Genomic DNA, 63,989 nt, shown 5'->3' with positions numbered 1-63,989 from the left:
TGGGGAAAAGTTTTGAAAAGCCAGGTGCTGAGTGGGCCCCTCTGGTATCACCCCACATGAGCTCAGGTAGGTCCCCTCCTCAGACATTTAGGGCTCCGCCCTTGATAGGGCTTGGCATCCTTGTCCACACACAGACACACCTGCATGCACACCCACCTCCATCACCTACTTGAAGCCCAGATACACCCAGCCTCCTAGTGCACATACCTAATAGGGGTCATTATGAAAATTTTGAGATACACCGAAATCAAGAAATGTAAAGTCTGTGCTAATGGAAACAAATGAGCCCTCCTTACAACATTGATAAATTGAGCAAATTTCAACTTGCAGAGTTGAATCAGAAAGGACGCTGTTGACTGTGTTTCCCGGAAGTGAAATAATGGACCATAGCATAGTTGGTTTCAAAACTTTCACAGTGCCCCACGGAAGTGTTTTGCTTTGCTAGGCTTGATCCACCAAAAATCTTTATGGACTTTAAGTCAGGAATTTATACGCTCTGGCTAGCATAACTGAAAAAATTTTAAGTATAGATAGGAAAAAAATTTAAGAGAGGATCCGTTCTTGTGGTTTAAGTTCAACATCCATATGAGGACATACTGAAAGAAACGTCCCCTCTTCCAGTGCCCCTTCCCTGTTGGCCCTCCACAGCTCCATGTGTATCCATCCCTAGATACAAGTCAATATAAAGAAAGATACCCTCCTCTCTTTCCTTTTTCTACAAAGGTCCCAAAATTGTCTTCCTGTCCCCTGTTTTGTTTGTTTTAGTTAACAATATATCTTGGACATCTTCCCATAAAAGCACTTAAGCAGACAAAGTAAATTTGGGCTTTACTTTGGTCAAAGTGTATCTGTCTCCTCCCTGGCTCAGCGTTGCTTTATGGGAAGCCACCTTCTATCACCTTCTGTTGCCTTCTGTTAGTCTACATCTGATCTCCCCAGTTTTTGGATTTCTCCACCAACTGCAGTGGATTGGACAAAAGCAGCCCCATCACCTAAGTATGGGGGAGTAAAATAATAATTAAATTCTCAGGAGAGAGGCATAGGAATTTGAAAGGACTCCTTGGTGGAAAAGGACTGGAAATGTTTATTTGGTGACTACATTGTGGGGAGCTGTGGGTGCAGCTAAGAAGAGGGAAAGAATATTCACTTAGAGCTGATTGCCTGCCGCTAAGTTACGTGGGTGTGATTTACCACGGATCCAACTTAGGCTGCAGAGGGCAAAGTCTCTAGGTTTCATTTCCCCACAGTTACCTAGGGAAGTAACTGCCCAAAGTCACTCAGGTAGGTGATGATGCTGAAACATGAACTGAGGTCTGTTCAGTCCGCACCGTAAGCTCATTCTATTGTACTATCAAAAGAAGAATCTGATGCCACCAAAAAGCCTGAGGCCACTGTTGGAGAAAGTGGATGCGTGTACAACCACACTGGGAGACTCTGTGTCAGAATTATCTAAAGCTGTCCATGTGCCCCCAGAAAGGAGTGCCGATGCTCCACAAAAGTATACACCAAAGCAATCACAGCAACATAGCTGGCAGTAGCTGAGGTGCCCAGATTCACAGTCGAGTGAATCAATTGTGGTGCACTCATACAGTGGAGTACTACAAAGCACTAGAGTAAAATGGAAGGATATTTGCAACAACACGCATTAATCTCAAAAACATGTTGAGTAAAAGAAGCCAGACACAAGGATGTATGCTGTAAGATTCTTTTATATGAAGTTCAAGGACCTGCAAGGCTAATCTAATCAATGGCTTTTGAGGGGAACTTCTGGGGTCACAGAAATGTTCAATATCTTGATGTGGGTGGTGGTTGCATGGGCATATATGTTGGTCAAAATGCTCCAACTTATACACAGAAGAAAGTTAAAAGAGTCTGAGGACGCCCTTCCCCCCACCCTCCCATCCCAAAGCATGGCTATGTTGGTCCAGCTGATTTCCTCCCTGCAGCAGAGATGACTAAGAGCTGATAAAGGAGGAGGGGCTGACTTAGACCCCACTGGCTGCCTGGTGATAAGAATTGACCTCAAGTTCGTATGGGATATCATTGTTTACCAGAACTATTCATTGCCTGTGCCCCTCATCCTCTCTGCATCTGCAGTCATCTGAGGGCAGCAGGGATTGTTTCACAGCAGCAGAAATACGAGGTTCTCAGAAGGATTTGTGGGAGGCTGTGTGCAAGTCCATGCAACTTGAAGAGTGGGGGAGGGACAACCCTGTAAAGAAGCCAAGGGAGTCTTGGGACACATAGGGAGGGACAGGTGTGAAAAGGGGCACCCCTGGAACATTTGCCAAAGCAGCCAGTTCTCCAGTGCATTGCCTCTGCACCAAATAATTGCATAATGTAGGTACATTTATGATCTGCAGCTCTGGGAAACAGACTTGAGGCAGATGGGAAGGAAGAGTCAGAACCATTTGAAGCCAGAGGCAGTAGGATGAGTTTCAGGCTGTGACCAGGTTTCTGAAGCAGACGTGGCATTGACTAAAACCAAAAAGGCTCCCCTGGGGGTGGCAAATGTGGCCTGCTTAGCCTCAGATCCATGCCCATGGTCACTATAGAAGTCCTATTGCCTGGTAGAAGCTCCACTTGGAGAGGATAGCTCTTTCTTGCACCGAATTCTATGTAGAATTGGCTGCATGATTTCTTGTGTGGGCATCAGGGGATCCATGGTCAAAGTGTTCATTGTGGTTTTGCAGAGACCTCAGAACGTTCCCTCAAAGGGCCTGGGGAGCTTGGCAGGTGCTATCTCTTTCTGCTGTGTGACAGGTGAGCAGTATGTTATCTCTTAACTGGTGGGAGCCACCTGGAGTGCCTCTGGTTTGAGTCACACCACACTTACTTGGGCCTGTCAGGATAAGGTCAAGAGTAACCTCAAGGTGCATAATGAGGTGGGCTACTAGCTCAGTTCTTGAACATGGCTGTCTAATTAATGATCTTCTAAACTTAACAGTAGAATTGCAGGAAGCTGTGTGTGTGTGTGTGTTTTTTTTTTTTTTTAAATAATGATAGGCTGGGCTGTGGAGGCTTCTTCTGATTTGTGTAGGCAATCAAAGCATCAACACTCAGGAAGAGTTGCCCTGCTGAGGTGGCATCTGGAATATTGAAGCTCATGCTATATATTTGATATAAGAAAAGGGAGGTGTTTGTCACTCCCCTGTTTCATACTTTTTAACAAGAGATTGATAGGTAATAAAAGTCATCTCACTTCCCAGATTCTAGTGGTGGTTTAACACTGATTTTGAAGGAACGTTCAAAATCTGGATCTCTCTCAGGGCATGCAATGTGTTAGGCTCTGCAAACTCAGTGTTTGTGAAATTTTGATCTTTCAGATTTTTTATTCCCTCTCCTTTTTACTGTAGACCAGACCACTCCTTTTTGTTTTAGATCTGTACTGTCCCCTCCTATAGGTGGGATCACACAGTCATCTTACACCCCCAGCTCAAAGCCAGATGGCCACTTTATGTCTTAGAGCTCTTTCTGGTTGTTTGTAAGCTCCTTGGATGTGTTTTTCATTCACATGAGCCACTGCTTCCCTTTCTTTGGTTTACATTAGTTTGGGTTGGATTTCTGTCATTTGTGATCAGTTCACACTAATTAAGTTTTGTCCCAGGAATGGGGCTTTACATTTGGTCTAGCGTTTTACTTGGTCTCTTTCAAATACTTCTTGCTTCCTATTCTGTTAAAGCCAATCAACGTAATTCCAATCAGATTAATCCACAGCTATACGCTACCAAGGTGCTGCTGGAGAAAAACACAGAGCCACACCTGCTGGCCAAAATAAGCAAAGCAAAGCAAAGCAAAGCAAAGCAAAGCAAAGCAAAGCAAAGCAAAGCAAAGCAAAGCAAAGCAAAGGAAACAACATAACACTGTCTACAGGATCTTTCTAAGACTAATCTTTTCTTTTCTTTTTTTTTTTGGTTGCAGTTTGGCCGGGGCCGGGCTTGAACCCGCCACCCTCAGTATATGGGGCCGGCGCCTCACCGACTGAGCCACAGGCGCCGCCCAAGACTAATCTTTTCAAAGCAGAACTCTCGATCTGCTAATCTCAATCTCCTTCCTAATCTATCCCTAGTTTTCTCCATTTGAGTGAGGAGCAAACACCATTGACTCTTTTCCTTTTTCACTCCAGATCTATTCATCAGCTTTGCCATCAGCAAATCTTTTCTTTTTCTTGAAACTCATATTTTATATTTTTAATATTTTTATATCAATACACAGAAATATATTGTAAAATTATATAATGAATGTTTTGTATATAATGGTACGTTTAGGTAGAACTTTACCCTTTCACTATGTATGTACGTATGGCAAATTTTAGTGAAAGACTTGGGGCAGGACCCCCCACTCTGCCCTGAGCGATGACGACCCCAATCAACCGCAAGAGATGGCGCTTGATGCAAACAGCAAGAGGATTTTATTCCAGCATGCTGGGGCTTGACTCGCAACTCTTTTAGGAGCTGAGGAGTCAAGCCCTGAACAGCAGGTTTTACAAGCTTATAAAGGCAAAAACCACAAAGTAGGGAGGGGGTAGCAGACATAGCAGGGGCTTTAGGGAGGGATAGCAGACATAGGGGCTTTTCCAGATAAGAAGAACTCTGGTTCATTACTCATCTGTCTTAAGACAAGATCAGCAGTTAAACAGTTGCTTAGCTTTTTTCTTTCAGAACCAGTTACCGGTTATCTGCTTCAGCTCGGGGCTATTTCCTAGGACAGTTACAAAAGGTCACATTCTTATGGTAGGGGGCGAGGGGTGCTGCTACATATCTGGTCCCCCCCCTTTTTGGATTTGGTAGTACTTTCCTTCATTAGGACACCCTGCATAGGTAAAAACTAAAAACAAAATTGACCTACTTTTAAAATGTAAAAAGAATTATCTAAAATTACAAAATAAAATTAAAAGAAAATTTCACCCATACAATTCTGTAAAAAGACAGTACGTTACTAATGTAATCTAGATAACAGTCATTTTTTCTTTTCTTTTTAAATTAATTAATTAATTTATTTTAAAATTATTTTTTATTAAATCAAAACTTTGTACATTGATGGGGTTCAGGGTACTGCTTCGATATACAATGTGAAATGCTTACATTGAACTAAGTAACATATCCATCACAATTATACTCATTTCTAAATAGTTTTGAAATGTACCATTGCATCATGCACATTAGGTGAGGTCCCCCCCAAATAGCCTCTCACCTCCCATATACCGCCTTCCCTCCCCTTTCTCTCCTCTTCCCTTCTACTTTCTGGACTATAGTTAGGTTTTGCCATTTGTATGAGTATGTAGGTGGTTCTATATTGATTTCATAGTAGTATTGAGTACATTGGATACTTTTTTTTCCATTTTTGAAATACTTTACTAAGAAGACTATGTTCCAGCTCCATCCAGGTAAACATAAAAGATGTGAAGTCTCCAACTTTTTTATGGCTGCATAGTATTCCATGGTGTACATATACCACAAGTTGTTAATCCATTCATGGGTCAAGGGGCACTTGGGCTGTTTCCATGTCTTGGCTATTATGAATTGGGCTGCAATAAACATTCTGGTGCAAAATCTTTGTTGTAAAATCATTTTTGATCATCTGGGTATATACCTAGTAGAGGAATTGCAGGATCGAATGGTATGTCTACTTTTATTTATTTATTTTTTTTGAGACAGAGCCTCAAGCTGTTGCCCTGGGTAGAGTGCTGTGACATCACAGCACACAGCAACCTCCAACTCCTGGGCTCAAGCGAGTCTCTTGCCTCAAGCCTCCCAAGTAGCTGGGACTACAGGCATCCGCCACAATGCCCGGCTAGTTTTTGGTTGCAGCCGTCATTGTTGTTTGGCAGGCCCTGGATTCGAACCCGCCGGCTCAGGTGTATGTGGCTGTTGCCTTAGCCGCTTGAGCCACAGGCGCTGAGCCAGTATGTCTACTTTTAGTTCCTTGAGGTTCTCTAAACTTCTTTCCAAAAAGATCGTATTAGCTTGCATTCCCACCAGCAGTGTAGAAGTGTTCCCTTCTCTCTGCATCCACGCCAACATCTGTAGTTTTGGGATTTCGTGATGTGGGCTAATCTTACTGGAGTTAGATGATATCTCAAAGCGGTTTTGATTTGCATTTCTCTGATGATTAAGGATGATGAGCATTTCTTATGTGTTTGTAGGCCTGTCTTCATCAGAGAAGTTTCTGTTCAAGTCTTTTGCCCACATAGAAATGGGGTAATTTATTCTTTTCTTATTGATTAGTTTGAGTTCTCTATAGGCCATCAGCAAATCTTGTTTTCTCTCCCTATGAAACACATCCTGAATCTGACCATGCTGTACCTCCTCCACAGCTCTGGTACCTCTGCCCTGGGTGGCTGCAACAGTCTCCTAAGTTGAGTCCTTTCTTCCATTCTTGCCCCTTTTAGCTTGTTCTCTGCAGCCAGTGTCATCATTTCAAAATATGAACCAAGCCATGCTGCCTCCCTGGTTTCCAATGGCAACCAGCATACTAAGGATCAAAGGTGATTTCTAGCATCCTATGTGATATATCCCCCTGGTCCCCACTCCTGTCCTCTCTCCTTCTCTTGGCCCTGGCTGTCCTCTTTGTCTGGAATGCTTCCCCCAGATATTGACAAGGCCCTTTCCTTCACTGCCTCCAGATCTCTATTCAGATGTCACTTCTTTGGGAAGACATCCTGAGAACCCCCTTTTCACAGCCTCCTGCACTCTCCTTCCCACCCCTTCTGTTTCTTCATAGTCCTCTTTCCCTGATGTTATTTTTTGTATTTATTTATGTGTTTATTTGTCTGTCTCCCCCGTCCCTGCCCTAGTGTAAGGTCCATGTCACTGCTGCATGACTAGTGTGTCCAAAATAGTGCCTGGCATCACAGTAGGTTTTCTTTCTTTTTTTTTTTTTTGTAGAGACAGAGTCTCACGGTACCGCCCTCGGGTAGAGTGCCGTGGCGTCACACGGCTCACAGCAACCTCTAACTCTTGGGCTTACGCGATTCTCTTGCCTCAGCCTCCCGAGCAGCTGGGACTACAGGCGCCCGCCACAATGCCCGGCTATTTTTTTTTTTTTGTTGCTGCAGTTTGGCCGGGGCTGGGCTCGAACCCGCCACCCTCGGCATATGGGGCCGGCGCCCTACTCACTGAGCCACAGGCGCCGCCCATCACAGTAGGTTTTCAATAAATATTTGCAGAATGAATCAACATGGAAATGAAGGCACTAAGGTGAATGGTGCCAAGTCTGGAGACTGTCCCCTCACTCCACCTTCAACAGGCATCTACTTTATAGATAAAATAGAAGCCACCTCCAGGCAACATCCTCAAGCGAAGGCCAAGCTCACCAGCAGCCTTCACGCTCCTCCTTTGGGACCTCCTTTTTGACACAATGGGAGATGAGGCTTCTGCCTCTCCTAGGATGACCCATCCGCACCATGCCTCAAACGCAGGGGCCTTGGCTCATCCTCTCCACACCCCCGTATCTCTATTCTGTCCTTTCTAGCCACATTTTAATAAGCTCTCATCTTCTCCGGAACCCACCTCTCTTTATCTAACCGCTTTCCCTTGCCTCTCCTTTAGTTGAGCTTTGCAGGGACATTTCTACACTCGCTCTGTCTGCATCCTCACTAGCCTCACTCTAGCCTTGTAGGTAGAACACCCTCATGGGCTGAACCACGTCCTCTGGCGCCACCTGCTGCCCATATGGGAACACGGCCCTCTGGCTGCACTGAAAACATCTGTGTCCTGGATTTGGGTGAGCTTTTCTAAATTAAAACAAATAACATTAAATCACAAGACGTGCCTTTAATTAATATTGAATATGTGAATAAAATAATATTGTAACTTATTTTACAGTATCATTGATTATTATTTTTTTCTTGAGACAAGGTCTCCCTCTGTTGCCCAGGCTGGCTGGGGTCATAGCTCACTGCAGCCTCCAATTCCTAGGCTCAAGCAATCCTCCCTCCTCAGCATCTTGAGTGGGTGGGACTACTGGCATGTGCCACTGTACCCAGCAAATTTAAACAAATTTTTCTTTTGTAGAGACAGGGTCTTGCTATGTTACTAAGGCTAGACTTGAACTTTTGGCCTCAGGTGATCCTCCCAGAGGGCTGGGATTCCAGGTGTGAGCCACCATGTCCAGCTGGATTCTTTTTCCTCTCCCCACATGAAGTAAGGTCAGTGTGCACTGTTGCATGTCAAGTGTGCCCAAAATAGTGCCTGGCATCATAATGGGTTATCAATAAAAATTTGCAAAACAGTATGAACAGGCCTTGGGCTCCAAGATGAGATTTTTTTTTTGTTCAATCATTCATTCTTTTTTTCATCCATAAAACTTTTAATGATTTCCTTTTATATGCCAAGCTCTGTTTTAAGAAAGCTTACTTATGCTTTAAGAAATAAGTTTACTAAGTAAATAAGGGCTGGGTCCTTATTTTGTTCTCCAAATGAAACTGGATTTAATGGATTATATGTATAATGATTATACGAGTGAATGTAAGTGATTGAGTATGAGGAGTAAGTGTTAGGTGTGAATATATCTTTTGTGTCCTATTAAATCTGGATTCCTCCTGGGGACAAAAAAAAGGTCTCATATTAAAAACTTTACTAAGCTTTTATTTATTGGAAGTATAATTATGTATAACAATATATAGATTATGACTGTACAACTTTATGAATTTTGAATCTCCTAATGTAATTAGCACCCAGATTAAAAAACAGAAGTGTCTCTTGTGTTCTTCCCATTGTAACTCCCTCCTTCCAAAGGGTACCATTATCTTGACTTCTCATACCTTAGTTTAGTTTGTGCCCATTTTTGTACTTCATGTAAACAGTCTTTTTAGCTTATAATTGTCTGTGAGAGTCACCCATGTTATTTTGTGTAGTAAGCATTTGCTCATGCTCAGTGCCGGATAATATGCCATTGTGTGATATGCTATGATGTATGTGTCCTTTCTCCTGATGATGGACATGGGAGTTGTTTCAAGTTTTTCATTATTAAAAACAGTGCAGCTATCAACATTCTAGCATATGTCTTCTGGTGAATATGTATATGCGTTTCTACTGGGTATGGACCATAGAGTATGAGTAGGTTCAGCTTTAGAAGTTCAAGGTAAGCTGGCTGATGTACCTCAGTGGTTAGCGGGCCAGTCCTGCACAGTAGGGGCAGTGAGTTCAAGCCTCTTTTGGGCCTGATAAACAAATAAACAAAAAGAAAGTTCAAGGTATAATGGCTCTAAGCTCCTCCACTCCACACTGGCAGGAGGTGTGATTTTTCTCACTGGTTCTTTATAGGGATGTTGACTCTGGGTCGTTATCTGTCTTCATTTTCTACTCCCCAGGATAATTTAGCTGAGCCTCTTTCTAGTTAATCTCATAACAGCTGATGGCAGGGTGGGCCCTGCAGCCTCATTTCTACCCAAGCATCCTTGGAAGGTGTGTGGGGCCACTCTGGATACTAGGGCAGCCACTTGTCAAGGCTCAGTGAGAAGAGGCTGTGGGATGTTTCCCACTGGGTTAAGTTGACTTTCTATCCTTCGTCTGGTCTTCCTTGTGTTTTGTTGACACTCTTACTATTCCAGGTGTGGTTGCCTGATGAGCAGAATTGGCATCTCCTAGGAGCCCATTAGAAATGCAGGATGTCAGGTTCCTCCTCTAACTTGGATCAGAATCTGCATTTTAATAAGGTCGCCAGGTGACTTGTGTGTACATTTGGGTCCATCTGTGCTATTTCCAAACAGCAGGAGTTAATCACCTCCTTATCCCCCCACCTCCTCTGTCATACAACCTTAGAGTTGCCAGCTCACCCCTCCTAGGGAGAGTTTGCCCATCTTAAAGGTCTTCCCCACAGCCTGTGAGTGTTCCTCAACAGGGTGGCATTCCATGTCATGTCTAGAGCTTTGCTCTTCTTCGAAGTGTATTCAGTGGGCGGCAGTGCAGCCTCACCTGGAAGCTTGTTAGAGATTCAGGATCTCAGGCCCCATCTCCAGAACTGCCAAATAAGAACATGGATTTTTAAATAAGAGCTCCAGGTGATTTGACTGCACAGTAAAGTCTGAGATGTGCTATCTACACCTCGGGTTCCTCATTTGGGGAGATTTAAAAAGAAACAAACAACAACAATCCAAACTTGAGAGGTATGTTTCCTGACCTAGACTGCCTGTTGAATCACCTGGGCGCTTTAAAGGCCCTGGATGCCTGGGGCCACTCCCAGAGCTGCCTTTGAATTGGACTCTTCCCTGTGTTCTTTGCTGTTGGAAGCACCTCCTGCCTCTAATTCTCCCAGGGGCTCCCTTGTAGCTTTTCCTACCCTAATAGCTTGGACCCTCAGAGGTTACTTGATTGTGGCCAAGGATAAAATTGGTGAACTAACTCTGGATGGGTTTAGATCTCTTGGGCCACTGTAAGTCAGTCTTAGATCAAACCTCCATTAACTTTCCACTTACATAGTGACCAGTATTTTTAATCTTGGAAAGGTTTTTGTTTTTCCCTGTGAATAATCACATAGGTGCTTTTGTGGAAGGAGGATGTTTACAGAACAAAACTTGGAATGTCATAGCATGGTCCTTTGTCAAGTATACCCAGCCTCCCCTTTATTTAAGGGGTTCTGGGACGTAAATGTACCCAGATTAATCAATTTCACAGGTCATGTCCTATTTCAGGAGTAACTTTTTTGGACAATTTGTTATCATTTCTATTTCCTTAAGCTTGCCATTTTATGTCCTTGAACAGTTACTATATTACATCATGTTCTCTACCACCAAATTTTTAACACTACCGTAATTCAATAAAAAAGCTTAGCGATGCCTATGAAACATGGGGATTACCTTCTGAATCATCAAAGACAGATTTGATTAGGAACCATCGCTACGTCTTTTAAGTCGCTTTTGGTCTATATTGATCCTTCCTCCTTCCCCTCCCCACTTTTCATTGGTTACTTGAGTATAGCACGTGGAGTGCAGTACATATTCTTTGGGTGACCTTGAACTGACTCAGTTCTCTGCACTTTCTCATTTGTTCTTAAGAATAACTGCAGAATGTGCTGGAAATGCCACTTGCCGAGATAGGGAGGGCCAGGCTGGAGCAGCCTGGGCTCTGATCCATTGACTCTTCTAGAAACAGAATGTCTTTCAAGGCTTTAGTCTAGTGATTTACGTTATCCTGGGCTATAAAACGCAGGGCAGGCTGCTTTCCTGAGTCAATGACTCCTAGACTTCTGGTGTCCCTTGGTGACTTTCTGTAAGTAATAAATCCTCTTCATATTACTTGTTGCATCTGTGAGTGTTCTGTCTCACTGGAGTGGTAAGCAGTGCAAAGCGAACCTGCTTCATATAGAAAATTACTCAAAGTATAGATGTATGTTGAATGAATTATCAGAGTGAACAATTATTTTTTGAATTTTGCTTTCAATTGTCTCAGTTTGAAGTTTTTAAAAAATTTTCTATTTATTTATTTATTTAAACAGATTCTCATTTTGTGGCCCTTGGTAGGGTGCCGTGGCATCATAGCTCACAGCAACCTCCAACTCTTGGGCTTAAGTGATTCTCTTGCCTCAGCCTCCCAAGTAGCTGGGATTATAGGCGCCCACCACAACACCTGGCTATTTTTTTTTTTTTTTTAATTTGTAGAGACAGGGTCTCACTCTGGGTCAGGCTGGTCTCAAACCTCTAAGCTCAGGCAATCCACCTGCCTTGGCCTCCCAGAGTGCTTGGATTACAGGCATGAGGCACCATGCCCAGCCAGAGTGAACAATTTTATTGTTCCAGCAGGTAAGGAAATAAAACTTTGCTAGCACCACCAAGCCCCTTTTGTGAACCTTCTGAAACAAAAGTTCCTTCCTTCTCCCCAAAGGACTTGACTTCTCATTCTTACTGTTTTTATTGGTTTGCCTGTCATGAGCTTTCTTTAATTGGAATCACACAGGATGTGTTCTTTTGAATTTGGCTTCTTTTGTTAAGCTGAGATTCATGAAATTCATCCATGTTGTGTGTGGTTATATTTAATTTATATATAGAAATGTGCAGTTTTCGTGTCTAATCTCTTTTCGATGGGTGCTTGGCTTGTCTGTAGTTTGTGGCTATTATGAACAAATATTGCTATATCAGCATGCTGTTCATAGGGCGCACATGTGAACACATTTCAGTTGGTGAGTATCTGGAATAGAACTGATTGTTCACAGAGACATTTGACTTTAGGTGACATGTGAACCAGCTTTCCCAGGTTTTTGCACCAAGTGACATACCCTCCAGCAGGGTGTGAGACTTTCAGCTTTTCCCCATCTTTTTTTGTAATGTGATTGCTTGGTTTTAGTATCAAGAATTTTCTGGTTAGGCATGGTGGCTCACGCCTGTAATTCTAGCACTCTAGGAGGCTAAGGCAGGTAGATTGCTTGAGCTCAGGAGTTCGAGACCAGCCTGAGCATGAGTGAGACCCTGTCTCTACTAAAAATAGAAAAACTAGCCCAGCATTGTGGTGGGCACCCGTAGTCCCAGCTAGTTGGGAGGCTGAGGCAAGAGGATTGCTTGGGCCTAAGAGTCTGAGGTTGCTGTGAGCTGTGATGCCAATGTACTTTATCCAGGACAACAGAGTGAGATTCTGCCTCAAAAAAAAAATTTTTTTTTCTGGTCTCATAAATTTAGAAGTGTTCCTTCTTTTTCTAGCCTTCAAAAGAGTTCATTTAAGGTTGGTGTTATTGGCCAGATACAGTTGCACATACCTACAGTCCCATGTACTCAGGAGGCTGAGGCAGGAGGATGGCTTGAGACTAGGAGATCAAAACCAGCTTGAGCAACAGAGCGAGACCCTGTCTCTACTAGAAATAGAAAAATCTAGCCAGGCATTGTGGTGGGCCCCTACTACTCTGGAGGCTGAAGCAGGAGGATCACTTGAGCCTAGGAGTGTGAGGTTGTAGTGAGATAGGCTGATGCCATGACACTAACCTGGGCAACAGACTGAGACTGTGTCTCAAAAGAAAAAAAATCTTTCCTGAGATGTTAATGGCTCCTAATAAGGCTGGCAGTTCTAGATGATAGCTTGGGAAGGGTCTGCTGAGTGTGGGTATGGCCCATGGAAAAGCCAGCTTCACCTCCCAAAGCTCTCCAGAATCTACCTATCCTCATTACCCTCACCTCTATCTGGCAAAGCCACTGTCATCTTTAACCTAGAGTGTTGCAGTCACCACAGTTACTGGCATCCTCCCTTATCTTTGAACATGCCAGGTGCCCTCCTAAGTCTGGACTTGTGAACCTGCTGTCCCCTCTGCCTGGGATGCTCCTCCCCAGGGATCTGCTTGGCTCACTCCCTTACCATCTGCAGGCTTTTTCTCACTTGTCACCTTCCAGCTTAGAACTTCTCTGAATACAGTACTAGACCTAAAAGTGCAGTCTCCCCATCCCCCACATGTCCTGTTATGTTTCTTTTGCTCATGGTCTAAGCTGCTGTATATCACCCTTGTGTGTCCTAGAACAAGAACCCCATGGAGCCACATTTTTTTCTCTTTTGTATGCTGATGTATCCCCACCTACTAGGCACATAGTAGGTGCTTAGCAAATATTGTCTAATGCATGCATGGTTCAATGATCTCATCTGGCCATTTGTTGCTGGCTGGAGGTACTGGCTGGTTGAAGGATGTCAGAGGGCACCCAGGTCCTACTAGTGCAGGTGCAGTTCACAGCCAGGGTTGGGACACCAACTACCTAATCTGTATGAAGCCCAGACATTTGGTACCAGTAGGCTTGTCCATTAGGGTGATAGGAAGGTGACTGCTAAGAGCTTGGAAATAAAAGTTCTCAAGACTACATTCTGAGGGGTCCATTCTGAAATGGACCCACAACGGATGAGATTAGAAACAAGTTAGGTGAATTTAAAGGCACAGAAAAAGACACATGTTTGGGAATGAGGCATGAATCAGTAAGATGGGAGGATAGAGAGGGATGTATCATGGGAATAGGCAAGACATAGCAGGAGGTGGACTTCCCATCAAGGACCAGGCCCTATGCCTGATGCACTAAATAAATGACTCTGTTCATTAACTCCCCAGCTCTGCCTTTGAGCCCATGACATGGCTTTCAGACTACAGTTTGATTTCCCATCAAGTTCACTTATTATCCTGAGGACAATGGCTTGTTGATAGTTAAGTTATATTTCCCATTAAAAATTAGCACATTGGCCTTTGGCTTACAAATTTCATTTCCTAGTGAGTTAGGCAGTTTGTGCTTGCTTATGAGAGACCTGTTGCCAGACCTGCTTTCTGGCACTTTGGCTGGGGCAAGTTCACTGAGCAAATAATACCCCACTGAGCCTTTTGGGCACAGCTAGCCAGATATTTCCTTGTACCCTTTCCTTTTCACAGGTTTCTTTCAACATCCTGCACATTTGAGCAATCTGGGAAGATGTCCTGAGGCAGAGGGCTTCCAGGATACCTACTCTCTGTTGATACCTACTCTCTGCTTCTGTTCAGGATAGCAGTGTGCCCAATGGAGGCAATGAGCCTCCTTGCTCTAAAGCAAGGATTAGCATGCTTTTCCTGTAAAGGGAAAAATAATAATATTTAGGGTTTTTGGCCAACATGTAAACCTGGAGATATTATGTAATAACTTGACTTTTCCCCCAAACATTTAAAAATGTAAAACCTATTCTTAGTTTGTGGGCTGTACTAAATCTGGTGGGGCCCCATGCTCAAAGCCAACCACACCATCTTGTTTCCTATTTTTCCAGTCTCCCCAGCCAGGTGGTCATGCCACCCAAATTCTGGCTCAGAAGACTCTGAGGGAAGGTGTGCTAGGGGAGGGGTTCTGGGCAAGCTTTTGGTATCTTGAGGAAAAGAGGCAGGTGCTACAGCCCAGACCCTTCTCCTTTCTCTGCCTTGTACAAGAACATGAATTTTGGCACTATTGATTATGATGGGGCAACAAAGAGGACAAAACCCAGCACAGCAAAGATTCTGAGGCTTATAGAGGGAGCTTGGGTTCTTGATTGTCAACACCAGCAACCACCTATCTTGTAACTTGTCAAGTGAGACAAAAGATGCCCCAGGTTCACGTAGCTATTGATAAGCTTCCTTATTGTTTGAAGCTGTGTTTTTGGCAAGCCCTGTGGGCTGGAGGTGTTCATCATTACCTGTCCCCTGCCCCTCCCAGATGTGGTACCCAGACTGCGGTGTGTGCATACTGTGTGTTTTGTCCCGTTGAGCCAGCTCACTCCCATCTGCCCACCACACTGTTCAGACTGGACCAAATTAACCAATCCCTAGGCTGGCCAGTGACTCATGACCTTTGTGGCTTGGCTTCAAAGATGAGTGGAACCAATCTGATTCCCTCTCTCAAGAAAAGGAGCTGAGATTCCTTTTTTTGGATTCTGGCAGGGCTTGAAGAGGTAGATGAAAACAGTATGGGAGTTGTGAGAATGTGAATCCTGAAAGAAATGTCTTAAAAGAAATGTTGAAACTGAGGTGCTTGCAGATCCTCCAAGGCACCCTTACCCCGGGCTCTGAAAGCCCAGCTTGGTGTAGCGCCAGCTCCTGGCTTTCCTCTTGATTCCAAGTGCATCCTGCTATTTTCACTTGGTCCCTCCCCGGATCAGAGAATGTAGGCTGGGGTCCTGTCTGGATTCCTTTTGCTTCCCTGCTCCCCACAAGGGGCAGGAGTGGGGGAAGGGAAGAAACACAAAGCCCCTTCCCAAAGGCTCCACCCCCAGCACCTCCTGGGGCTCCCAGGAGAGTCTGCAGAGAGGCTGTGACCAGTTTAGCCTTTATAAGCATCTGGTTTTATGCTTTACTGGAGCCATAAGAAGAAACAAAAAAAGGAAATTCTTTCCAAGTGGCTGGTGAACATGTAACCCCTGGGCATGTGGTAGGATGGGAATAGTAGCAGCGGTAGGAGGAGGAGAGTCTGAGCTTGGACAGGTCACTGAGGGGAGAGTGTCCAAGGTCCCAAATCTTTCCCCAGGGCCTGTTAGCACCTGGAGGGGGAAGGACTAAGGACTCCTGGTACAGGGCTGTGGGGGTGGGGTGAGATAGCACTGTAGAGCCAGTGCTCCTGGCATAGCCTGGACACAGTTGGTTCTCTGGTTGCAGGAAGACTGGAGGGATCTGTGGAGGTGAGGACCTTGTAAGGATGGTGACATCAAGCCAGCCACCAGGTGGGCAATAAGGGAAGGATGAGTGCGCCAACTCCTCAGATCCAGTATTTAATAAATGTGCAAGCCCAGCCCTGACCATCCCTGGGGACAGAGAGTCCTGTCCCCTGTGGTGGATGAGATGTAGGTTCTGTCTGCAGACTTGAACCCAGGATGACCTGGGTGCACGCTACCAGAGAGACTGCAGGAAGTGTGGGGCTTAGTCCAGCACAGGGGATCTGTGAATGGAAAGATGATGATGATGAGGAGTGGACAGGGTGGGGCAGGCTCAGGGGCCTCTGGGGCCTGAAGCATCAGTACCAGTGGCATCTTTGTGACTGAGTGGAGTAGGCAGCTGCACATTGCAGGAAGCAAGTGGCCTTGGGGCTTGTATTTGGGGTGTCTAGAGATCACTGGGGGAGGGCAAACACATCTGGAGCTGGAAATAGCCCCTTGGGAGTAATTTATATACAAGTGGTTGTTGAGATGATTTGCAGTAGATTTTGTGGAGAGTGCAGAAAAGGAGGAATAATACCCTGGGGAGCATGTAAGGGTGGAGTGAGGAGCCTGCGGAGGAGGCGGAGAGTGTGGTCAGCAGGTCAGAAGATCAGAAGAGATCCCAGGAGTGTGGCCCACAGGCAGGGAGGGGACATTTCAGGAAGCAGAGGGTGGGCACCAGTGTGAACTGCTGCAGACAGAGGGGAGGAGACCATGGAAATGGAAGGTCCCAGGTGACTTGTAAAAGCAGCTCTGGGGATGCTGGGGACAGAGGTCCTGGGAAGAGTGTGGGAAGCAAGGCAAGGTGGGTGGCAGAAGCCCAGCTCAAGAAAGAGGGCAGACTGGAGCTGGGGTCCTTGGGTGGGAAGCAGCAGTGAGGCTTTTTAAGGATGGGGGGGCACTTGGGCGAATGTCAGTGTCATGGAGGCTTGCTTCTGTCCTTGTCACGTCTCACAGGACCACCCCTTACCCATTTATACACTCCCTTAGGCCTCACCCCACCCCTTAAGGATCACGTAGAGAAAGTCCTACTCCTTGAAGACCACAGCCACAGTTTTTTTTTTTTTTGGCCGGGGCTGGGTTTGAACCCGCCACCTCTGGTATATGGGGCCAGCACCCTACTCCTTGAGCCACAGGTGCTGCCCCACAGCCACAGTTTTTACACACCTCTCAGGGACAGTGTCTCTAACCAATGTATGGGCTGGGCTGGCGGCTGAGGGACCCGAGGGCCCAGAAGATAGCACAGTAAATGCATTTCTGCCAGATGTCTCTGAAATCACTCACAGGAGGCTCCCTCCTCCAGAAAGGCTGTGGCTGCTTCTTACATTCTTTTTGGTCACTCTGTGACCCTTTGCCATGTCCTAAGACCAAGGTTGACAGCACAGTGCTTTATTGATAATTAGAACAAGGTCCCTGGATGCCTCTCTGGGGGCTCTGCAGCCCTCCCATACCTCCTGGTGTGGGAGTACAGGCCGGGGCAGCTGTGTGCACAGGGCCCACAGCCCAGGAGACAGGACTGAGGCTTGAACATCAGATATGTTTTGCAGACTGAGCACTGTGCCTAGAGCAAGTATAGGGCAAGATTTTGGCCCCGTGCCTCCATTCCCACTATATTATCCAGGCCACAGAGGCCCCTAAATCTCCTGATGAAGGCTCCCTTTTTACCTCCCACCCCCGCTTGAACTCCTGTGGGCTGAACATTCTCCCTGCTCAGAGACCCTTCCCAAACCCAAGCCTGCTGTTGAAGTAGGTCTGGTTCACCCCTGCCCAGGAGGCCAACATTCAATTCTTTGACATTGGGGGTCTCCCACCTCATTGACCACTATTTTGACCAATGGCCTGTACCTCTGTCCCTTTGTCAGAGACAGTAAGGGCTGTTCCCCACCATTGCCAGCTTTAGGGCAACCTATGTGCAACAAAGTGAGATCCTCTTTGGAGTATACAACTTGCTCCTAGACTGCCATAAACTGCCCTTTGGGGGCCAGGCCTGAAGGCCCAGAACCTGTTGTAGAGCTGCCATATGAAATCTCTTGTTCAGGTGGTGATACTGGATGCCTTTTTTTTTTTCTGAGACGGCGTTTCATTGTGTTGCCCTTTGGTAGTGTACTGTGGTGTCACAGCTCACAGCAACCCCAAACTCCAGGGTTCAAGCGATCCTCCTGCCCCAACCGTCAATGTAGCTGGGACTACAGGCATCTGCCACAATGTCTGGCTAGTTTTTCTATTTTTAGTACAGACAGGGTCTCACTCTTGCTCCTGAATCCTGAGCTAAAGCAACCCCCCTGCCTCAGCCTCCCAAAGTGCTAGGATTATGGGTGTGAGCTACCACACCTGGCCTTGGATGCCTTTTTAACTTTATGAAACTTGGGTGACTGGCCTGCAAATGCCATGACATTTCAAACAGACTCCTACCCTAATACAGGACGAAAACTTTTGCCTCAGAATACTGGCTCATGTTGGCCCCAGCAGCTAACTCTTCCAGTTTCAGAGCACCCCCAGACACGCCAGGTCATTGCTTAATCCACTTTTGTTCCATGGACCCACTGGGCCACAGCCATCACTCCTATGCTAGTTGGATGTACTGTATGTGGTTAATATTCAGCTGAAGACTCAACTGCCTGCAATCCCATGGAAACATGGCATTTTACTCAAAGCTAACAAGCATAGTTTCTAGGTATGGGGTCTTTTACTAGCCATGTATACCTATTTACTCATATACTTTTTCATGTAATGTTTCACACATTTAACTTATGGCTGCCTTTGTCACTGGGGTCCTCAGAGAAACACAGATGTCTCTGGGGAGACTGACAAAGGGAAAATTTGTGCTTATGACTTCTATTTGGTTCCCAAGCCCGATCATGTGAATTTTAAAAGCCAACAAAACCTCCAAGTCCTTTGGTCATACTCTTAGTCCTAAGGGACAGCAGCCATTAGTTAAAAAGCTAGTTAAGTTGAAATTAGAAAGGTAAATGCAGAGCCAGTCTATCCTGTTGTGGGCATTTAGTACTTGAAGGATTTTAGAGGGGATAAAATTACTTCTTTGTCTGTTATGAGCTACACAGGGACAGTCTGCACAGTGTGGACAAAAATAGAGGTACTCTTACCAATAAATATGTCTCAAAATGACAGATAAAGCCTCACCCAGTTGGTGGCTTGGAATCCAGCAAGAAGTGATGGGCACAGGCACAATGAGCTATGTACAAAGTGTAAACAGTAAGGCCCTTGAAGGGAAGTAAAGAGGGGCAGGGCCAGGTGATGGAGTGTGCATGGAGGCGCCTGGGTAGGGGGGCTGTGGACCTGGGTGGGGGGGAGCGGTAAATACAACAAGCTTGTATGATGGCCATCCAATCTGCCACGAAAGCTTGTGGGTGGTGGTAGCAGGTCCACTGAGTCCCTCCATTCGGCAGTAAGGGGTAATTATGTCCACTGAGGAGTTCCGGCCCCACCGACATTTTCCCTAGGGGAGGCTCTGGAGCTTCTGTGCCTACTCCCTGAAGGGCAGGGGCAGGTTTTCCTGGCCAAATTTGGGGCTGTCTATTCAGAGTTCAGGGCATGGTGGATGGGGCGTGGTTCTCAAACAGGGCTTGAGAGCAAATGGCCCTACGGAGCCCGAAGCCCCTCCTTCCTAAGGAAACAGCTCAGGTGCCAGGCTCGTGGAGGGGCCCCACAGTACCGTTCAGGGGCTCCAGCCCCAAGCCCCGCCCCACCCAGGATCTGCCTGCACCTCCTGCTCCCCAAGCAGCTAACCCCGATCTTCCAGGATGCCACAGGCAGCTACCCTGATCAGTTTCTGGGTCCCGGATTTCTACCGGCCTCTTGAACAGAGCCAGCCTCTCTCCTTCCCCAGCTCAGCCTAAGGGCCTAGCTCAGGAGTCCTCAAAGGTCAGTCTCTCGGAGGTTGCCATAGTCTTCGTAGGCCTGGCAGGTGGCGCCCTCGGCCATGTGGTGGGGGACACCCAGGGACACAGCCTCCACCTCCGAGCGCAGGGCGCTCGCGGCCTCTGCGCACTGCACGCTCCCGGCGCGGATCTTGTGCGACAGGCTGGAGACCTTGGCACGCAGCTGGGTGGTGGGTCTCCGGAACGGCCCGAGCAGCCTCCACTCGCGGAAGGCGCAAGGCGGCTTTCGCCGGCTAGCGACCGCAGTCTGTACCTCGGGCGTGCCTGGGGGGTCGGGATTGGCGTCCGGAGGCGCGGTGAGGGCCAGCGGGGCCCCAGGGGGCGCGGCGCCCGGGCCGGGAATGCAATCGAGGCGCAAGTCACCGGTGGAGGCCCGCCAGGGGTGGCCGTAGACGCGCCAGAGGGGGCGCCGGCGCCGGCGACGCCGGCATTGGCAGCGCAGGAGGCGGAGGAAGGCGCGCTTGAACTCGCGGCTGGAACAAGGGTAGATGAGCGGGTTCACGCAACTGTTGAAGTAGCCTAGCCAGAAGATGACCTTAAAGACACCCTTCGATGGCTTCAGCTGCGGGAACAGGGAGCCTGTGGGGAAGAGAGACCGAAGCTGGTTAGCTGCTTGGAGGAGGCGCAGACAGATCCTGGGTGGGAAGGGGAGACCCTCTCTACCCTGCGGTACCGAGAAGCTGTCACGCTGTCTCCCCACAAGGCATCCTGATATAATTCAGGAGGTCCATGAACTTGGATAGGGAAAAATAATCATCTTCATTTTTATTCACCTCTACCTGAAATTGAGTATTTCCTTCAAGGAGTGCAGGCAACAAACAGAACTACATGAAATTGCTGTTTTTCGTAGATCAAAACTAGTGCCAACACTGCAGTTTTACTTGATTAAAACTAGTATTAGCAGTTCCTGCAGACATTTTCCTATCACATTCATTTCTTGCAGATGTTTCGAAATATTCTGTATGTTCTTCACTGTTTGGAAAGGTCACAAACAACACATCGTCAGATCTTGTTATTGAATGCTTAAATGCAGAAGCGCATTCATTACTAAGTCACAAATTCCAGGTTAAAATATTTTGACAACTTTTCCAACAAAATCACTTTCATTTGAAATCCTTTGTATTTCTTTTATGCTTTTGAAAGCTTGAGTCTGAGAAGGGATCTATTGGCTTTGCCAGGTACTTAAGTAAGTAGTCCCCAGCATGAAAAGGGGGTAAGAACCCCCGGATCAAATGTGTTTGTTTTTTTTTTTTATTAAATCATAGCTGTGTACATTAATGCGATCATGGAGCACCATACACTGGTTTGACACATTTTCATCACACTGGTTAACATAGCCTTCCTGGCATTTTCTTAGTTATTGTGTTAAGACAATATCTAAGAATATTTATTGTTATTTTTTATAAATATTATAAATTATAATAATTATTGTCTTAAGACAATAACTAAGAATATTTATATTCTACATTTACTAAGTTTCACATATACCCTTGTAAGATGCACCGCAGGTGTAATCCCACCAATCACCCTCCCTCCGCCCATTCTCCCCTTCCCTCTCCCCGCTCTCCCCCTTCCCCCTATTCTTAGGTTATAACTGGGTTATAGTTTTCATGTGAAAGCCATAAATTAGCTTCATAGTAGGGCTGAGTACATTGGATACTTTTTCTCCCATTCTTGAGATACTTTACTAAGAAGAATATGTTCCAGCTCCATCCATGTAAACATGAAAGAGGTAAAGACTCCATCTTTCTTTAAGGCTGCATAATATTCCATGGTGTACATATACCACAATTTATTAATCCATTCGTGGATCAATGGGCACTTGGGCTTTTTCCATGACTTAGCAATTATGAATTGGGCTGCAATAAACATTCTAGTACAAATATCTTTGTTATAACATAATTTTTGGTCTTCTGGGTATATACCTAGTAGAGGAATTATAGGATTAAATGGCAGATCTATTTTTAGATCTCTAAGTGTTCTCCAAACATCTTTCCGAAAGGAATGTATTAATTTGCATTCCCACCAGCAGTGTAGAAGTGTTCCCTTTTCTCCACATCCACGCCAACATGTCTGGTCTTGGGATTTTGTGATATGGGCTAATCTTACTGGAGTTAGATGATATCTCAAAGTAGTTTTGATTTGCATTTCTCTGATGATTAAAGATGATGAGCATTTTTTCATATGTCTGTAGGCCATGCGCCTGTCTTCTTCAGAGAAGTTTCTCTTCAAGTCCCTTGCCCAGCCTGTGATGGGATCACTTGTTCTTTTCTTGCTAATATGTTTGAGTTCTCTGTGGATTCTGGTTATTAAACCTTTATTGGAGACATAACCTGCAAATATCTTCTCCCATTCTGAGGGCTGTGTGCTTGCTTTACTTACTGTGTTCTTGGCTGTGCAGAAGCTTTTTAGTTTGATCAGGTCCCAGTAGTGTATTTTTGAAGCTGCTTCAATCGCCTGGGGGCTACTCCTCATAAAATACTTGCCCAGACCGATTTCTTCAAAGGTTTTCCCTGAACTCTCTCCTAGTATTATTATAGTTTCATGTCTTAAGTTTAAATTTTTAATCCAGTGAGAGTCTATCTTAGTTAATGGTGAAAGGTGTGGGTCCACTTTCAGTCTTCTACAGGTTGCCAGCCAGTTCACCCAGCACCATTTGTTAAATAGGGATTCTTTTCCCCAGTGAATGTTTTTAACTGGCTGTCAAAGATCAAATAACGGTAAGTAGCTAGATTCATCTCTTGGTTCTCTATTCTGTTCCAGACATCTACTTCTCTGTTTTTGTGCCAGTACCATGCTGTTTTGTTCACTATCGATTTATAGTATAGTCTGAGGTCTGGTAGAGTGATTCCTCCTGCTTTGTTTTTATTTCTGAGTAATGTCTTGGCTATTCGAGGTTTTTTCTGATTCCATATAAAAGGAAGTATTATTTTTTCAAGATCTTTAAAGTATGACAGTGGAGCTTTAATAGGGATTGTGTTAAAATTGTATATTGCTTTGGGTAGTATGGACATTTTAAAAATGTTGGTTCTTCCCAGCCTTCTTTTTTCCATTTGTTAACATTTTCAGCTATTTCTTTTCTTAGAGTTTCATAGTTCTCTTTATAGAGATCTTTCACGTCCTTTGTTTGATAAACTCCCAAATATTTCATTTTCTTTGGCACTACTGTAAATGGAATAGAGTCCTGAACTGTTTTTTCAGCTTGACACTTGTTGGTATATATAAAGGCTACCTATTTATGAATGGTGATTTTGTAACCTGAGACGCTGCTGTATTCCTTGATCACTTCTAAGAGTTTTGTAGTAAAATCCCTGGTGTTTTCCAGATATACAATCATATCATCTGCAATGAGTAAAAGTTTGATCTCTTCTGATCTTATATGGATACACTTGATCGCCTTTTCTTCCCTAATCGCAGTGGCTAAAACTTCCATTACAATGTTAAAGAGCAGTGGAGACAATGGGCAGCCTTGTCTGGTTCTGATCTGATTGGAAATGATTTCAATTTAACTCCATTCAATAGGATATTGGCTGTGGGTTTGCTGTAGATGGCCTCTATCACTTTAAGAAATGTCCTTTCTATACCAATTTTCTTAAGTGTTCTGATCATGAAGGGATGCTGGATATTATCAAAAGCTTTTTCTGCATCAATTGAGAGAATCATATGGTCTTTGTTTTTTAATTTGTTTATGTGTTGAATTATACTTATATAATTATGTAGTTATAGATTTACATATATTGAACCAGCCTTGAGATCCTGGGATAAAACCGACTTGGTCATGATGTATAATTTGTTTGATGTATTGCTGGATTCTGTTTGTTAGGATCTTGTTGAATATTTTTGCATCTATATTCATTAGTGGTATTGGTCTATAATTTTCTTTTCTTGTTGGGTCTTTTCCTGGTTTGGGGATCAGGGTGATGTTTGCTTCATAGAATGTGTTGGGTAGTTTTCCTTCTTTTTCTACATTTTGGAACAGGTTGAGTAACATGAGTACTAGTTCCTCTTTAAAGGTTTGGTAGAATTCTGACGTGAAGCCATCTGGTCCCGGGCTTTTCTTTTTAGGGAGATTTTGTATAGTTGATGCCATTTCAGAACTTGATATTGGCCTGTTCAACTTTTCCACTTGATTCTGGTTAAGTTTTGGAAGGTGACGTGCCTCCAAGTATTGGTCAATTTCCTTCAGATTTTCATATTTCTGAGAATAAAATTTCTTGTAATATTCATTAAGAATTTTTTGAATTTCTGGGGAGTCTGTTGTCATTTCTTCTTTGTTGTTTCTGATTAATGAGATTAGAGATTTTACTCTTTTTTTCCTAGTTAGGTTAGCCAAAGGTTTATCTATTTAATTGACCTTTTCAAAAACCCAACTTTTTGATTTATTGATCTGTTGCATAATTCTTTTGTTTTCAATTTCATTTAATTCTGCTCTAATTTTGGTTATTTCTTTTCTTCTACTGGGTTTTGGGTTGGAATGTTCTTCCTTTACCTGTTGCTTGAGATTTCCCGTTAAGTTGTTAACTTCTTCTCTTTCTGTTCTCTTGAGGAAGGCTTGCAGTGCTATAAATTTCCCTCTTAGAACTGCCTTTGTGGTATCCCAGAGGTTCTGATAATTTGTGTCTGCATTGTTGTTTTGTTCCAAAAATTTGGCAATTTCCTTCTTAATCTCATCTCTGCCCCAGCTATCATTCAGCATAAGGTCATTTAACTTCCATGTTTTTGTATGAGTATGCAGATTTCTGTTGTTACTGAGTTCAACTTTTATTCCATGGTGGCCCGAGAAAATGCATGGAATAATTTCTATTCCTTTAAATTTACTGAGGTTAGACTTGTGACCTAAGATGTGATCGATTTTGCAGTATGTTCCCTGGGCTGATGAGAAGTATGTGTATTCAGTTTTGTTGGGGTGAAATGTTCTGTAGGTGTCAGCTAAATCCAAATGTTGGATGGTTAGGTTTAAATCTAAAATTTCTTTGCTCAGCTTCTTAATGGAGGATCTATCCAACACTGCCAAAGGAGTATTGAAATCTCCGACTATTATGGAGCTGGAGGAAATCAAGTTCCTCATGTCTGTTATAGTTTCTCTTATAAACTGAGGTGCATTCTGGTTTGGTGCATAAATATTAAGAATTGAAATCTCATCATATTGAGTATTACCCTTAACAAATATGAAGTGCCCATTCTTATCATTCCTTACTTTTGTTGGTTTAAAGCCTATTGTATCTGCAAATAAAATCGCAACACCTGCTTTTTTCTGATTACCATTTGCCTGAAATATGGACGACTATCCTTTCACCCTGAGTCTGTATTTATCTTTTAAGGTAAGATGTGACTCTTGTATGCAGCAAATATCTGGCCTGAGTTTTTGTATCCAGTCAGCTAACCTGTGCCTCTTTAGAGGACAGTTTAAGTCATTCACATTAATGGAGAATATTGATAAGTCTCGTAAAATTTTGGGTATCGAGTTTTTTGAAAGTCCAGTGGACATTTTTAATCCTTTCGCCACTGTGGAAGTTGGAGTTTGATCAAAAGTTTCTGATTGCGTTTACTTTCAGGGTAGAGGATTGGGCTGTTCATTATGGAGGATAGGTCTGAGAATATCTTGAAGAGCTGGTTTGGTTATGGCAAATTTCTTCAAGATATGAATGTCATTAAAGTATTTAATTTCTCCATCATCAATGAAACTCAGTTTAGCTGGATACAGGATCCGGAGTTGAAAGTTATTTTGCTTTAGGAGATTAAAAGTCGATGACCACCCTGTTCTGGCTTGAAAAGTTTCAGCAGAGAGATCTGCAGTTATTCTAATATTCTTCCCTTTGTAGGTAATGTATTTCTTACGTCTGGTTGCTTTCAGAATTTTCTCCTTCATATTAACTATAGTGAATTTAATTATGATATGCCTGGGGCATGTCTTATTTGGATTGAGTCGTGCTGGGCTTCTGAAACTGTCTGCTATGTGAATTTCAGAATTTCTTGGCATGTCTGGAAAATTCTCTTTCATAATTTCATGGAGAAGGGCCTCTGTGACTTGCAAGGCCACTTCACCACTTTCAGGGATTCCAATGAGGCGGAGATTAGCCTTCTTCAAATTATCCCAGAGGTCTTTGAGAGAATGATCCATTTTGCTCTCCATTTCTCCTCCTCTTTGAGAGTTTGGGAGCATTCAAAGGCTTTGTATTCAATGTGAGAAATCCTTTCTTCTGCTTGCTCCACTCTATTACTGAGGAGCAATAGAGTAATATTGCTGTACTACTGTATTTTCAGATCTTTGAGGGCTGCAAATTCTTGCTGCAGTGCATCAAAATCTTTTGTGGTTTTGTCTTTAAATTCGTTAAATTCTTGAGACAACTTTTGAATTTCTCCTCGAATTTCTAATTCCAACATTTGAATTGCTCCTCGAATTTCTAATTCCAAATTTTCCTCCATTTTATTAATCTTGTTTGCAATGCAAGTTCTGAATTCGATTTCTGATAGCTGTTTATGAATGGGATCTTCAGTTACATCTGCCATATCTTTCCTTGCGGGGTGGGTGGGGTTGATCTATTCTGGTTATTCATGTTACCAGAGTTTTTCTGCTGATTCTGACCCATGATTATTTTACACCATTTGATTTTTCCCCTGGAGATTTGTCAAGGATCCGTATAGTGCTACAGCTTAAGAAACTGGGGATCTGTTTGGTGTGGTGGGGCTAAGTGGTTCTGTCTTGTTTTCATCTTGTCTCTATCTGACCCTAGTGAAACAGTTACTCTGGATTGAAGTCTCAGCTGTGGAGAAATACCAGCAATTAAATCACCCCACCCCCAACAGGCAACAATTGGAAAAGGAAAATCAAAGCTTCCTACAACCACACACCCAGGGCACCATTTGAATATTCCTCGGGCGATTGGCTCAGTTCAAAAGGTTCAAATCAATTGTCTCAGTCAGCACCTGTCCCAGGTGGGAGAGTTTAAAAGGTCTCTGCCAACTGGATCACAGGGGTCTGGTGACAACTCAGATATGACTTGCTCTGGTGCTCCGTGAAGTCAGGAGGACCCACCCAGCAAATAGATTAGTCTGGGAAGGTTTATGCCTCCTTCCCCACCTTGCACCTCTGTCACACCCAATCACTGATAGCCCCGCAGGGGTGTGACCCAGTTGCTTCCAGTGAGCAGATACTCCAGGGGTTTGCACCTCCCTGAATTGCAAGGAAATCTATACCTGCTCAGCCAGGCCACTATCCAGCCTCTATGCCTCTATCCAGCAGGGGGAGGTGAGGCCTGACAACCTCGGGTGCTTGATGGAGGCTGGGGGATGTTCACTCGGTTTCAGCCTCTTCCCTGATTGATGTTACTGACAGAACAGAACAATTTTGCGGGAATTTGTTTCTGTCCCTGCTAAATTCCCCTGCAGAAGAGAAGCTGTTTTGAGTTCCCAGAACCTGCACCTCAGGCCCTGTCTTTGCTCCTGCAGGTTTGTATTCGGTTAGCTGTCAGTTCTAGCCTCCTGCTTTCCTTTGTTCATAGGCTGACGATCCCCTGAGGGCCGGGTGCATCTTAGGCTTAGTAAAGCGGTCCTGTGGGTCAGCCCTGCCCTGGGAATTTCATGGCTCTGTCACTGTGCTCCACCCAGGCTGGTACTGCCTCAGGCAAACCCTTTACTCATGGTACCTGTGTTTCAGTCTCAGATCTGTTCTGTGCTGGTTGCCACCTGAAAAGATGCCCGGCCTCCTCTGGTTGCCCATGGAGACAGGGGGTGTGGCTTCGGAATATCCGGGAGTAAGCCCTATTGTTGCAAAAGACGGCTGCTGTTCTGTGCCTTGGTGCACCACTGCTCCAGTGGTATAGTTCTCTCTCAGCTGACCATCCTCTTCTCACTCCTGTGCTGCAGAATCAGCACTGACCAGCTGCACTGTAGGCCCTGTCCACACCCCTAGAGAAATTACCCAAGAATCTGGACTCCTGGAGGACAGGCCTCCAGACCTCAGAGTGAGAATGGAGGGGAGTGCTGGGAGCTCAGAATTGCAGGTAGAGAATATATACAGTTTAATCTAGTTTTATGCCTGGCAGGAGAACGCCATGGCACCCTAGTAGGGGAGGTAACTCCAGTTTTTAGAGGGTCTCTCCTGTGGAGTGTAGTGGGAGGACCTTTGAACTCTGCTTATTTGTTTGTGGGGCACTCCGAGCCTTTCTCATGGGGGAGGGGACTCCCGTCTGCTTGGTGATGGATTTTGTACCTTTTGTTTGTATCCTTGGGGTCGCAGCTCGCCTCAGCAGGGTTGATGTGCGTTCTTCAACCTTCTTTCTTGGTGCAGCTCTAATTCACCAGGTTCCTTGCTAAATTTCTGTCCTTTAACTCTTCTTCTGGATGGGAGCCTCTGTGGAAAGCTGGCTTCAGTCAGCCATCTTGTCTTTGTTCCCCCCAATTCCCCATCCCCTGGGATCAAATGTTAACTGAGGTTTTTCTTATACCAGGCCTGTGCTGGGCTCATTTCATTCATAAGGCGGTGTGAAACATGCTTCTTTGTCCATAGGCAGCAAGTGAATAAAATGTCATCGAAACGTAGGTTGGGTGATGGTGGTGCTCAGTATAGGGGGTTTTCCACTTAGGACACTGCTACTTTTCAGCTTTACAGCGGTGGGGAAGTAATATGCATTCATAGAAACTGTATTTTGCCCATACAACCATTCTGTTTTTGACTTTCAGTATAGTGTTCAATAAATTACATGAGTTATTCAGGACTTTATTATAAAAGAGGCTTTGTGTTAGATGATTTAGCTCAACTGCAGGCTAATGTGTTGTGAACACATTGAAGGTAGGCTCGCCTAAGCTGTGATTTACAGCAGGGTAGGTGTATTAAATGCATTTTCCATTTATGGTATTTTCAGTTTACCATGGGTTTGTCAGGATGTAAGCCCACTGTAAGTCAGGGAACGTGTGTATGTGTGCAAAGGGTGGGGGGCTTGCCTTAGAGACAGCTTAGGGGTCTCAGAGGATGTGCATGTGCATCACTCACCTTCCTTCACTCAGAGACAGTTTCTGGGGCTAAGCAACATTGTGGAGTAAGAGGGTCACACAGCATCACATAGCACTGGCTGCTCAAACCTCACTCGTGTGGCTCTGAGACAGTCATTTGGCCATCTCCAAGTCTTAGTTTCCTTTTATTATTATTATTATTATTATTTTTTTATGTGGCTGGCACCTTAGTTGCTTGAGCCACAGGCGCTGAGCCTGGGATTGGGACGTTAGAGTCAGTCAACAGAGCTAATGGGGAAGGGAAAGGCTTGAGGAGGAAGTCCATATTGGGTTTGGAACAGAAGGGCTTGCTCAGGGAGGGAGTTGATGAGCCTGGAGAAAGGAGGGTTCCTGTGGAGAGGACAAGTTGGTCTTGGTCGCCCCTTCCTTTTTCATTCATCTCACTGTGGGGCTCTTGGGCAGGATAAGCAGAGACTGAAACCTCAGGGGAGGGGCTCGTGGAAGGAGAGAGAGAAGAGAAGTAACAGCTAAAAAGCTTGGAGTTTTTAGTTACAGAAAAGGATTTTGTCTTCCTTTTTCTTGCTGGTATATGTTGTCCACTGACGAAGGACTTTCTTTCCCCCAAAGTCCCTTTCCTTTTTTTCTTTTAAGACAGAGTCTCACTTTGTCTCCTTGGGTAGAGTGCTGTGACGTCATAGCTCACAGCAACCTCAAACCCTTGGGCTCAAGTGATTCTCTTGCCTCAGCCTCCCGAGTAGCGGGGACTACAGATGCTCGACACAGCACCCGGCTACTTTTAGTAGAGACAAAGGTCTTGCTATTGCTCAGGCTAGTCTCGAAGTCTTTTTAATTTTTTTATTGTTAAATCATAGCTGTGTACATTAGTGCAATCAAGGGGTACAATGTGCGGGTTTCATATACAATCTGAAATATTCTCATCAAACTGTTCAATGTAGCCTTCATGGCATTTTCTTAGTTACTGAATGTAGACATTTGTATTCTGCTTTTAGTAAGTTTTGCCTGTATTAGTTTCCTTTTAATATGACTTTTCTGGGAAGGATTTCATGAAGATTCATAAATTTAGGGCCCAAGACTTATTTGGCTCTTACTAAATGCTAGTGTGTTTCTTTATGCCTTCTCTTCACTGCTATGGCTTTTGAGAGGGGAAACCTCACCCGGGGAAGGGATCTAGTGGCTAGAAAAAGCAGTTGAGAGCTAGTGGGTTTGGGGGGTGTTGGAGCATCAGTCAGGGAGTGTTGAGATGATTTTCCCTGGGAGAGGGGTTGGGCAGTTCCTAGAATGTGGGGGCCCCTAGGGCTGACTTCAGCTTCCAGGAAGGTGGCCCTCAAGACCAGCATCCCTGAATGGCTGCAAAGTAAGAAAGGGTGCTGAAAATAGCTTCTGACTCAGGCTACAATTCTTTTATATTTAGCCCAGGATGACAAATCAGTGGACTATGCTTTCCAGTGGTGAGCCTGAAGGCGGCCAAAGGGCATTGTTTTATCAGCATGGATTTTATCTGGACTGGTGGGCAACATGATATTGGAGTATGGCTTGGATCTTGTTACAAACATTAATATTCTAATCTATGCTCAACCAACCTGTGCGGAGGTCTGCTGTGAGCTGGGAGTTGCTAACATGTCAAGGAGCAGGAATGCAAACTCAGCCTTTCTGCCCCAAGATTTTCCCAGTGTATCCTGCTGAAGTTTTTATCTTACCCTGGGTTCCCCCAGAAGCAGACTCTGAGACAAGGGTTGAAATGCAAGTTGTTAATTTGGAAGGCGAATGAAACACCCAGAGTTGAGTGGGAGGAAGAGACAGGAAGACAGGAAGAGAAGGAAGCCAGTAAAAGATGTGTTAGCAGGTTAGTAAACACTGTGGACAGTGAGGCTTCATCCCACTGGGAACTCTGGGTGGCTATGATGAACACAAACCTTAGAATTGTCCCACCAGTGGGGTGTTTATGCACCCATTTCCATCAGTCATTGGGATACTTCCTCTGGGTATTAATTTTTCAGACTTCCTGCCTGCTACAGGGGTGGACAAGGATTTTGGTGGGCAGAGAAAGTCCCTGGGCAAAGAAATGCAGGGAGGTGCTGGAGTAGAAGTTAGCCCCTGTGTACTTAAGGTCTGGGGGAGGAGGGTGGGACACCGATGGCATCTACCACGACTTTGTTTTATTTGCTCTCTGCCCACAGTGTTCAGACATGTTGCCTAGGAATATAAACATCTGTGCCTTGGGCTCCAGCCTCCACAGGCAGCAGCTCCCAAGAGACTTCTCCTGTCTTCCACTCACAGATGGCAGGTCAGAGTGTCACACCCACCTCTGTGAAGAGGGCTCCAGTCTACCGCCTACACCTCCCTGCACCTGCCTCACCCTCCCAGCTCCCCCGCCTCAGCATTCTCTCAGCTGCCCACAGCCTCCTGCAGGGGTCTCTGGGAGTTAGAAGGACAACTGGACATTTCCCCCCTCCTTGTGTGCCATGAGTGTGAAATGGGGAACTTCCCCAGGACCCCTGAGGGTGGGCACTTGGCTCATGGCACCGTGCCTGAGATGCTGCCCTGGTGTGGGGGCATCCATGGACAAACTGTTCTCAACTGCTATCAGCTTTCTTTTCCTCCTCGTCTCTCTGAGTTATGGTTACTGCGTTGACCAGCTGCCTTGCCTGTCTTGCCGCCACATCCCTCACCAGCTGGCAGCACGAGCCCTTGCCAGTCACCTATCCCAGCTACAGGGAGGCCGGGTGCTGGGGGCTAAGGTTACTTTCTCGGGTACCTGGGTATCCTCCTTCTCTGCACCAGAGGTCCCTCTCCTGCTTCCCACACTGCCCACAATCTTGCTAGCAGGTGTTAAGCCCAGCTGTGCAGTTTTCCTTAAAAAGGCCCTTATGGTAGGCTCTGTGCGGGCCCCCACCTCTCCATCCAGGCACCCAGCATCACGTTGCCCCTGCTCTCTTGCGGTTCCAGCATCTCTTGGCAGTCTTCTGTCTTCACATGCAATAGCCAACGGGCTGCACTGACCTCTTGCTGTGCTCTGGGCACCCTTCCCCGTCTGGGCCCTGGGCCTTGGCACATAGAATGACCCTCTTCTATAGCTGGTAGTGCCAGGTCACGACGTGACACCTCCTCCAGGAAGCTTCTCTTATACGGCCTCCCAGCCTAGTAGGTTTATTTTACCCCCTCCCCCACCCACGCTCACTTCTCAGAGCCAAGAATGCTGTAGGGAACTGTCAATTTCCTGACTATTTCACCTTTAAATGCTGAGCTCCTGCCGTGTGTGGTACACAGCAGGTGCATGATACACTCTTGGACTCTTCTCTTTGTATCATACCTGGAATCTCACCCGTCACCAGCTCCTTGGCTCCCTAGCCCCCTTGGCTTTGCACTACCTCCTTGGTCCATTGTGCTTTCCTTGCTCCTGACCCTGAGGTCCTGAAGCCTGTTCTCCACATGGCAGCTGGCAGGATCCTTTTAAAACAAAAGCCCAAAAAGCATTTCTGCACTAAAAACCCATCACCCACTGCTGACTGCGACTTCCTGTTGTCACCCTCTTCCTCATCTGTACTTTGACCTTCTGCCTGCTCCTTGGATTCCTCCTGTCATCACTCTTCTGAGTTTGCATCCTCCTCTGCTCAGCTGAGACTCCTACTCCCCTGCACCCTGACCATTCTTTCCTCCGCCCCACCTCCTTGTCCTTCTGGATGTAGGGTGGACTCATCCAGCTGATTCTGACTCTAGTCTGGGACTTCAGCCCTCTGTCTCCTGTCTCCAGCCATCTCAGCTATCCTCCCCTGCCAGTGCTCTTCCTTTTCCTGCACCAGCCCTCTGAACCCTCAGCCCTCTCTCCCAGTCTTGCAGCCTGCGTTCTTCCTCACTAGAGCAGTTAGTCTCACCTCCTGTTTCCCAGAGAAAGCAGAGGCCACCGAAGCTGGGCATTCACCCAAACCTTCCTTACCTTTCTTCCTCGTTGGCAAGAAAGGGGTCTCTTTTCCCACCCAAGGTTAGCATCCTTACTCATGTTATGGAGCCCTGATCCATAAGTCGCCCGCAAGCCTGCCTTGGCCACAGCTGCCACCTATCTGCTGGCTTGCTGGTTGTGACTACCCCTCCGGCCCACACCTGCTATCTCCTCTTTCCCACCTGCACTTCACTCTTCATGCCACTGTCCTCTCACCTCTGCTGGCCCCCAACCTGCAGACACCACCTTCATCCTTCTGCATGCCTCTCGTGTCACTCTGGCTTTGAGGATGCCCATCTCTTGGTTTTTCCACTCCTTGTCAGTTTCCTTTCCTGTCCCTTCCTGTGTCCTCGCTGTTAAGTGTAGGAGGGCTTTCTTTATTCTTGCTGTTCCCTCCCTTTGCATTCTCCCAGGTTCATGGTGTTAACTACTGACATTACAGCTCAGACCTCTCTCCTTAGTTCAAGACTCATAGGTCCAGCTGCTGCCTGGACATCTTTACTTGTCTTCTACTGGACCTCACACCTAGTCTGGCCTCATGAAGCTTGGCTTTCATTGGGGGAAGACAGGCAATACATAGGGTAAGCAAGACAACTGTGAAGGTATTACAGAGTAGAACATGCTAAAGAGAAAAGCAGAGAGAGAGAGAAAGAGAGAGAGAGAGATATGGTGGTTGGAGGTGGTGGTATAAATTGTGAATAAGTAGCCATAAAAGGCCTGCCGAGAATGTGACATTCGAGTGAAGAGCTGAATGAAGGGACTGGATGAGGCATGTGGACGTACTGGGGGAAGAGCATTCCAGGCTGCAGGAACAGCAAGTGCAAAGACCCTGAGGTGGCCCTTGTGTGTTTGTAGAATGCTGATGAGGCCAGTGTGAGGCAAATGAAGTGACTAAGGGGAGAGAGGAAGGAGGTGAGGTCAGAACTCAACCTCTCTGCCATGTACCCTCCCATCCTGTCCAGGACACCATCATCTCTTGCCTCAATGAATCCAGCAGCCTCCTCACCCATGTCTCACTTGCACTTCTGTCCCCTGATCTTTTTTCAACATGGCATCCAGAATGACTTAAAAAGAAATTGGTCACATCACTTCTGTGCTCAAACAGCTCCAACAGCCCCTCTGCCCCTCATAGTAAGGGCCTGTAACCTACACAGCCCCATGTGTCCCCTCAGATTGCTCCTCTCCTCTATTGCCCCCTCCCCTGTGTTCCAGCCACACCTGTTGCTTGTTGGACGTGCTACACACACACCCATCTTGTACTTTCCACTAGCTACATGCTCATGCCATTACCTTTTTGGTGAGGCCACTCTGATTTCATATTTAAAATTATGATGTCCCTCATCCTGTGCTCCTTGCTCAGCTGTCTCTACTGTGTTACATTACCTTCTACTGTCACGTTGGAGTCACAATTCATTTTGTCTGTCATCTGTCTCCCTGCAGTAGGTGTCCCTGGAGCAGAACTGGTGTCTGTTTGGCTTGGTGTTGCACTCCCACTGCCTGGGATTCATAGCACACTGAGCACACAGTAGGCGCTCAATGCCTGCGGAAGTTTGCTGAATGAGTCCCTCCTCTCTGTCCTACACATCCACCTACACTAGCACCATGCTCAGTGCTAGTCTGACATCCTGTCTAGTAGACCCTCCTTTCACTGTGCTCCCAAAGCCTCGGCTTGGTCCATCATGTCATCTGCCTGTCATCTTAGATGGCAGCAGCAGCCCCTGATGTCCTCCCAGCCTCTATCTGTCCTCTCCATGCCCTACATAGCTGCTGGGAGGCTTTTCCTAAAACACTGGCTCCTCTTCTTTCCCCTCTGAAGGTTGTCAGTGGCTTGTAGTGGCCCCAAGGAATCAGCCCAAACTTCCCTGTGCTGCACACAAGGAAATACAATGTTTCTAGAGCTGCCCTGTTGTCTTCAGCCTTCCTCTAAAATCAGACACATCAAGCCCCTCACAGGCCCTCCTACCTGGGGTGGGCTCCTCCTGCCCTTCTGCCTGAGCCTCCGCCTCCTTCCCCCAGGTTAAGTGTCCCCAACCTAGCCTGGCTTAGGTGTCCTTCCACACGCACCTGTACATCAACAAAATTTGCCATTGCTCTATCTACTATTTTTATCTCGGCCTCTTGCACAAGTGCCTGACTCAGATGCTCTATAATACTGTATATGTTGAATGAATAAATGGCATTTGGAGAAGTGGCCATTGAAGGAAAGGGGAGCTGATGCTTTCTGAGTGTGCAGTGCCTTCCAGATGCTGGCTGGGACCTTTATGTGCTTCCCACTGAGCTTCCTGGAGTCCAGCTCTGCAGGATTCTAGCTACCCTAGAGGGCCAGTGGTCCCTGAGAGTCAGCATGTGCACCTGCGTTGGTCTAGCCCTGAAGCTCCTCGTCTCTTCTTGATGTCACTTAAAAATAGAGACAGAACTTCCCCTGGTCTTCCAGGGGCCCCAGGTACAGTCGTCACAGACACTTGCTTTGTTCTTCCTGGCAGCTGCCCGTGAGCAGTGTATCCATCCCCTCTAGGGCTTTCTGCAAGGCTGGTCTACTAGGATAGTCTTCCACCTCTCTACATGTCCCTGGAACTCAGCCCAGCAACACCTCCTCCAAGAGGGTTTCTGTGGCTGCCTTGCTCTGAGAAGGTCTAGAGTGGTGGCTACTGGAGTGTGTGTGCCTCTTCATTCTGCTTACACCAGGCCATGGGACTTGTTGGCCTTCCCCGTGGCCGCGGGGTACCCTGTGGGGCCTGCCACGTCAGGTTCAGCTCCATGTCCATCCAAATTACTCTGAGGGGCTGGGCTGTCACCTGATCTCTGGAGAGAGTGTCAAGCAGACCCCAAACTCCTGGGAGGAGCTCTGGAGAGCTGTGTTACCAACTCCTCTGTGTCTTTGCTCAAAAGGTATCATTGAGGCTTGATACCAGATGCTGGTGGTAAAACTGCTAAAACTGCTGTGTTGACTGCTAAAAGCTGCCTTTTTCTCTGGCTAACTGTCCTTGGCCCATGGGAGCTACTTCAAATGGGGCAATGGCACTTGTTCCCCAAGGGGGCAGTCTGCAGCCAATGACAGACTGAAGTGGGGACAGAATGGGCCAGCCCCCTACCTCAGCACAGCTGCTTCTGTGCTGCCCTTCTGGTCTGGGGATCCCTGTGGGGTTAGGCTGAGGCCAGCCCAGCTAAGCCCACATCTTCTGCCCATTCCCGCTTCCCTTCCTTCTTCCTGGGTGTCTCCCGGGAACCCTCCTTCAGTCAATTCCTTGTAGGAGGAACCCTCTTCTCAATTCTGTTTCCAAAGAACCTGACCCAAGACACGCTTTGTCAGTGCCTGAACATGTACTCCTGCCCCTTCGCTCAATCCCAAGCTTTGGAGCCAGGATTAACCCTGAGTTGCCACCATGACTCTGCCCAGAGCTGGGAAAGGCAGGGCGTTAGTGTGCACATTTGTGCCCATTTCCCCATTCACCAGGCAGCTTGGAGTGGGTGGGGGCGAGGGTGGCTGCATTCACCTGCCTCTGAGCAGAGACAGCCAGGACACAAGTACGAGACAACTGTAAACCCAACAACTCCTGCCACTTAACTCCTAGTCCTGTTCTCCTACATGGTGAGTCTCCATCCAATTGCTCCAACTTGCCTTCTGTACTCCCAGGGGTGCCTGTGTCAGGAGTTTAACCTAATGTCCAGCGGGCCAGGCCTCTGCTGGTAGGAAGAGGCAGGGCATCTCCTGGGTCTGTAAGAAACCTGCTCGCTGCCTGTTGGGTGGGCTGGGCCTGTCTGGGCCCTTGTCGTTGGGGAGACAGGCTGGGATTGTTTGCAGCCTGGATTATCACAAGCCACAGTCCTTTCCCAACAGAACAGGGAGGGCCCAAGGGGAGTTGCTGAGATGCTGGCTGGGGCAGGATGGGGCATGGCTAGAGCCCAGCCTTGCTAAGGACAGACTGTGTGATTAATAGTGCTCTTTTGGCATCACCAGAAGGGAACTTGTTCTTGGCAGACCATCAGAATTTACAGCCAGCCTTGCTCATAACTTGTAGTTGACTATGAAATATCAGGTTGCACCCCAGCCTCCCCCATTTTCCTACCCCTCTCCCACTAGTGACTGTCCACCCCCAGTAAGCCATTCCTTATGGTCAGAAAATGAGTTAAAAATATCTCCTCCTTCCAGATATTCAGGGCTCTTTTCACCTGCAGGGCTAGGCAGGAAGGAATCCCCAGCCTCAGTGCCTCATCCTCTCTCCCACTTCTCTTAGCTGCTCACTCAATTTCTCCCACCCTGGAACTTAGCGGCACCTTCCCCAGGAGAGGCCAGGCCTTCTGCTCCCTGCAGGCCTCTTTGCTGTATTCTAAAGGGTCAGACAAGTCTCTTTATTTTTTTATTTTTATTTTTTTTTTGAGACAGAATCTTGCTATGTCACCCTCGGTAGAGTACCATGGTGTCACAGCTCACAGCAACCTCAAACTCCTGGGCTTAAGTGATTCTCCTGCCTCAGCCTCCCAAGCAGCTGAGACCACAGGCACCTGCCACAACGCCTGGCTATTTTCTTATTGCAGTTGTTGTTGTTATTGTTTAGCTGGCCTGGGCTGGGCTCGAACCCACCAGCCTCGGTGTATACGGCTGGCGCTGTAACCACTGTGCTACCAGTGCCGAGCCAGACAAGTCTCTTTAATAAGCACACTGGGCTGAGGCACGAAAACCTGTGGGGGAATGAGCCATGCATCCATCTGAAGAAAGGGAATTCCAGGCAGAGGATGGAAGGGCATGTGCAAAGGCCCTGAGGTAGCAGGGCATCTGCCAAATTAGGAAAGCTGGAGCAGAAGGTGGGGGAAGGTAAGAGATAAGGACACTTTCAGATGGAGACAATTGTGGGAGACTGTCAAGAAGAGGTGAATTGAAGAGGGTCCAGATCTCTGATGGCTTGTGAAGACATGGAGGGGTGAACTGAGAGCACTGTGGGGTCAACTATGCAAAGCCAAGTCTCTCAAATTTCCTGCACTGCCAATTTTCCATGGTAAGAAGTAATGGTTAGGGCCCTCCCACCTGAGATAGGCCAGGAATAGGTCAGAAGTCCTCCTGTGCCCCGTTTGCCTGGGACCTTTGAGCACTCCTGGTCTGGCCCTGGGCACCCCTCTGTAGCTGCAGGGGTAGGTGAAGGGAGAGGCAGCTTTTATAGCTACAGAGGCTGCCTGGTGGCACCCATGTTGGGGAGATGAGTTCTAGACTTGGGTGTCTTCTTACCTCCTCTAGGCCTATGCTGGGCCCAACTATGTATCTTCAGCTCTGTCTTCCTACTCTTCTCCCTTCTCTCTTTCCCCATCTTTCCTCTATTTTCCCTTTCTTTCTTTTCTTTGTTGTCATTTCCTAACTCAACTGTTTCCTTGGAATGGCCACACCCCAAGCTCTGAGTGATCAAGGCTCAGTGGTCCTTGTGCTCAGCCAGACTGGACCCTGATCCAAGCCTGAGCCTTTTGTCTCTGAGGCCACCCTGACAAATGGTTCACAGGTCTCAGCAGAGTAGCACTTACACTGGGGATAGAAGGTCCCCAGGCAGTGGCCCCTCTGTCCAGGAGACCCAGCACTGAGATGCCTGGACATTGCCCACCAGGCCCCATACCAGCTCTCCAGGGCCCCAATTTCCTGGGTGACCACCCGCAGAGTAAGGGAAGTCACACCCTCCAGCATGTACAGGGTGCACAATTGGGCAGGGCTCAGGTGGGGCCAGAGACGGGCTTGGGAACTCAGAGGCTTCCTTTTAAGGGATGGACTCAAGGATTCTAGGGATCTGCCAGGGTCTGTGAGAGGATCAGGCCAAGTAGGAAGGGGTCATGGCAATGCTCAGGACCCCCCTCAAGGCCAGCATCTAAAGGCATAAAGGAACATGGAACTGAGGCTAGGGGATGTATGTAAGGCCTGAAGGGCTTGGTGTGACTTAAAGCTGAAAACATGGCTGATGACTAATCCTTAACCCTGTCCCCACCTGATGATCTCTGACCCAGGCAAGAAGTGACAAGGACTCTGGAGCCAAACTGCCTGGGTTCTAATTTCAGAACTGACAGGTATGAACTGGGGGCTTTGGTCATGTTACTCAACCTCTCTGTGCCTCAGTTTTCTTGTCTGTAAAGTGGAGTTGCTAATAGCATCTACCTCAAGGACTGTCAGGAGGAGAAATGATTTGAATAGTGCCTGGCACATAGAATATATGTGTTTGTAAAAAAAAAAAAGAATATATGTGTTTGTGGATTAATTAATTAGTTAATTAAGATGGAAGAGTGGAGATGGCAAAACTGAAATAGACTGAAGGGATGTTTGAGAGTTTGGAGTGACTGGCCAGGAGGGTGAGGAAAGAAGTGGGGCTGCTGCCCAGGTGCCTGGTTTGGATCTCAGGTGACACATAGAGATGCCTTGTGCTGAGACACAGGGCAGATGGGGGGAGTGACAGGCTCAAAGGGAGAAGCAGAAGTCCTTTGAGAGAGTTAGAGCTGATGAACACCCCACAGGACTTTGAGGGAGACCCTGGGGGCTGTCCTGAGCCGGAGACCTGACTATGGAAAGTGTGGTTTTTGTTTAGCAAAAGTGCTCAGGTAGGCGTTGGTTTGCACTAGCTTGTTAAATTTTCAATTCTCTTTGGAATATTTACACCATGGAAAGGGGCAGATGGCTACACATTAGGCCCTGTCTCAGAGCCAACTGTTAAACATTTCCCAGGAGGAATGGCCTGGTCCAGGATTTGGGACTCACAGAAGTAGGTGGAGGTGAGATGAGGAAGTGGCAGATTGTTCAGGATAGCTGGCTAGGGAAAAGGAGGGATGTAGTCAACTGGAGGACAAGGTGAGGGGCTGGAGGGGAAGTCTTGGTCAAGATTGAGGTCAGTGGTCAGGTATAATGGGAGCTAATCAGGGAGAACAGCAGTAGAAGGACTTAGGTGACTGGGAGAGACAGACAAAGGTGGGCACATGGACCAGGGCACAGTCCCAGGAGGAGGGGCAGAGGGGGAAGACTATATATAGTCTCTATAGTCTCGAAGCCAGAGTGTCATCATAGGTCAGCCTCAGCACAATGGAGTCACACTAGTGGCCAGGGTAGGGATGAGAGGTGGAAAGATAGCTTGTGACCCCAATATCCAAGTTTTTAATGAGTGGGGAAGAGCAATAAATAATTTATCAAATGGTTGAGAAAACCTATCAGCAGGAGCCAGGCAGCAGACAAGACCCTCAGAGAAGGAGGGATCTGTGTTCAAGACCAGAGGCCCGCCCCATCAGTGTCGTGTTTTTCTTATATAAAAAATAAAATGTATTTCCTAGCTCTGTCCACTGAATCAGTGACCAACTTAGTATCAGTGAACAGTCGAGAAATGAGACAGTGGTCTTTGTATTATCATTTTCCATTCAAAGACACCACTGTTCGTTAGAGGAATGGCTAATTTCAGTTTTAAGGCAGAAAAAATACAAGCTGGGCCCAAAATAGCTCATCAGACCAGAAAGCAAAGAAGAGCTCAAGATTCTCTGGGTCATGCTGAAGGTCTCAGGAGCCAACTTGAAGGGGTGCCCACTGGCCAAGCCCCAGTGATGTCTATAATGTGTTGGAACAGCAGGGATTTCTAAAAACAATGACATAATCATGACACTAAAACAACTTCAGTGGTCACGTCTGCAAAGAACACTAGAGAACTGATGTTTCCTCTAATAAATAAAGAGGAACACCAAGCATCTCTCCTGTTTTTCCTGCACAGACCATTTTGACCATATAGTTAGTGGTGAGTTCATTTTAAAATGCTAGGGAATAAATGCAGAAAGAATGATATAAAATTAGAATATCATTACTTTAAGTCCCAGGAATACAAGGGGTGCAGGTACCATCAATGGCTGAAAGGCTAATGAGCCTCTTTAAAATGGACAGGTCAGTCTTGACACCACCAAAGACAAGAATTCTTGCCAGAGTGAAGCTGAATCTGATCAAACTAGCTTACAGGAAGTATGGGGAATAGAGGACATGTTAAATGGCCCCATGGAGATGCAGCCTACAGACCATGGGACACACCTTGGGACAAACAATCTGGTTTCTTCACTAAATAAACTGGAAAAAAAAAGATGGAGGACTTATCAATTAAAGAAACCTAGCAGGCAAATTGACCACACACAGTGTGTGGCCCTCTTTTGAATCTTTCTTCTAACAAACAAACTAAACATATATCAGGCAATAGATAACATTTGAACACTAAGTAGATATTTGATGATATTAAATAATTATTTTTTATGCGTTATAATATATTGTGGTTATTTGTTTATTTGGAGACAGGGTCTCACTCTGTTGCCCAGGTTGGAGTATGGTGGTGTCATCTTAGCTTACTGCAACCTCATACTCCCGGGCTTAAGAGATCCTCCTGCCTCAGCCTCCATAGTAGCTGGGACTATAGGTGGACCACCATGCATGGCTAATTTCTCAGTTTTTTGTAGAGACAGGGTCTTGTATGTTGCTCAGGCTGTTCTCAAACTCTCGGCCTTAAACAATTTTGGCTACCCAGAGGTTACAGGTGTGAGCCATCCTGCCTGGCTGGATTGTGATTATTTCTTAAAAAGTTTGTCTAAAAAAATACATTTAAGAATTTATAGATTAAGTGATAGGATGACTGGGATGTTCTTCAAAATAATCTGCAGTGGTGGGAAAGTGGGTGGGAGTTCAGATGGACCAAAATTAGCCTTGGGCTGAATGAAGCTGGGTCACATGTACAAGGGGGTTCATTATATTATTCTCTCTACTTATATATGTGTTTGAAACTTCCCATGCTGACAGAAAAACTCTAGCTCATTGCTTATTCATAACATTCAATCAATAAAAGTCAGCTGTTCTGTTCAAAAATTTTTTTAGGTCACATAAATGAGGGATCACCCCTAACCCATCACTAGTAAGGATGGTTGGTTTTAAATAAAGAGCTATTATTCTACATCAGGGAAGCCAGTCTCAGAAGGACAAAGGCTGCGTGACTCCCCTTACATAAGGTCTCTAAGATGGTTAAATTCATAGAACCAACGAGAGGAACTGTGGTTGCCAGGGGCTGGAGGGAGGGTGAATGGGGAGCTGCTAATCAATGGGCATAAAGTTTCAGTTTGGCAAGATGACTAAATCTGAGAGATCTGCCGTATAAGACCGTGGCTATACGTAACAAAATTGTATTTATGCTTAAAAATTGGCAAAGAGGGTAGATCATCTCATGGTAAGTGCTTTTACCACAGCAAAATAAAATTAAGAAAAATAAAAAAATAGAGGTCTATGCTTTGCCACCCAGACCCTTGGCATGGCAGCATGTGAAGAGGCCATGGGTTCTGTGGCTTCCTTCCACTGCACAGATTCACTGAGCACACACTATGTGCCAGGAGCCACAGGAGACGAAGACCAGCCTCTTCTTCAGGTGTTGGGGTCAGGGGACAGCGATATCATTACTGAGGACCTCTGACAAAGCACCCCTCGCCCTGTCCCCTTGTCTCTGCAGACCACTGCACAACGCCAGGGAGCTTTCAGCACTTGGCCAACTCTCAAGACACATACGTCGAATCCACTCTCTGCACAAAGTGTGCCACCAAAGTGTGCCTTCGATCCTGGACACCAATTCCTCAGCATGGCTCACAGCCTCCCTCCTGTCTTCTCTCTTGCCATCACTAAGGCATTACATAGAGACAGTTTTATAAAGTGCATAAACCTTAAGCATACAGCTTGATGACTTTGCACAGCATGCAGCCATGTAATTACTGTCCAGGTCCCCATACAGCATGCTCTCAGCCATTCAGAAGTTTTCCTAGCACTCCCTTCCACTGAGTAACCCATCCCCCAAGGGTAACCACTATCTGACTTTTATCATCATTGATTAGTTTCTTGTTTCTGAATTCAATATACACAGAATCATGTAATATGTGCACTTTAAAGATCTGGCTTATTTGCTCAGTATAATGTCCGTGAAATTCATCCACATTGTATCAGTAGCTCATTATTTCTCCTGGGGGTACAACAGTCCAGGGTATGAATACACAGTTTATCTATTTCCTGCTGATGGCATCTGACGTCATCTCTCCCCCTCCTCCCATAGACTACACATTCCAGGTTTTCCAAACTACAGGGTATCCCTCCCATACTGCTGCTCTCTGTGCCCACACATGCACAGCTCCCTCTGCCCTCCCACTCATGCTACAAATCTGAATATTGACAATGACAGTGCACTGGGATAAAAGTGCATGCAGAATAATTCAGGAGCACATGGGACACCTAAGTCCAGGGGTGTCAGGAAGGCATATCCTATCACAGAGCACAGACCCTCAGAGAGGGGCCCAAGTGTGGCTGCAGTAGGGTGCTGGGACACTGGCTGGGCTGTCCTGGTCTTTTGATATTGGAGCCTCTGGGCAGCTTGTATGCCTTGAGGTGCATTTGGAAGGGGCCCTGTACCCTCAGTATTTGGGGCTGCTTTGTGTATAGTGTCCAGAGACTCATACAATGGCCAGTGATGTTTGGTGACCCACTCAACGAGACAGCTGGGAGTGCAAGCCTGGGTCTGTCTATGTTTGTGGTCACCTGGATGCCAAGACCCCAGGAGGTAGGGATGTATTTTTTTTGTGTGTATATGTGTGTTCATGTGTGCACTCGCATGCATAAATCTCCTCTGGGCATGGCTGGGGCACTTGCCAAAACAGGGCGAAGCCAAACACGGTGAGGTGCAGCCACCATGAAAACACCCAGGAGAGGCATGGCCTTTGGAGGCACCAGGAGAGGAAGATAACTCCTCTGCAGGTGGGTCCTTGCCTGGGGCAGGGTTTCCTCAGTTCCTCCTGTCCCCCTTTTACCTGCAGAGAGGATGACCTGTATTTCTCCACCCAACAACTGGTCCAGACCTCTAGGGGTGGGAGACTTGCACCAAGCATTTTGGGGCAGATGCTATAATCAGGCACATTTCCAGCTGGCCCACCCCTCCCAGTGATGCAGGCCCACCTGGGCTATGTCCCCTTTCTCGGGGTCCTTCAGGGCAGTGCAAAGCAGCAGACTCTCTCAGCGTTCTGATAGAGACACTCTGAAAGTCTGGGCTCCTCTGGGCATGAGGCTGAAGGTTCCCTGTGAGATGGGCCCATTTTCGGTTTCCTGTGAGGTTCTGTGGCACCCAGCCCTGCATCAGCTCACTGGAGTGAGGGGTCTATACCCATCATGTGGGGCTTCCCAGAGCCCCTCCTCCATAGGCTCCAAGGCTTGGTGTCCCTACACTCTACCATCCAAACTGGAACACCTGTGAGATGGAAAGGGGCATGCTACTAGCAAATGCCAGTCAACAGGTACAGACTGTACTGTCTTGGGTCACTCTGTACAGAGCAGAAGGCTTAGCTGGGTGTCAGCATGGAATATAGGCAGGAGGGTGCCCTCTCCCCAGGGTGAGGGGCACTTCTCGGGTCCACACACTACTCTCTGGCACCCCAGTGCAGCCTAGGGGCCCACAGGGACCGGTGCTGCCTTTCCAGCCTTGCTGCTCAGAATCCCAGTGTCAGGCACATGAGACCTGAGGTCCTCTGGATCCTCTGCCTGCCCCAGGGTACCATATGCCCTGCAGTTACTCATCTCAGGGAAAGAGGGGCAGGTGGAGGTGTGGGGGATGATCCTAGCCCCTCTCTGTGACCCTTAGGATTTTAGATGCTGGTTCCTGTGTCCCTGTCTTTCCCAGTTACTCGAGACCCTAGAAGGCCCCATGGCTCAGGACATCTGTTCTGTGGTGCTGTTCTCTTGCCTAAGCCACAGCTGTCCTGCTTTATAGATGGCAGTCTGTGGCCACTGTGCCAACATCCTTCTGGAACTCCAGGCCCTCCCCAAAGGCTCTGATGTCCCTTGGGCTGTCTGGGCTGCTCGGCAGCTCCCATCTCTGCTTTGGCTCTGTGCATCGAAGTGTGGGTGAGGGGATCCCAGATCTGCTTGACAGTTCCCAGGATGTGGCCCTACCGGGAGCCTTCACTGCCAGGGCCTGTGTTGGCCTTGTCCTTGATTTTTCTCAGTCCCTCCATTTCTGGTGCTCCTCACACCTGCTGTGGTGCCTGGGACCTGGGAGGAGGAAGGTGCCACTCAAGCAGCCGTCCCTCTCCTGGCTGCCATATCCTCTGCCTCCTTTGATTCTTCCAAAGTGGGTGCTCCCCAAGGCTCTTTCCCAGATCCTCTCTTCTCTTCTCCTGCTGTCCTCTTTCTGGGAGGCTGCACCCCATGCTCCTGCAACTGCCTCCATCCTCAGCGCTGTATCCAAGTTCCCAATGTCCCCTACCCCCCAGCACACCTGGCATCCCCATATCAAGATCTGCCTGCTCCCTGGGGCTCATAATGCCCTCAAAAAGTTGCTGTACTTCTCAGAATGCCCCTCTTCCTTCAAAAGCACCTCCTCCCACCCCTGGACCTGGGTCCTGTGCTGGGGGTGTCAGGACCTCCTGGCCCCTTCTCAATCTTGCACAGCCTCCAGGCCCCTCTTGCTTCAAGTGGGTTGTGCTCTCCCTTTCTGCTGCCCCCGCCCTCTAAGCCATACTGAGGCAGATTGGAATATTCTGTTTCCTTGTTTCCTTACTTGGCCTCTGTTGTGTTTTCTTGTCATTGCCAGCTTCCGCTTAATTCAGCTGCACCAGCTCCACCAGCATCCCTGCCCTCTCCTCTCGTGCTCTCAGAGGGGTGTCCTGGGAGGCTAAGGCAGCACAGACCAGTAGGAAAGAGCATATAAGGCCTCCCGCCCCTATTCCTCACGTCCTGTGTGGGGAGTAGCAGAAATACAGGGACTGAGAAAGACTTGTGTGTGTGCCAGCAAAGGCCATGGACATTTAGGGATGACTTCCTGGAAGAGGGAGACATGTGATCTAAACCTCAAAAAAAGCAGTAGCTTTTTCAGTGTTGACAGAACAGTGAAAAGTTACAAACCCCCGATGCTGAGCAGAAGACTTGATCCACACACCATGATTCCACACACCATGGAATAGTCTCAAATGTATTGTTATGAAAATGGCCCAGTAGAGATAAACCTAGCTTCATCTTCACACTGAGTGAAATAGCACCCTGAAGGATCATGTGTGTGTGTATGCGTGCACGCACTTACGTAAATTCTAAAGACACACAAAACAATATGATGTATTGTTATGGATACAGATGTGTGTAGTTAAGAGTATAAACATGCACGGGAGTGATAAACACCAGATTTCCCTCTGGGGAGGCAGAGAGAGCGAGAGAAAGGGACGGGGGCAAAGAAGGGAGTTGTGGCTGTGTTCCATTTCTTTGGGGAAAAAAAAGAGAAAGAAATCTAAGGCAAATATGGGAAAATGTTAACATCGGGTCAGTATGGGTGATTCCAGGTACATGGGTGCTTGTTTTATTTTCTCCTAAGTTTCAAAGGAAGTTAAAGCAAAAAAGGAAAAAAAAAAAGCGTAGGTGGCATTCTCTGCACAGATGGAGCTTTCCCTAAGGGGTTGGTGTGGACTCAGAGCAGGGGGACAAGGAGGACACTCAGGTGCAGGGCACAGCTGGGCAAGGCAGGTCAGTGGCTTGGGGCCTTGAAATCCTTGGGTGCAATGAGTGTCTGGGGGATGAGCCCCAACATCCATCTTCCTGCTAACCCTCCTCCCAGTGCATTGTTTACAGTCCTTTTTCACTCCCTCCCTACTGCTGCCCTGGGCTGATTTTCAAGTGGGTGATTTATTCGTTCCTTCCCCTGTACTGAGTGAGCATCTACTATACAGGAAGAGCTTCCAGGGCTCCTACCATGTAGGACAGTTACATTCAAATGTAACAACTCACTGAATTCACACACAGCCCTGTAGGTAGGCATTATTACTACCACCACCATCTCTATTTTATAGGTGAAGAAACAGGCGTGCAGGGATGGGGTGGGATGGGGAGGGGTGTTAAGGGATTTTCCTGAAGTTACACAGCTAGCAGGAAAGAGGCAGAGCTGGGATTAAAACCCAGGCCCTCTGGCACCAAAGCATGTGGTCCTCACTGCAGCATTTACATGCCAAGCATGGTGCTGAGTGCTGTGGATTCAGTGATGACAGGGGCGCCACAGCCCTGTCCTCACAGAGCTTCCAGGCCAGTAAGAGAAACCAGACACCAACCCAAGCCACACACACAGAAGTAATTATAACCGCCGAGCTAGTGGAGGAAGAGAACCTTGTGCTTCAAGGGAGGAACTAAGCAAAAGGACACGCGGAGACTGATGGGTCCAAGAAAGCTCTAAAGAGGGAACATTTCAGCTGAGGCCTAAAGGATACAGAGTTAGCCAACAGAGGTTGGGAAGGGCAGTTGAGACAGCAAGTACAAAGGCCCAGGGACAGGCAGGAGCTTGGGCAAGGACCCCAGAGAGGGCCAGAGGTGCTGGAGCATGCAGGGAACAGAGGGAAGAGCTGCATGGCTGTGAGAGGGTGGGGGAGAAGTGGCCCTCACTTGGGGCTTTCCTTATAGGGAGGGAGACCCCAGTTCTGGCTTGTGGTCCTGATGTAAATACTCATAGTGTCCCATTTTGATTTGGACAATAATAAAATTAAAGGTCACTGTCTCACAGGCGATGGCAGAGTCTGGATTTTGTTCTCAGGACAGTGTGAAAGCAATGAGGGAGTGTAGCCAGAGAGCATGACATGTCTCATTTATAATGCATAAAGGTCACTGTGACTGTGGTGTGGAGAGGACCTGCAGGGGCACAGGAGGGTGGCCATTGTCTCTTTCCTGACTTAGCTGAACAATGTGGAAGGAGCCGGGCCTGGGAAAAGGCAGGGGAGGACTTTGGGCTGGTGAAAGTGGAAGCCATGGGTGTGACTGTACAAATGTGTCCCAGGGATGCTGTTCCCCTGCCCCTCCCTGCCCTGGTCCAGGCCTCAGACCCAGACTCACCCCTTCTAAGAGAGGCATAGGAGGAAGCCTCTGAGAGCAGGTGCCCACCTCTCAAGACTGCAAAGCAGCTTGGGAGAACTAAATCACTTGGGGTATGTAAGAAATGACCGTTAGCAATAATAACTTTCCATTTGATAACCTGCCCTATACCTTTCTCTGTGCCCATACACAGTTCCCCTTCTTTCCTAGAGATTTGGAAAGGGAGAGCCCAGGGAGCTCAAATACACCAACTGGTTCTCAAAACCGGGCTGGCTTCCTAACGGAACGAGTGCTGGGTAGGGCAGGTGGCTTCTCCTGTCAGCTGCTGTACCTGTTGACTGGCTAGGGTTTGCTGCCCACGAATGGATGAGTACATGTGGGCCACCCCCTCTGCACCCCACCCCCGCCCCCGCCCAGGGATAAGTATATGGGGACACACACTGTGGGCAGATGCCCGCATAGATTTCCACAGTCTTTTATTTTTAAAGGGTCAGGAGCCTAAGCCCAGGGCTGGTAATAGAAGAGGGGAAGGACAGAAAAGTTAAACTCCGGTTGAGACAAAGCCAGCAAGCGCGAAGAGCCTCTAGTCGGCCCTGAGAAATGGTGGGCGCACAGCGGCCTCTTCCGAGGCCCCGACCTTTGGTGTTCAGGGGGAGGGTCAGCCAAATCTGGGGGCCAGGAAGGGAGTGTTCAGGGAGGAAGAGAAGAGGCTGGTGGGAGAGGGGTCACTCACCGAGCGGCAGGACGAAGAAGAAGGGGAACCAGCAGAGCACGAAGACGCCCACGACGATGGCCAGCGTCTTGGCCGCTTTCTTCTCGCGGGAGAACTTGAGCAGGCGCACGGAGAGCGAGCTGCGGAAGGTGTGGCCCTTGGCACTGCGCGTCCCGTGCGCCCCGTCGGCACCCGTGGACGCCCCGCGACAGTGGATGCGCAGCACCACTTCCGAGGCCTTGCCCCGCTCTCGCTTGACGCCCGCCTCGAGGCTGCGCGTGGTGCTGCGCGCGACTACGTACACGCGGCAGTACATGACCACAATCACCGCCATGGGCAGGTAGAAGGAGCACACGGAGGAGAAGACAGCATAGCCTGCCTCCTCCGTGATGCCGCAGCAGCGCTCGTCTGGGGGCACCGGTTCCTTCCAGCCCAGCAGCGGCCCTACGGACACCACAAGGGCCACGGCCCAGAGCAGCGCCAGGATGGCTGCCGCCTTGCGCTCGGTCATGATGGCCGGGTACTTGAGTGAGTGGCGCACGCCCACGTAGCGGTCCACGGAGATGGTGCAGAGGCTGAGGATGGAGGCTGTACAGCACAGCACGTCCACGGCGGCCCACACGTCGCAGAAGGCCCGGCCAAAGGCCCAGAAACCCAAAACCTCCATGGTGGCCGAGAAGGGCAGCACCGTGGCGCTCAGCAGCAGATCAGCCACGGCCAGGTTCACAATGAAATAGTTGGTGACCGTCTGCAGGTGGCGGTTGCAGGCCACCGAGAGGATGACAAGCAGGTTGCCTGCCACCGCCGTGAGGATGAACGCTGCCAAGAAGACGCCCACGCCCACTCCCTGCGCGCTCACCACCAGCCCCCCGACGGCCGCAGTGCCGTTCACCTCTCCGGCGGCGCCCGAGCTCCCCGGCTCCCCCGCGGAGCTCCGGTTGTCCTCGCCGCTCCCTGCGCCCCCCGGCACGCCACCCACTGCCGGGCCCTCCGAGGCTGCCGTGCCGCCCGCGCCGCCCCCGCCGCCGCCCGCGCTGGAGGTCCCAGCACTACTGTCCGGGTGAGGTCCCTCGAAACTGACGCTCAGGAGGTCGCGGAAAGTCATCTCAACGCGTGGCCGTCGGGGGCCGGACCCCGGCGCAAGATGAACTACTGGCTGGGAGGGGGACACGGGGCATAGCCGCGCGGCTCCGGATTCAGCCCGGTGCGCGGGTCCCGTCGGGGTCCTGCCCAAGTTGCTGTGATGCGGAGCGCGGCTGCCAGAGAGCGAAACTGCCCGGCCCCTGTGCGGCGCGAGTTCCCGGAGGCCGGCGGTGGAGCCGGACTGAAGAGCTGGGGCCGGCGACGCGCGCGGCTTTCTGAGCGTGCTCGGGCAAGCGGGCAAAGCGGCGGCTCCGGGGCCGGGCGGTGCAGGCAGCGGCCACTGCGGTGCTCCCAACTAGGCTCGGGGGGCGGGACGGAGGAGGGGCAGCGCCAGTGGGGAGGAGGGGGCGACGGAAGCGGAGGGAAGGGGCACCACGCTCCCCAAGAGAAGGGTTCCAGCTCTCAAGGCAAGCAGATGTGTCGGGGTTCAGAACGGCTGCGGCGCTGGTGAGCGCTGGGGTCTCGCAGCAGCCACCCACGCCTCACCGCAGGAGCCCACGCCCGCCCCCAGTCCTCGCGGTCCTCGTCATGCTCCTTCCCCAGCGTCTCCCGGACCCCCTCCCTTTTTGCCTTCAGCTGCCACCCTTTCCCTCCCACCCTCTTCCCAGCGTCTTGGTCACTAGTGGGTGCCCTTGGGCGCAAAGGGCGTAGAAGGCGCGATTCCCGGGTCCCTGGGCTCCCGGCTTCGGCCGCCAGAGAGCAGCAAGTGCATGAGATCTGCGGACTGCGGACCGACGCGCTGTGTAGTGGAGGGTCGCCTTTTGGGACTGCCTGGACAGATCTGCCGTACCGCCTTCTTTCTCTCAGGCTACTGGTCAGGGCAGGGTTTCAAACACCTCTACCCAGTGCGATGAGGTGCAGAGAACCCAGGAGGGAGCAGAAGCCTCTGCTGGGCTGAGGCTAGATATGATGGCGCAGACACAAGAGAATATGTGGATACAGCTCTAATACCCCCCATAAGACACATTGGTCTATGTATACCAACTTCTCCACTGTTACTTTACTCCGTATCAGATGTGGGAATAGCTTTCTATTGCTACGGTAAATGAGTGGGCTCGTTCTGGGGAGGGAGGGAAAGGCCACTTGGCAGAGTGGTTAAAAAGGAAGGGTGTGAGACAGTCTGACTCCAAGTCCAGTCTCTGCCCCAGATTAGCTGTTTGACCTCTTTGGGCTTCAGTTCCTCATCTGTAAAATGAGTGCGGGAGTAGTACTGTCCTGTCCATCTAGTGACACGAGGGTTAAATGAGTTAATATGTGGGAGGGCACTAGAGCAATGCTTGGGTTTGTTAACTGAGTAGGGCTTGGTAGGGCAGGGTTTGAACAGGCAGGACAGAGGGCAAGAAGGGTGTGGAGGCGGTATGAACCCCAGCACACAGGTGGAGCAGAGGTAATGAGGAGTCTTCCGCTGACCCGCAGGCCTGGGTAGGGAGAGAGACAAAGAGATCATTCTCTTAGCCAAATTAAAAATACTGGCTGCTGTCACACGTGGCAGGCACCCTGCTGGCTACATGCTGGATGACAGAGATAAGAGGAATTGCAGGGAGGATAATGCCACCTCATAGGTGCAGGCTGAGGGTGGTTTGAAGCTTGCCAGGGAGAAGAGCACCTGTTCGGAGAGGTGGCTGGGAGGGGATAGAGAACACAGGGCCTCAGGGCCCACTGGTTGTGGATGACACAGGGGCGGGATGTCTGAGAGTCCTAGATGAAAGGCTGCTTTGGAGAAAAAGCAGGAAATGGGAGAAAGGTTTCAAGAGGGGTAACATTCCTCCCCTTGCCCTCCTAGAGCCCAGAGAGCCAAGGCTGTTAAAATCATAGCTTAGAAACAGCTCTTCCAAGGCGCTTCTGCTCTCCATTAAATCTTCCATCTTCTGCTGAGGTTTTTGGAAACTTACCATAGCGAGTTGAAATGAAAGCAAGGTGTCTTCTGAGGATTAACTAGCAGCGGACCAAAAACAAAACCTTGGATTTGGGCTACTCTTTGAAGGGGAGGGACAGAGGACACCCAGAGGGGAGGCCAGGAGCCCTACCCGGGGGCTGTTTGATGGCAAGCTCAGTGTTCATAACTGGCTGCCATCTCATAGCATGGGGTATGCATAACCTTAGTGGTGTTCATCTCATTCTGGGCTTGGCCAGTTTTCTTTTTTTTGCTATTTTATTTATGTTTATGAAATTCTTTTTTTTTTTTTTTATTGTTGGGGATTCATTGAGGGTACAATAAGCCAGGTTACACTGATTGCAATTGTTAGGTAAAGTCCCTCTTGCAATCATGTCTTGCCCCCATAAAGTGTGACACACACCAAGGCCCCACCCCCCTCCCTCCTTCCCTCTTTCTGTTTCCCCCCCATAACCATAATTGTCATTAATTGTCCTCATATCAAAATTGAGTACATAGGTTTCATGCTTCTCCATTCTTGTGATGCTTTACTAAGAATAATGTCTTCCACGTCCATCCAGGTTAATACGAAGGATGTAAAGTCTCCATTTTTTTAAATGGCTGAATAGTATTACATGGTATACATATACCACAGCTTGTTAATCCATTCCTGGGTTGGTGGGCATTTAGGCTGTTTCCACATTTTGGCGATTGTAAATTGAGCTGCAATAAACAGTCTAGTACAAGAGTCCTTATGATAAAAGGATTTTTTTCATTACTGGGTAGATGCCCAGTAATGGGATTGCAGGATCAAATGGGAGGTCTAGCATGAGTGCTTTGAGGTTTCTCCATACTTCCTTCCAGAAAGGTTGTACTAGTTTGCAGTCCCACCAGCAGTGTAAAAGTGTTCCCTTCTCTCCACATCCACGCCAGCATCTGCGGTTTTGAGATTTTGTGATGTGGGCCATTCTCACTGGGGTTAGATGATATCTCAGGGTTGTTTTGATTTGCATTTCTCTAATACATAGAGATGATGAACATTTTTTCATGTGTTTGTTAGCCATTCATCTGTCGTCTTTAGAGAAAGTTCTATTCATGTCTCTTGCCCATTGATATTATGGGATTGATGGCTTTTTTCATGTGGATTAATTTGAGTTCTCTATAGATCCTAGTTATCAAGCTTTTGTCTGATTGAAAATATGCAAATATCCTTTCCCATTGTGTAGGTTGTCTCTGTGCTTTGGTTATTGTCTCCTTAGCTGTACAGAAGCTTTTCAGTTTAATGAAGTTCCATTTGTTTATTTTTGTTGTTGTTGCAATTGCCATGGCAGTCTTCTTCATGAAGTCTTTCCCCAGGCCAATATCTTCCAGTGTTTTTCCTATGCTTTCTTGGAGGATTTTTACTGTTTCATGCCTTAAATTTAAGTCCTTTCTCCATCTTGAATCAATTTTTGTGAGTGGGGAAAGGTGTGGGTCCAGTTTCAGTCTTTTACATGTAGACATCCAGTTCTCCCAACACCATTTATTGAATAGGGAGTCTTTCCCCCAAGGTATGTTCTTGTTTGGTTTATCAAAGATTAGGTGGTTGTAAAATGTTAGTTTCATTTGTTGGTTTTCAATTCGATTCCAAGTGTCTATGTCTCTGTTTTTGTGCCAGTATCATGCTGTCTTGAGCACTATGGCTTTGTAGTACAGACTAAAATCTGGTATGCTGATGCCCCCAGCTTTATTTTTGTGACAGAGAACTTGCCTTAGCTATACGGGTTTTTTTCCAGTTCCATACAAAACGCAGAATCATTTTTTCCAAATCTTGAAAGTACGATGTTGGTATTTTGATAGGAATGGCATTGAATAGGTAGATTGCTTTGGGAAGTATAGACATTTTAACAATGTTGATTCTTCCCAGCCATGAGCATGGTATGTTCTTCCATTTGTTAATATCCTCTGCTACTTCCTTTCTGAGGATTTCATAGTTTTCTTTATAGAGGTCCTTCACCTCCTTCGTTAGGTATATTCCTAGGTATTTCATTTTCTTTGAGACTATGGTGAAGGGAGTTGTGTCCTTAATTAGCTTCTCATCTTGACTCTTATTGGTGTACACAAAGGCTACTGACTTGTGGACATTGATTTTACATCCTGAAACATTACTGTATTTTTTAATGACTTCTAGGAGTCTTGTGGTTGAGTCTTTGGGGTTCTCTAAGTATAAGATCATGTCGTCAGCAAAGAGGGAGAGTTTGACCTCCTCTGCTCCCATTTGGATTCCCTTTATTTCCTTGTCTTGCCTAATTGTATTGGCTAGAACTTCCAGCACTACATTGAATAGTAAAGGTGACAGAGGACAACCTTGTCTGGTTCCAGTTCTAAGAGGAAAAGCTTTGAGTTTTACTCCATTCAGTAAAATATTGGCTGTGGGTTTGTCATAGATAGCTTCAATCAGTTTTAGAAATGTGCCACCTCTACCTATACTCTTCAGTGTTCTAATTAGAAAAGGATGCTGTATTTTATCAAATGCTTTTTCTGCATCTATTGTGAGGATCATGTGATCTTTATTTTTGCCTCTGTTAATATGGTGGATAACGTTTATAGACTTGCGTATGTTAAACCAGCCTTGCATCCCTGGGATGAAGCCTACTTGATCATGATGAATGACTTTTTTGATGATAAGCTGTAATCTATTGGCTAGAATTTTGTTGAGAATTTTTGCATCTATGTTCATGAGTGAGATTGGTCTGAAATTCTCCTTTTTGTTTGGGTCTTTTCCTGGTTTTGGTATCAGGGTGATGTTTGCTTCACAGAATGTGTTGGGGAAGATTCCTTCTTCCTCAATTTTTTGGAATAATTTCTGCAGTATAGGAATAAGCTCTTCCTTGAAGGTTTGATAGAATTCTGGTGTGAAGCCATCTGGACCAGGGCATTTTTTGGTTGGAAGATTTTTTATTGTTTCTTTGATCTCAGTGCTTGAAATTGGTCTGTTCAGGAGCTCTATTTCTTCCTGGCTGAGTCTAGGGAGAGGGTGTGATTCCCAATATTGATCCATTTCTTTCACATTGTCAAATTTCTGGGCATAGAGTTTCTGGTAGTATTCAGAGATGATCTCTTGTATCTCTGTGGGATCAGTTGTTATTTCCCCTTTATCATTTCTGATTGAGGTTACTAGAGATTTTACTTTTCTATTCCTCATTAGTCTGGCCAATGGTTTATCTATTTTATTTATTTTTTCAAAAAAACAACTCCTTGTTTCATTAATTTTCTGAATGATTCTTTTGTTTTCAATTTCATTGATCTCTGATTTGATTTTGGATATTTCTTTTTCTCTACTGAGTTTAGGCTTAGATTGTTCTTCTTTTTCCAATTCCATAAGATCTCTTGTGAGATTGTTGATGTGCTCTCTTTCTGTTTTTCGAATGTAGGCATCTAAAGTGATGAATTTTCCTCTGAAAACTGCTTTTGCAGTATCCCACAAGTTTAGGTAGCTTGTGTCTTCATTGTTGTTATGCTCAAGGAAGTTAATGATTTCCTGTTTTATTTCTTCCTGCACCCATCTGTTTTTCAACAGAAGATTGTTTAATTTCCATGCCTTTGGGTGGGGTCGAGCATTTTTGTTAGAGTTGAGTTCCACCTTTAGTGCCTTATGGTCTGAGAAGATACAAGGTAAAATTTCAATTCTTTTGATTCTGTTGATATTTGTTTTGTGTCCCAGGATATGATCAATTTTGGAGAATGTTCCATGGGGTGATGAGAAGAATGTATATACTTTATCTTTGGGATGGAGTGTTCTATATGCGTCTATCAAGCACAGTTGTTCTAGGGTCTCATTTAAACCTCTTATATCCTTGTTTAATTTCTGTTTAGAGGATCTGTCCAGCTCTGTAAGAGGAGTTTTAAGGTCCCCTGTTATTATGGTATTATCAGATATCATATTGCTCAGACTGAGTAAGGTCTGTTTCAAGAATCTGGGAGCATTTAAATTGGGTGCATAAATATTTAGAATTGAAATGTCTTCTTGTTGTATTTTTCCCTTGACCAATATAAAATGACCATCTTTGTCTTTTTTGACTTTAGTTGCTTTAAAGCCACATGTATCTGAAAATAAGATTGCAACTCCTCTTTTCTTCTGAATTCCATTTGCCTGAAAAATTGTCTTCCAACCCTTGACTCAGAGCTTTAATTTGTCTTTTGAAGCCAGGTGTGTTTCTTGCAGACAGCAAATGGATGGCTTGTGTTTTTTAATCCAGTCAACCAATCTATGTCTCTTCAGTGGGGAATTCAAGCCATTAACATTTATTGAGATAATTGATAAGTGTGGTAGTATTCTATTCGTCTTATTTTGTGAGAGTCCATTGCTTAGTTTTATCTTTTGCATCAGTGTGGAGGTTAGGTTCTGTCCTTTAATTTCTGAGTTCTTACTTTGCTGCTGATCCATTGTGGTGGTCAGTGTGCAGAACAGTTGAAGTATTTCCTGTAGAGCTGGTCTTGTTGTGGCGAATTTCCTCAATGTTTGTATATCCGTAAATGATTTGATTTCTGTGTCAATTTTTAAGCTTAGCTTAGCAGGGTACAGAATTCTGGGCTGGAGATTGTTCTGTTTAAGTAGATTAAAGGTAGATGACCATTGTCTTCTTGCTTGGAAAGTTTCATTAGAGAAGTCTGCGGTCACTCTGATGGATTTGCCCCTGTAGGTCAACTGGCGCTTACTCCTGGCAGCTTGCAGAATCTTTTCTTTTGTCTTGACTTTGGACAGGTTCATCACAATGTGTCTTGGAGAAGCTCGGTTAGAGTTGAGGCGACCTGGGGTCCGATAGCCCTCTGAAAGCAGTGTGTCCGAATCTTTGGTGATATTTGGGAAATTTTCTTTTATAATATTCTCTAGTATGGCTTCCATTCCTCTGGGGCATTCTTCTTCCCCTTCTGGAATTCCTATAACTCGTATGTTGGAATGCTTCATAAAGTCCCATAATTCTGACAGTGAACGTTCTGCTTTCTCTGTCTTCTTTTCTGCCTCTTTTACTATCTGAGTTATCTCAAAAACTTTGTCTTCTACCTCTGAAATTCTTTCTTCTGCATGGTCTAACCTGTTGCTGATACTTTCCATTGCATCTTTAAGTTCCCTAATTGACTGTTTCATTTCCTTCAGCTCTGCTATAGCCTTTTTATATTCTTCATATCGTTCGTCTCTTATTTGATTCTGTTTTTGAATTTCCTTTTGGTTATTTTCCACTTTATTAGCAGTTTCCTTCATTGTTTCCATCATTTCTTTCATTGTTTTCAACATGTGTATTCTAAATTCCCTGTCATTCCTAACATTTCTTTATAGGTGGAATCCTCTGCAGTAGCTACCTCATGGTCCCTTGGCGGGGTTGTTCTGGACTGGTTCTTCATGTTGCCTGGAGTTTTCTGCTGATTCTTCCTCATGAGTGATTTCTTTTATCTGTTTCCTTGCCCTAATTTTCCTTTCACTTCCTCTTGCTCTTTAAGTTCTTGTGCCTGTGGACTAAGGTTACAGGACCAGAAGGGTGAGAAGGTTGAAGAGCAAAAAAGGGATGAAAGAAAGGAGGACCGAGTGATAAGAAAAAAAAAAGAAAAAAAGGGAGAGGGGGTGGGTAAAAGGAATATTGACAAAAAGAAGAGAGGCACACAGAAAGAGGGAGACAGAGCAATATAGATGTACAGTAGGGTACTTTGATACAACCTGAAAAAAAAAAACCACCTTCTGGGGGTGCCCAGTTGCGTGGTTCCCTTGAGGTCAGCAGCTCTTTGCTAACCTGATCAGACACAGTACCCCACCTCCACCAAGTAGAGAGGAAAGACAAAAATGCTATAAATCAAACCAAAACAAGCAAACAGAAAACTTTACGGGATAAAATTGGGTGGAAAACCAAATAATAGTGGTAGAAACACTAACAAAAATGAAGTTCTAATTATTGAAATAGGCAGCAGTTTAATTTTAATAGGCAGTTTAATTTTTCTAATTAAACTAGAAAAATTGAGAAAGAAAAAGCATCTGTACGGAAAAGGTTGAACTTAAAAAACAAAGCAACAATCAACAAAATAAAAATAAACAAAAAAAACAACCAAACCAAAAAACAAACAAACAAAAAAAAAACACAACCAAAAACAAAGCAGTTTGTATATGTCATTGAATATTGTCTGGACAACACGTGGTCTTCTGGGGTATGAGACGTTAATCACAGTTCTGATACGACTGGAGGCTGCTAGTTTCTCAAACCCCAGCAGGTAGACACCCTAAATCTCTCTTCAGCCCACTTAAAAGGCACTTTGAACTTGTTCACTTGCTGAGCAGAAACTTTCCCAGGGAAGTGCTTGTCGCTGGAATCACTGCTGAAGTGGCTATCCACTTACCCTGTGTGCCAAATCTGGTGTCCCTCTGCCCCCGAGGGTTAGGGTTGCAAGGCGGCTCAGACCCCACCCTTAGGCTACTCAGTCGCTGGGTTACCAGCTCCCACCCAATTCTAGCTCTGCGACCCTGAGGGCGGAGCTTGCTGGGGCTGATCGCTCACAATGGCTGCCTGTGACCTGGAGCCAAACACTATTAGCTCCATCTGGCTCAGCGGCTCAGACTGGGGCCCTAGACAAAGGCCAAAGTTCTCCGCACTTCCGCTCTGGCTCTCCCCAAGGCAGTTCAGCTGAGTGCCAAGTCCAAAGACACCAAAACAGTTCACAGGTAAGGCCTTTCTGGTTTGCAGTGCTGCTACTGAACTTACAGTTGCGGCGGGTTTGGACGGATTGAACACACGCAACCACTTCCCGGTTTTCCGCTGTTTTAGTCCTCCTCTTGCGGTCCAGAAGTCTCTCGCTGACTCCCTGTATCCTCTCCAGGGTGATGATAGGCAGATCCCACCAGCCAGAGATGCCTGGAGTCCTATCTCCCCAGACTCGCGGTGCCCAGATGCAAGGAAGCTGTTACTCGGCTGCCATCTTACTCCGTCTCCAGGGCTAATAATGCACTCCAAATGAAGATCATTGAGCACCCGGGCTTGGCCAGTTTTCAAAGAAGAATGGGAATAGGAGACATAGTTAAACCTAAGGCTGGGGCTGGGATGCTAAGGTACTGCTTGACCAGTGTCACACAGAGATCTATGACTAATTCTGGTCTGGAGAGCCAACAGGAGGCTGGCTGGAGGTGTCCTTGCCAGCAGGATGAGGAGGAGTTGTGGGATAGCATGTCTGGAAGAAGATAGGGCAGTTTTACTTTATTTCAGGTCTTGGTGGTCCTCATAAGGTCTGCACGAGGATTCCAGAGATTCTGGAGCTCTAAGGGAAGGAATGTGGAAGGGCTTATGACATGAAAAAATGAAGGAAGGGGTTGTGAGCATGTGCTGCTGGCAGGAGCAAGGAGGGACAGAGCTTCCTATATATGATCATTTTTTCTTCTAAAAATAATTCTTTGAAGGCTCACCAGTGCTTTGCATTAAGTCCTTCGCATGCATAGTCCTGTGGGACTGTACTTTTTCTTCTTTCTTTTGTTTTGAGTGGGGATGCTCAAAGTAATTCATTTGGAAGGGGACCCCAAGAAGCATGATGAAGTGATTGTTTCTTTAAAAAGGATGCTGCTTTGAGACTGGGCCACATGGGACTCTGGGATTTATTGGGACTATAAATGAATGAATGTAAGTCAAAGGCTTTTGTTTCTGAAATGATTCTCGCAAAGGATTTGTGTTCTAGAATCATACATATAAGTTGAACTCTGTCCAAAGTGACATCCTATCCCTCACTGAATGCCAGGGTCCAGGGTCTAGAAACCAAGACTCTCAGGCATATCCCTACTGCATTTCAATCTGGAGTCTGTTCCCTTCCAAACATCCTTAAGGACTTCCTGGAGGAAGTGAATTTCAGGGTGAGTTTAAGTGTCCTGTGTCAAGAATTATCTTTCATTCCTTAACATTCCTTACCTTGACCTGGTCTGTGGAAGTGGGACCATCATTCCCAAAGACATGTTGGAGGGCTTTCTGTAAGTGCCTGGCTCTCAAGAGAAGAATACTGTTGGTTAAAGTATTTGTTACATGGTGGTAAAGGAGAATGGGTGGGGCTGGTGTTGGCTTCCCTTGTGATATGATCTGAACTGCTTTTCCCTCACTCTACCCTATCAACCATTCACTGAACTCTCCCTGTGAAAGCTAAGCCTCTTTGAGGCCAAATGTGTATTTTTTCTTAAAAAATTTTATTTTATTTTATTAATATTAATAATACTATTATTTTTAATTGTTAAATCATAGCTGTGTACATTAATGTGACCATGGGGCACCATACATTGGTTTTAAAGACCGTTTGACACATTTTCATCACACTGGTTAACATAGCCTTCCTGGCATTTTCTTAGTTATTGTGTTAAGACATTTATATTCTACATTTACTAAGTTTCATTATGTACCCTTGTAAGATGCACCACATGTGTAATCCCACCAATCACCCTCCATCTGCCCATCCTCCCCACTCCCTCACCTCCCTTTCCCCCTTCCCCCTATTCTTGGGTTATAACTGGGTTATAGCTTTCATGCAAAAGCATAAATTAGTTTCATAGTAGTGCTGAGTACATTTTCTTCCATTCTTGAGATACTTTACTAAGAAGAATATGTTCTAGCTCCATCCATGTAAACATGAAAGAGGTAAAGTCTCTTTCTTTAAGGCTGCATAATATTCCATGGTGTACATATACCACAATTTATTAATCCATTCGTGGATTGATGGGCACTTGGGCTTTTACCATGACTTAGCAATTATGAATAGGGCTGCAATAAACATTCTGGTACAAATATCTTTGTTATAATGTGATTTTTGGTATTCTGGGTATATACCTAGTAGAGGAATTACAGGACTGAATGGCAGATCTATTTTTAGATCCAAAAGGAATGTATTAATTTGCATTCCCACCAGCAGTGTAGAAGTGTTCCCTTTTCTCCACATCCACGTCATCATCTCTGGTCTTGGGATTTTGTGATAGGGGCTAATCTTACTGGAGTTAGATGATATCTCAAAGTAGTTTTGATATGCATTTCTCTGATGATTAAAGATGAGCATTTTTTCATATGCCTGTAGGACGTGCACCTGTCTTCTTCAGAGAAGTTTCTCTACAAGTCTCTTGCCCAGCCTGTGATGGGATCACTTGTTCTTTTCTTGCTTATAGGTTTGAGTTCTCTGTGGATTCTGGTTATTAAACCTTTGTCGAAGACATAACCTGCAAATATCTTCTCCCATTCTGAGGGCTGTGTGCTTGCTTTACTTACTGTGTTCTTGGCTGTCCACAAGCTTTTTGGTTTGATCAGGTCCCAGTAGTGTATTTTTGAAGCTGCTTCAATTGCCTGGGGGCGGGAGGGGGTCCTCCTCATAAAATACTTGGCCATTCTTGAGATACTTTACTAAGAAGAACATGTTCTAGCTCCATCCATGTGAACATGAAAGAGGTAAAGTCTCCATCTTTCTTTAAGGGTGCATAATATTCCATGGTGTACATATACCACAATTTATTAATCCATTAGTGAAACGATAGGCACTTAGGCTTTTTCCATGACTTAGCAATTATGAATTAGGCTGAAATAAATATTCTGGTACAAATATCTTTGTTATAACCTAATTTTTAGTATTCTGGGTATATACCTAGTAGAGGAATTATAGGATTGAATGGCAGATCTATTTTTACATGTCTAAGTGTTCTCCAAACATCTTTCCAAAAGGAATGTATTAATTTGCATTCCCACCAGCAGTGTAGAAGTGTTCCCTTTTCTCCACATCCACGCCAACATCTCTCTGGTCTTGGGATTTTGTGATATGGGCTAATCTTACTGGAGTTAGATGATATCTCAAAGTAGTTTTGATTTGCATTTCTCTGATGATTAAAGATGATGAGCATTTTTTCATATGCCTGTAGGACGTGCGCCTGTCTTCTTCAGAGAAGTTTCTCTTCAAATCCCTTGCCCGGCCTGCGATGGGATCACTTGTTCTTTTCTTGCTTATAGGTTTGAGTTCTCTGTGGATTCTGGTTATTAAACCTTTGTCGGAGACATAACCTGTGAATATCTTCTCCCATTCTGAGGGCTGTTTGCTTCCTTTACTTACTGTGTTCTTGACTGTGCAGAAGCTTTTTGGTTTGATCAGGTCCCAGTAGTGTATTTTTGAAGCTGCTTCAATTGCCCGGGGTGGGGTCCTCCTCATAAAATACTCACGGAGACCAATTTCTTCAAGGGTTTTCCCTGCACTCTCTTCTAGTATTTTTATAGTTTCATGTCTTAAGTTTAAATCTTTAATCCAGTGAGAGTCTATCTTAGTTAATGGTGAAAGGTGTGGGTCCAGTTTCAGTCTCCTGCAGGTTGTTAGCCAGTTCACCCAGCACCATTTGTTAAATAGGGAATCTTTCCCCACTGAATGTTTTTAATTGGTTTGTCAAAGATCAAATAATGGTAAATAGCTGGGTTCATCTCTTGATTCTCTATTATGTTCCAGACATCTACTTCTCTGTTTTTGTGCCAGTACCATGCTGTTTTGATCACTATCTATTTATAGTATAGTCTGAGGTCTGGTAGCGTGATTCCTCCTGCTTTGTTTTTATTTCTTTTTTTTTTTTTTACCTTTTATATATTTTTCATTTATTGTCCTAGATTTGTTTCATTCAAAGGATTTAGAAGTTAAAAACTTCACTCTCTGATTCTTTCAAAATCTTTTCTTTCTTTTTATTTGTTATGGGTGTGTAGCTGGTACAATTCTTATGATTAACTGTGACTGAGTACTTATTTTGGCTCACATGTAGTTAGAAGGGAAGAAAGAGGGAAGAACAGGAGGGCAAGAGAAAATGTCCCCTGATACTTAGCCAGATGTTAGAAGAATGAAGAGAACAAAGAACGTATCAAAGACGTGTATGTGTCTGAGAGAGATTGCACAAAAAAATGGGATTAGACTGAATAAACTTTTGTAACTTTTACTATGTATTTTTCCTTTAACCTATAGTGAATATTTTTACATGTTAATAATATACTTCAGCAATATTATAATAAGTGCATGAGATGTAGATCTTTTTTTTTTTTTTTGTAGAGACAGAGTCTCTTTATGGCCTTCGGTAGAGTGCCGTGGCCTTACACAGCTCATAGCAACCTCCAACTCCTGGGCTTAAGCGATTCTCTTGCCTCAGCCTCCCGAGTAGTTGGGACTACAGGCGCCCGCCACAACGCCCGCTATTTTTTGGTTGCAGTTTGGCCGGGGCTGGGCTTGAACCCGCCACCCTCGGTATATGGGGCCGGCACCTTACCGACTGAGCCACAGGTTCTGCCTCCGAGATGTAGATCTTATGAATGTGTTCTAATTCATTCAACTACTTCTGGCACATAGATTTTTTTCTAATTTTTCCCTAGTATAAATAACAATGTTAGAAACATCCTTATACATATGCAATTCTTTTCTTGGAGTATGTTCATATTTCTATAATAGGTACTGCTATGATTTACATTTTTGCCAGCAGAGTTTAAAGGCAAAGTTTATAGATAATAAATTGTATCTTATCATTGTATAATTCATACTCTTTTTTTAGGGAAGCTGAATTTTTTCATGTGTGTATTGACCATTTATATTTCTTCCTCTGTGAACTCTTTGTCATATTAGTTTCTTTGCCTAGTTGTTGATTGTAATTGCTACTTATATGTTAAGCCTATTAACCTTTTACCACATATGTTTCATTTATTTATTTATTTATTTATTTAAATTTATTTATTTTTATTGTTAAGTCATAGCTGTGTACATTAGTGCAATCAAGGGGTATAATGTGCAGGTTTCATATACAATCTGAAATATTCTCATCAAACTGTTCAACATAGCCTTCAAGGCATTTTCTTAGTTACTGTATGTAGGCATTTGTATTCTGCATTTAGTAAGTTTCGCCTGTACTCATTCTAAGATGCACCATAGATGTGGCCCCACCCATTACCCTCCCTCCACCAAAACCTCCCCCCTCCCTTTCCCTTCCTTGGCCCTTTCCCCATAGTCTTGTGCTATAGTTGGGTTATAGCCTTCATGTGAAAGCTATAATTTAGCTTCATAGTAGAGCTGTGGATACTTTTTCTTCAACTCCTGAGATACTTTGCTAAGAAGAATACGTTCCAGCTCCATCCATGTAAACATGAAAGAGGTAAAGTCTCCATCTTTCTTTAAGGCTGCATAATATTCCATGGTATACATGTACCACAATTTGCTAGTCCATTCATGGGTCGATGGACACTTGGGCTTTTTCCATGACTTAGCGATTATGAATTGGGCTGCAATAAACATTCTGGTTTAGATGTCTTTGTTATATTGTGACTTTTGGTCTTCTGGGTATAAATCTAGTAAAGGAATTATAGGATTGAATGGCAGGTCTATTGTTAGGTCTCTAAGTATTCTCCAAACATCCTTCCAGAAGGAACGTATTAGTGTGCATTCCCACCAGCAGTGTAGAAGTGTGCCCTTTTCTCCACATTGTTTTTATTTCTGAATAATGTCTTGGCTATTCGAGGTTTTTTCTGATTCCATGTAAAAGGAAGTATTATTTTTTCAAGG

At 46.2% G+C, this 63,989-nt stretch overlaps 1 protein-coding gene across 1 annotated transcript; it reads right to left on the bottom strand.

Moving 5' to 3' along the window:
- Positions 1–19,067: 19,067 nt before the first annotated feature.
- ADRA1D (adrenoceptor alpha 1D) lies at positions 19,068–49,893 on the bottom strand. Its single transcript, XM_053573957.1, has 2 exons — positions 48,458–49,893; positions 19,068–20,560 (listed from the first exon to the last, which is right to left on the bottom strand). The coding sequence occupies exons 1-2, from the start codon at positions 49,539–49,541 to the stop codon at positions 19,959–19,961; spliced, it is 1,686 nt and encodes a 561-aa protein (XP_053429932.1). The 5' UTR covers positions 49,542–49,893; the 3' UTR covers positions 19,068–19,958.
- Positions 49,894–63,989: the final 14,096 nt, after the last annotated feature.

This window comes from Nycticebus coucang, chromosome 21 (assembly GCF_027406575.1).
Source record: "Nycticebus coucang isolate mNycCou1 chromosome 21, mNycCou1.pri, whole genome shotgun sequence".
Lineage (NCBI taxonomy): Eukaryota > Metazoa > Chordata > Mammalia > Primates > Lorisidae > Nycticebus > Nycticebus coucang.
Note: the sequence above shows the minus strand (reverse complement) of the source record. Positions and strands in the feature narration are given on the sequence as shown.

What these genes read in the sequence shown, in the direction of transcription:
- ADRA1D (XM_053573957.1), bottom strand. Translation starts at nt 49,541, where the DNA reads ATGACTTTCCGCGACCTCCTGAGCGTCAGTTTCGAGGGACCTCACCCG. An exon ending in CTTCTTCGTCCTGCCGCTCG is followed by an intron (nt 20,561 to 48,457) that starts GTGAGTGACCCC and finishes TCTTCCCCACAG; the next exon opens with GCTCCCTGTTCCCGCAGCTG.